The 72089-nt window shown below is 34.2% G+C and overlaps 2 protein-coding genes and 2 pseudogenes across 5 annotated transcripts in view; 1 reads left to right on the forward strand and 3 right to left on the reverse strand.

Annotated features, from left to right (window-relative positions):
- LOC146911693 (Transcription factor jumonji (jmjC) domain-containing protein) overlaps positions 1 to 2325 on the reverse strand; it is a 13766-nt gene extending 11441 nt beyond the window's left edge. Inside the window, exons 1-9 of one of the 2 annotated variants that reach the window (XM_085726522.1) lie at positions 2188 to 2325; positions 1839 to 2066; positions 1662 to 1748; positions 1246 to 1311; positions 862 to 992; positions 638 to 737; positions 415 to 541; positions 263 to 326; positions 1 to 27 (exon numbers count right to left, since the gene is read on the reverse strand). The exon at positions 1 to 27 is cut by the window's left edge and continues 748 nt beyond it. In XM_085726522.1, coding sequence (XP_085582648.1) covers positions 1 to 27; positions 263 to 326; positions 415 to 541; positions 638 to 737; positions 862 to 992; positions 1246 to 1311; positions 1662 to 1748; positions 1839 to 2039 — 803 coding nt within the window. In that variant the 5' untranslated portion in view covers positions 2040 to 2066; positions 2188 to 2325. Of the gene's footprint in view, positions 28 to 262; positions 327 to 414; positions 542 to 637; positions 738 to 861; positions 993 to 1245; positions 1312 to 1661; positions 1749 to 1838 lie in introns of both variants that reach the window. The other variant, XM_085726521.1, reaches the window with a different exon arrangement.
- A 10176-nt stretch (positions 2326 to 12501) lies between these two features.
- Positions 12502 to 15994, forward strand: LOC146911694 (uncharacterized; annotated as a pseudogene). The gene is made up of 4 exons (XR_015019014.1): positions 12502 to 12961; positions 13151 to 13256; positions 14434 to 14524; positions 14875 to 15994. The product of XR_015019014.1 is annotated as an uncharacterized LOC146911694 (transcript).
- A 2824-nt stretch (positions 15995 to 18818) lies between these two features.
- Positions 18819 to 24424, reverse strand: LOC146911695 (protein DEFECTIVE IN MERISTEM SILENCING 3-like). The gene is made up of 6 exons (XM_085726523.1): positions 24329 to 24424; positions 23800 to 23986; positions 22865 to 23093; positions 20453 to 20644; positions 19860 to 20180; positions 18819 to 19271 (listed from the first exon to the last, which is right to left on the reverse strand). The coding sequence occupies exons 1-6, from the start codon at positions 24347 to 24349 to the stop codon at positions 19070 to 19072; spliced, it is 1152 nt and encodes a 383-aa protein (XP_085582649.1). The 5' UTR covers positions 24350 to 24424; the 3' UTR covers positions 18819 to 19069.
- A 5482-nt stretch (positions 24425 to 29906) lies between these two features.
- LOC146911696 (transcription factor MTB1 pseudogene) lies at positions 29907 to 32895 on the reverse strand (annotated as a pseudogene). The gene has a single exon (XR_015018973.1). The product of XR_015018973.1 is annotated as a transcription factor MTB1 pseudogene (transcript).
- Positions 32896 to 72089: the final 39194 nt, after the last annotated feature.

Here is a 72089-nt window from a genome sequence, read left to right on the forward strand (position 1 = left end):
CCATATATGGATGTATTGCAATTGTCACTGCCATTTATAATGTAGGCATTCAGTTTAGGATCAAATAGGATATTATGAAAAGGTAAAACAATCAAGGCCTCCAAGTGACAAAGCCTTGTTGTGAAATATTTATGAGAAGGACCGTATTCTTTTCCACAAAGTCCCGGACAAACCAAAGGCATAGAAGATGAAACCAAAATAGCAACAGAAATAATAATGACTACATTCTAATTTCTTATGATAGTATGCAAAGTAACTGTACCAGTACAAGCGTTCACTTTCATCTAGCTTTGTTCTTGTTATGTCAATTTCTTGTAGTTCCTTACCTAACATCATATAATCAGGTAAAATTAAAGAAATAAAACAAAATTAAACTAAACTAAATTTCTATGCACATGTTTCTCATCACGTTACCCCTTATTTTGGTTTCAATCTCTAGTTCCAAGCTCTGTTCCCGGTGGATATGCCTCAGAACTGGCAGGGCTTTAGATAGCAAGTACAGCAGCCGCTGTAATTTGACACTGGCGTCTATTTCTCGGTCCTATGAAAACAAGGAAAAGAGTTTAAATCAAACTAACGATGAGCGTATAAATTATATAGTTTTGAAATTTTTGAAAATCGAAAGCATGACATCTACCATCAGCACAGGAAACTCCCGTAAGCAAGCTTTGCAGTTACAATTACCCAGACAAAACGGACACACGTTCTCAAATTCCTCTCGGGTTTTTCCTGGGTACCTGATTAATGTCAATCACAGTGAGTTGCCAGCCAGTATTGTGGATCAATAAGGGAAACCAACTGGTTTCTTCAAGACAACATCATAAAATCATTTTCACCATTCTTAAAGAAAAGAAAGTTTACCAGTTCTCAATGCATTCGTAACAATAGCGCTTTCTGTTGCAACTTGAGCAAAAGACAACACCACTCTTATCATTCCGCTGGCACTGATGACACATCAAACTTTCACCCTTCTTGGCTTTTTTGGATATACCCTGAGAAAACAACATTATGGTAATAATCAAAGGCAAGAGAACCTTCGTAATTAAACAATATTAAAATTAACGAATTCCAACATACATGTGAATAATACCGAATACATCGATACACAATACAGTGAAACAAAGAACATTCTCCCAAAAGATTTATAAATGTCCATTTTCTAAAATATTGAAATCATAATTCCAATCATCAACAACTTTATATGACAAGAGATGACACTGAATTATGGTGTGATTCTCTTCTCACCCGTAGTTTGGTATCTTCGACTCCATTTTTAGCTTTGTTAACCTTGTTACAGCTACCTTCCTTTTCCTGCAAATCCAATTGAATTATTGTGTGTTCGGAACATAAAATGTATAACTAAATCATAAAAATATATATATATATATATATATATATATATATATATATATATATATATATAAAAACTGCTAATTTTATCAATAAAAATTTAATTATTTTTCTTTAGTGCAAGAGAAGTTTCATCCTCAAATAAAACTACAATTAATGAAGTCCAACACACGTTTATTCTGAAACAAGGAACGTTCTCCAAAAGATTTATGAATGTTTATCTTCTTAATTATGAATCAATATCACATCAATTATCAACAAGTTTAGATAGTGCATTGTGACACTGAATTATGCTGAAATTTTCTTCTCACCAGTTGTTTGGTATCTTCAATTCCATTTTTGGCTTTGTTGACCTTATACACATCCATTAGTCCCTTGCCAAAATCACCTTCCTTCTCCTACAAATTGAATTGAATTGAATTATTACTCTGTAATCAGAACAAAATACGTATAGTTAAATCATCAAAATTAAACAATCATGTACTAACTTGATGAATCGGTTTCTTCTTCTTCTTTCTCGTGGAGTTTCCATTCAGCTCCGACTCCGATCTGTTACAGAGATCGGTGACAGCGACGATCTTCCTCTTCCTATTGTTAGACTCTGCATCTTCAATTTTGCTGTGGTTCTCTCCGGCGACGTTGGCACGCTTCGCCACCGCTTTAGGACGGTCGACGGAAGAAGAGTCCATCTGATCGGAATATGTGCAATGAGGAATCTGATGATGGAGAATAGGAATTATCGAAACATTACCAGTGAATTGAATTATTTATTTTTATAATATGATTGGTTGAATTATCATTATTCGATTCTACTATGATGAATTATATTTATAGTACGTGGAGTTGCAATGTAATTGAAAAGTGTGTTATCTTTCCGGGGAGAGATGAATGTATGGATATGATGATGCAGCGTGCGTGGGATTTGTGCTTTGATCATGTCTCGGCATTCACTCATTCAGATGACGAATCTAGGTTAACTATTTTAGCCAATACTTCTTATTATTTCTCTACCACTTTTTCTCTTTTGTGGAAACGTGGAAAACGCTATCTACCTACCCTCCCTGCTGGCTACACCTTTTATTCTCAACATTAACTTTTCGGATCTGGATTCGGCGTTGTTACAGCAGAATGTTGTAACAAATTTTGGTCGCACGGTCTCTAATTGACGGATGAGATTGTTTTATAATGTAAAATTGATTTTATAATCTAAACTGTTGGAACACAGGTTAATGGTCGAGATTCGTTAGAGCGTAAAACTGTGTGATGTTTTTACAACAGGGAATCTGAGTCCTAACTTTTTCTGCCTCCTCTTTCCTTTTCTTTTTAGTACTACAACTAGTATGGATACCCGTGCCAGGCACGGGCTAGAATTTCTTCACATTTGAGGGAGATAATGTTGTGATGTATCAAATGTAAGTTATAGTCTAACATTGAGTAGAAGATTGAAGGTTGAACAACATATAAGTGAAAAAATTCATACATTTAGTGCCTTAAAATATTGGGTGAAAATGTGGTATCGTTCTTATTTGTGTGGTTCCTCTCTATTCGATTCAACTTTGTGTGGAAAGCGAGAGTGATTCAAGGTGGTAGATCACAGATGCAAAGAGTCTCATACTTGAGGAAGAGATGTTAATGTGTCAAGTGTGAGTTAAATTTTTGCATGAACGCATGAGTAAATTTTAAAGAACATTTAAATGATATACCCATATACCTAGCTAATTCCTTAAAGTTCTATATTGGATGTAATAGTAGATTTCAAAGAAGGTATCAGTAAAAAGACTCATATACTTGATGCTATAAGATTTTTTTGTAAGGATGTGGTATCAATCTCACTCGTGTGGTTTCTAGTCTATTGTGGGAATCATACCCAGTGTGGATTCCCCGGTAGTTCCAAAATTATGATGAATTTTTTTTTTAGTTTTTGGATCCCCGGTAGTCCCCCAACAACTCAATATATTCCGTATACTCTCGCAGACAAAGCACAAACTCCTTATTTTTTCGCTTTATCATTTCTCTTATGTTAAAATCATTTTCATGCTACATTTTTATTCAACCTCTATTATTTTAAATTCCTTGAATATTGGTATTTGGTGGGATGTAACAAAGGAAAAATGCAGATGTGCTATGTTGAGTTTACAAAATTCATGCTTATTGAACATTTTAAAATGATATTGAGTTTTTTTAATTAAGTCTAATTTGTTGGTAAAATAATTACTCAAGATTCCTCAATTCCTTCAACAAATCTATAAAATTAACGACAACTTGTATTATTCACCATTCTCTTATGGACAACTCGTATTATTCACAACTCGTATTATTCACTGCATATTTTTTCGCTTATCACTTCTCTCATATCGAATGTCCTTTTTTGTATTCATTTTGTTTCTTCTAATTTTCTTTATCTCTTCTTGTGAAAGAAAGAAACATAAAGATACATCCACGAAATCATCATCAACCCAAATTTTTGAACATGTTGTGTCTCTATTTTACTTTTCATGACTATGTCACATAATTAAGAACACATGTAATCACACAGTTGGTTAAAATATGGTAACATTTTCAAGTGTGAGTTAAAATTCTACATATTGGATGAAAGAGTATATTTTGATCAAGATAAAAATGAGATGACACATTTACCTAGTGCCTTAAGGTTTTTTGTGAAGACGTAGTGTCAATCTAACTTGTTTGGTTGCTATTGGAATAACATGATTATCCAACCTAATGCAGGCTCTATTGGAAGGCCTAACATTATGATAAACTAATTTGTTAGTTTTTGAATGTCATTTGTTTGATTTTTTTTATCTTAAATTTTAGTTATTAGATGCCATTCGCTTTAATGCTATATTTTTTATTCAACCTTAATTTTTTTTTCAAATTCATTTACTTTTGGCATTTGATGGGATTTTACATTAGACAAATGCAAATGTATTATGCTAAGTTGATAAAATACATGCTTATTGAAAAATTTAAAATGATGTGACGCTTTTTTGGTTTAGTCTAATTCTTCTTCTGGAAAATATTAAGGGTTAATTAAGTATATGGTCCCCATAAATATTCAGAATTTTGTTTTTAGTCCTACAAAATAAAATCACACTTTTTAGTCCCTGTAATATTTTCCTTTAGCATTTTAGGGACCGAAAATGGTGACGTAAAATTTTTACAGGGACTAAAAATGTTGATGGAAAATTTTACAGGGACTAAAATTGCTGAAGAAATTTTTTACAGAGACTAAAAAGTGCGATTTTATTTTATAGGGACTAAAAATGAAATTCTGAATATTTATAGGGACCATTTACTTAATTAACCCAAATATTAAATTTAAGTTTTTCCATGTTGTTCTCTTTCATACCATTTATTTCATTCAGCTTGTATTATTTCAAATTCTTTTATTTTTTTGTCTTTGGTAGGATTTAACCTTGGAAAAGCAATTTTATGTTATGCTAAGTTGACAACATACATGTTTATTATACGTTTTCAAATGATGTGGTGTGTTTTTAATTGAGTCTAATGTTTTGGTAAATTAATTATCGAGAAATTCTCAACCCTTTCAAGAAACTCATAAAATTACCAACAACTTTTGAAAAAATGTGTTTGATCGTGTAATTCCAAAAATCAATAACAATTAAACCAACAAATTGTTTTCAGTAAAAAACCAAGATGAGAGATGGTTCGTGTATAATGAATATGCTATTTATAACGATTAATTTGAATTAAAAATGCATTTTCTAGTTCATTGTGATTTTCCGACTTTAAGGGTTTGATCTAGTGGTAAAAAGACAAACTTTGGATTTAGAGGTTCCAACTCATGACAAAAAACACATTACATATCTTTTTCTCTTATCATTTCTCTCATATTCAATGTCCTTTTTCGTATTCATTTTGCTTCTAATTTCATTTATCCCTTCTCATGAAAGAAAGGAACATAGACCTACATCCATGAAATCACCACTAACCCACACTTTTGAACATGTTTGTGTCTCTATTTTACTTTTTATGGCTACCTCACATAATTATGAATGCATAAAATCACACACTTGATTAAAATACGTTAATGTATGAAGTGTGAGTTAACGTTCTACATATTGGAAGAAAGAGTAGAATTCGATCAACATATAAATGAGATGACCCATATGTCTAGGGCTTTAAGGTTCTGGGTGAATATGTAGTGTCAAATTAACTTGCATTATTGCTATTGGCCTAACATGATTACTGTAACATCCCAGACTGCTTTTTAGGATTGCCGACTAACCCCACAAACCAACACGAGTCTTTTCAGCGTGTTTTGTCCTCACTCGCACGCTTACCGGGAAACTTCCCGGTAGGTCACCCATCCTAGTACTACTCCAAGCCAAGCACGCTTAACTGTGGAGTTCTTATGGAATGAGCTACCGAAAAGAAGATGCATCTTGTTGATATGGGTAGTACCTAACAATTCTTATAAGTCTTCCTTCAACCATGTAGTCCCATACCTACACGGCCTCCGGATCCCTCTCATTCCGATGTGATTCGGTTCCTCTTATTAACGTGGGGTCATCCTTACGGATAGTGCCCGTTCCAACTGGTGGGAACCTTTCGTATCCAACTGGCGGGATATCGAAAGCCACGTTGTGGGTGTTACATGTCCACCAGCTTCCGCCTGGTTCGTCCCCGAACCACACCGTACTGGGAGAGGTCTGCTCTGATACCATTTGTAACATCCCAGACTGCTTTTTAGGATTGCCGACTAACCCCACAAACCAACACGAGTCTTTTCAGCGTGTTTTGTCCTCACTCGCACGCTTACCGGGAAACTTCCCGGTAGGTCACCCATTCTAGTACTACTCCAAGCCAAGCACGCTTAACTGTGGAGTTCTTATGGAATGAGCTACCGAAAAGAAGATGCATCTTGTTGATATGGGTAGTACCTAACAATTCTTATAAGTCTTCCTTCAACCATGTAGTCCCATACCTACACGGCCTCCGGATCCCTCTCATTCCGATGTGATTCGGTTCCTCTTATTAACGTGGGGTCATCCTTACGGATAGTGCCCGTTCCAACTGGTGGGAACCTTTCGTATCCAACTGGCGGGATATCGAAAGCCACGTTGTGGGTGTTACAATTACCCAACCCGATGTAGGCTCCATTGGAAATCCCGGCATTATGATAAACTCTCACAATTTAGTCTAGTTAATTGTGATTTTCAAACTCTCAGGGTTTAGTCTAGTAGTAAAAAGACAAACTTTAGATTTAGAGGTTCTGAATTTTGAACACTGCTAGTATCATTGAAGATAGACGAAATCATATTTCATACCTTTCACAAAATCAGCATTCGTCGACATATTTTTTTATTAAAAATAAATTCATTGTGATTTTTTATTTTATTAACTTCGTTAAATATTATACCTCAAAAATCATTAGTGCAATGATAATTAAAGAGTTATCCCATGTACATTTTTATTTATAAAATTAGACATAAATGCATTAAAAAAATTGTTATTAAAAGACATTTACATGCATTATGCTATTAAAAGGACACGACGTACTTTAAAAAAGTTTGCAATACAGACTTTGTAGAAAATTAGTAAAAATTGGAATTTATAAAAATCATCGGTTAGCTCAATTAATTTTGGGTAACATTCGATTCTTCTTCAAAACTTTGTTATTATTATTTCTATAACTATATGATTTTTCCATTTTATTGAATATTCTTTCCTAAAAAATGTTTTCAATTTTTTTTTTAAGTAAAAAGAAAATATATTAAATAAAAAGAAAAAGATACAAAGACTGGGGGACATAGGACCTGACCATTTTGAATTAATCTTTGTTTAATTAATCTTTTTTCTTTTAGAATATGTTAAAATTTAGGCTTTCATTTTGAATCAAAAAGTTGAGATTTTTCATTTTTTATTTTTTTTTTAAATTTTACAATTTAAAAAAAATGATAAAATGTTTAGATGAGTTAGGCTTCGGAAGCTCATTAGGGTCAGAACAAATCTCATGGCTCAAAGAGCATTTAGAGAGGTACTTGTAAATCATTCACTAAAGAAGTCATCGCGCATGCACCATAAGTTAAATCAATTACCTTGCAGTTAAGTCAATTCTTTACCAATTGAGTCTACCTTCCTTTGTAATGTTACTATTAGTAATTTAGTATTAACTTATAATAAAAAAAAAATCAAAGACTTGTTACCATATTTAAATAAAAAAAAACATGATAGCAAATATTAAAGCTAATAATATCATTCAATTCTCCTTTTAAATGTTGTTGTTATTACTATTTCTATAATTATATGATTTTTCCATATTGTTAATTTTTTTTCTTTGGCTTAAATGTCACTTTGGCCCTGTAACTAATTTTAAAGTTCAATTTAGTCCCTTTAAAATTGGTCAATTTAGCCCATAAACTTATTTTAAAATCTCAGTTTGGTCCCTTAATTTTAATATAAGTCAAATTGATCTGTTAACTTGTGTAAGTTAGTGCCGCTTGATCCTTTATTGTATAACAAAATCGAACTTTGTTAGTAGCATGAACAAAAAAAAATAGAAGCAAATTTGTATGTAGTACAAACCTATGCAATATCATTTTTAAAAAAAGGAATAGATGTAAAAATATGATGACTAATTCAATTTCATTATTTTTAGAAAAGTAATAAAGACCGTTTAGTGGAAATTATATTGTTGTATATTGTATGATTATTTTTAGGAAAAATGATAATGAACATTTATTCCCTAAAATAACAATAATGGGTATTTATGTGTCTTTATATTTTTATTTTTGTTAATCCTACGTTTCCTAAGAGAAGAGTTCAACTGCGAAGTAACTAAAATTCAGGTTTTCCCAAAAAAAATTATTTGATGGAGTTCATAAACAACTTGAGCCAAAATACCTGGTTTTCATATTTATTTTTTTAAGTTACTATGATTACAATTTCAAAATTAATCAATTTTAATTTTTCAAGTTTGTAGAAGTGTTTTGAAAGAATTGTTTTTCCGTAGAAGTCAAGGATGAACGAATATTGTGAAAATAATTAAATATGGAGTCGATTTTAAACCATTTGTGGTTATAAGTTTTAATAATAGAATGAATGCTCCTTAAAAAAAAGAACGAATACAAAGATATGGCGTTGAACAAAACATTAATATTTTTTTCTAAAAAAATGTAATAATTTAATAATCTTTAATTAGAATATTATTTTTAATAATAGTATGAATTCATTTAAATATTTCATAAAGATGAAGGAAATAAAACTAAAAAAATCAAAAACACTATACACTAACGCAAGGTCTTGTTTTTGTTTTTTATTTATACGCTCATCAATTAATTAACTTTTTCCACTCAAATATCTATTTTTTTTAATTATAAAATATTAGTTTTGTTGTTGTCTATTTTAAATAAATCAAAGGAGAATATAGTTTATAAAATATCAATTTTTTTTAATTATAAAATATTAGTTTTGTTTTTGTTGTTTTTTAATTATAAAAACATATTTTTTTTTGTATATACAAAATAAAATAGAAACATGAATAGAGATTCAGTCAAAAACAAAGAATATAGAAGCAAAAGCAAACACGAAAAGAAAATTTTAAAAGAGAATATGAATAGAAAATAGCAACATAAGAAATCACAATAAAAAGTAACATACAAATAATAAATGTTAAACAAACAATAAAAAATAAGAAATAAACAAATAAAAGAAAAAAGAATGGGTTTAAAAACAATGATTTTTATGGGAGGAAGATGGGAGGAAGATGTAGATGAAAATAATGAAAAACAAATTGTCTATATATATAGGAAAAAAAAGTCATGTCATAATCAATTTTGATTGGCTCATGAAAAATAAATGAGTCATTGATCCATTTTGATTGGCTAATAAAAAATAAATGATTCAATATCCATTTTGATTGGTTGATAGAAAAGCATTAAATGAGATGAAGAACATGAAGATGCCACGTGTACTTATGCTCATAGAAGTATCCTTTTGTATTATATAAAGATTACTTTATTTTATTTATTTTGATTTGATGTTTTTAGTGATCTTTAGCTACAAAACATTTATCTTTTTTTTTTTATGTAATTTTGGGATATGGATTTGATTATGTAGCAACTACATGTAGTTACATAGTTTTTAATCTCAACCGTTCATTTAAGATCGAACCGTTAAAATTGAAAACTGTGAAAAATGATCATGATTGTACAATTTTGATCGGACAACTCAGATGCTTTATGGCACCCTGTTGAAATCTGCATCCATAATTTTGTGTTGTTTTAGGGTAAAAAGATGATAATAAGAAGATTAATCGAGTTAGTTGGGATAAAGTATTTGTTTTTTAAGAGAAATAAATTTATATCATTTCAATAACTAACAACTCACGAAATATATGGCAAACATCATTAAGAATATGGAGACTAGTTAAGAATGTGGCATTTTTAGCTAAAGTATGAACGACCGCAGTTGTTTGCCTTCGTCTAAATTTAACATGAGATTTTTCACTGTACATGTTACGACGATGCTTACATCATCTATCACAACATCAAGTTTTTTTTTTGTGGTGTCCGGAGTTCGAACCCCGGACCTTGTATATATTATGTATTGTCCATAACTGAGAAGATCACGAGGACATCACAACATCAAGTTCGGTAACATTGTTGTTGTTTCCGTTGGCCTAGATCAAAATTCACATTTGCAAGTTGTGAATCGTGAATCATGTCAATGACATGGAGTAATCCTAACGCCTTTCCAATTTTTGTGGAGTATAAAGAGGTAAGCCACAACGACTGTGATAACACATACCTACCCTCATCATCCTAAATACACATTCTTATACTGACTTTGTTCGAAGAAGAAAGGAAGGAAGCATCCACGTTATAATTAATTCTTCCTACTGATGGTGGTTGCCACATACACAATTGTTGATGCGTCTGAGACGTGTTGCTAACTGCAGCATCAGTTGAACGCCTCTCGTAATGACTGGTAACCAAAAAAATTGTCTTGTTGTTTGCAAACATTCATTCGCCTAGTCATGATTGGCACACTCTAAAATATGAGCGTTGGTGTATATAACATGTTGCCAAATCTTTGAATTATTGTGCTTCCAAATGCTTTATAGGATTGTGCCAAAACATGCATGCAACCTTGGTTTGAGGCAACCATTGCAATAAAAGAAAAATCAATGTTGCAGCGTTATATTCTTGTAGTAGAGTTACAGTTGCATCTTACAAAACACCACCATTTCGCCACACTTGAACAGCCATTAGACATTCAAATAAAATGTGAATTTTGTCCTCGTAGTTGTGGTTGCAACCGACACAAGTAGTCAGACAATTTATACCTCTACTCGTGAGCCTCGACCTCGTTAGCAAACAATCACGACAAACTCTCCATATGAAGTTCTTCACTTTGGGAGGGACTTTATGCTTCCAAACATTGTTCCATACACCGACTTATGAAGATTGGTGTTGTCTACAATAATATTCACACAAAGTTTATATGCATTCCGCACTGAATATTTCCCATATTTTTTCGCCTTCCAAATTAATTTATCCTTATGCACCAATTGAATTAAAGGGGTATTAAGTATGAGGTTTATTACCTCTAGATCAAACATATTATCGCACAAAACAGGTTGTTTTGCTCCCAATAATGCAACACCATCACATAACCAAGGAGCATCGAAAATAGGAATGGAAGTAATGTTCCAATTCTCCCTCTAGAACTTATTTGCACCACCATTTTTCAAGTTAATATACTCTTCCATAGAAAACTTGGTTTGTGTCCCATATTTGTTATTAGGAACGTGCTATGGGAAAACTAATGAGCTTTAAAGAGCCTTGAAACCAAAGCATTTGGTTATGTTTGGAATTTCCATCCTTGTTTACCAAGCATCGCTAAATTGAAAGTCATAAGATCTTTGAAACCCATATCGTCGTGGTTCTTGCGAACCATAAGCTTATCCCAGAAAAGCCACTACATTCCATTATTTATAGCACCTCTATGTCCCCACCATAACACATTCATCGTTTTGTTAGTTACGTCAATAAGAGTTGTGGGTAGAAAGAGAATACTCATGACATAAGACATAATAACCTGAAGTACATACTTAATAATAACCTCTCTTCCTGCCTTGAATAAACATTTGTTGCTCCATGAATTTATTTTATGCCAAATTTTTTCTTTGATGAAGCTAAATGTTGTCTCTTTACTTCGTCCCACCATGGACGATACACTAAGGTATTTACTTGTGCCTAACACTCCTTGAACTCCCAAAATGTTGGTGATAGAATTCTGAATATTGTGGCACGTTCCGATTATAGGAAATTTCTTATTGCGGAAGTTTAATTGCTTGTCCTATTGCCGCTTCATATGTCATCAAGATATTCTTCATAACTTGTGCTTTATGATCGTCAACCTTAAAGAAGAAAAAACAATCATCCGTAAGAAGCGAGTAACAATAGGTGCATTCTGGCAAATTTTAGTTTCATGCAATTCCCCCTCCCCTCACCTATGTACGTTTAATGAGAGAAAAATGGCCATATGCACATTTAATAATAATAAAAAAAAAACAAGGCGATAATGGACCGCCTTGCCTCAAACCTCTCTCCAGAATAATCGGTCGAACCATCTTGACACCGACAATAATAGAGTAGTCTACAGTTTTCACGCACATGATTAATTAATTCACCCATTTTTGACAAAAACTCATCTTGATCATGACTTTCTTAAGATATAACCGATCAATATGTTCATACACCTTATTATTGTCCAACTTGAAGGCAACATTAGCTTTATTCCCCATTTGTTTAAGGAGTTAAAATAATAACTTTCACATAAAAAAAAGTGTATTTATGATATGACAAATATTTGACTTGTATTTCTAAGACATGATTTTCTTTGTCTTCCTTGAACAATATATAGCAAAAATAATAGTTATTTTTTTTTTTTTTAAATAGCAAAGAAAAGTCATTAAACTAGCGGTTAGGAAATGCACTTTAACTTAAGTTTTGAAACATAAGTTGAAGTGAAAATAGTAAAAATTTCAAGTTACAGTAGAAGATGGTTCCTCCATGGTCTAGCGGTTAGGACATTGGACTCTGAATCCAGCAACCCGAGTTCAAATCTCTCTCGGTGGAACCTTCGTTTTTTATTTTTCAAATTTTTTCTGTTTCTCATTCACACTACATAAAGTAGAACATTACGAACGAAACCTTTGAATTTTTTATTTTTATTTTGTGGAATAAACACACTCAGACTCACACACACAAGTTTCACATTTCCCCCGAAACAAATCATTCACTGATTTCGCATGAATCAATCAATCAGAATGGAAGCCGAAACACGAAGAAAAGTTGAAGAAATGGTTTTAGATATACTCAAAAAATCTAACATTGATGAAACCACCGAGTTCACCATTCGTGTTGCCGCCTCTGAACGACTCGGTATCGACCTTTCCGGTCCAGAGACCAAACAGTTCGTTAGAACCATCATCGAGTCTTATCTTCTCTCCATCGCCACCGACGCCGACAAACCACCGCAAGAGACACCCAAGGAAGTTGAACCACCACAACCACAAGACTTCAATAAGGTGGTGGGTGTCAAACGCAAAAACGACGATTCAGAAGACGTTATTTGCCAGGTTAATCAATCACTCTTATTTTCAAGCCTTAAACTTATTACTAGTATTTCATGGAAAAAAGAAAGAAAAAAAAAAAAATAGTACTTTGATTTGAATTTATTGTTTGAAAAATATTTAGGGTTTAGTTAAATTTTTGAATGTTAGATGCTAGTCATTGATCTTAATAGATGTTGCTTGTTTGATATGTAGCTATCAGCCAGGAGGAATGTGGCTGTCCGAGATTTCAAAGGGATGACATTGGTTTCAATTAGGGAGTTCTACACTAAAGATGGAAAACAGCTTCCCACTGCTAAAGGTCATTGCTTCTTCATACACAATGTGTTACTCTTATACATTAGTTCTTGCTTGAATTATTTTCTGCTTTGTTGGCATGCTTTGTTACACCGTAAATTTGGATTTTGATCACAAGTATTTTTAGGACATTATTATGAAATGACACTGTCTTATTTTCGTATACAAGTATATAAATTTCCTTAACATTCATTAATACGAGTATATTTTTAGGGATTGTATGTAATATGGAACATTCTTAATATTGTTTTTGGCTGTCTATAATGCATATTCCTGTAGTTAGTATTGTACATATCATATTCCGACACTCAACAAAATGGAAGCCCTCCGATATGAATCGCAGGTTGAATTGATTTCTTATATGAATTGCGATTGTATCTGCCGAGTCACAAATACGGAATACACTCCATGATTCAGAAATGGAAAAAAGGAACAGAGGCGCGAAAATCTGTGATTGCAGGTGAAGCGATAAATGGGACGGGTAAAGCGATCTGGATCAAAATCGAAGTTTTTTGTTGCAATATTTTCGTTGAATGGGATAGAAATAGCTGAAAGTAAACCCTCAAAAAAATCCTAGTCAGAAACACAAACTCAACCCTAGCATATTGCGTTTTTGGTCGCGACTACCTCCTTTGGTATTTTTTTAATTATTGTACACAGTGCTCTGTGCCGCCCGCCCTCCCTCTTCTGGGTTTCCCTCGTCTTCATAGAAGTCAATGCTCTCTCTGTGGTCCCCAATTGCTCTCTCTCCATCTCTTCATTCGTTGCATTTCTATGTTTCTAGTGGGACAGTGGGTTAGACGGAAAGGTAAAAGGAGATTAAAATCATGATTTTTCAAAGTTTTTATGATACATCAGCTTATCTTTTTCTTTTGGCGTCGTACTTTTACTTATTTGTATCTTGTGATTCATAATAAGATTTTATCCACAATTAAGAAAACAGTTCTTCCAATTCACAATTAGATGACATGGCAATTTGATGCACTGTAGTTTATGGAAAGATAGCCTCATCATAGTGTGAAAATCTCTGTTGTTTATTGCTAGTTGCTCTTTGTTGAAGTTGGAGTTTATCTCTCTTTAATGATGAAATGGATTTTTATTTTCTTTTTCTGTTTATTGACAACTTGATTACTCCGAATTCCAGAACTAAACATGTTCCTTTTCTGTACTGTTGATTTCAGGGATAAGTTTATCTGCTGAACAATGGTCAGCTTTCAAGAATTATGTTCCCGCTATAGAGGAAGCTATCACTAAGTTGGAAGGAAGGATAAGGTGAGTATTCAATTTTGACTGCTGAGCTACGAGATTACATGAATTGCGCAAATTTATGTAATCAGAATGATATTGATCAATTAAGCGTTGTAGTTGAGGGACCCATAGATTTGAAGATTCTTGTTTCCCTTCTTATTATATGCATGTCGATGGTATTTTAGTTGTAGAAATTTCTGCACTCTTCTGAATATTTACTACTCACTTTTTTCTGTAAAAGAATACATATTGCTAGGCATTTAATTGTGCACAATTCCATGGTAAAAAGTTGCTTTTGAACAGCAGTGAAGACTGTAAACGTACTATATTCATAGATCGGGTCTAACCTGGTGCTTGTAACTGAAACAATGCAGATCAGAGCATAATGGCAGGAAAATTAGAGAAGTTTCAAGTTCAGTTGTTGATGTTCCCGTTGAGCCTGTCCCTGTTCAGTCTGTCCGTGTTGAGCCTGTCCCTGTTCAGTCTGTCCGTGTTGAGCCTGTCCCTGTTCAGTCTGTCCGTGTTGAGCCTGTCCCTGTTCTGTCTGTCCGTGTTGAGCCTGTCCCTATTGAGTCTGTCCCTATTGAGATCATCCGTTTTGATGGGAAGAATTACCAAGTTTGGGCTGAACAGATGGAGTTACTCTTGAAACAGTTAAAGATTAATCATGTGCTCACTGAACCATGTCCAAATGCTGCATTAGGGGGAAAAGATGCAAGTGCTGGAGAGATTGCTGAAACGAAAGCTGCTGAAAAGAGATGGGTAAATGATGATTCATTATGTCGTCGGAACATCTTGAACCATTTATCCGATAGTCTATTCAACAAGTATGCGAATAGAAAAATGAGTGCTAATGAGTTATGGGAAGAGTTAAAATCTGTTTATCTGTATGAGGAATTCGGAACAAAGAGATCTCAGGTGAAAAAGTATATTGAATTTCAAATAGTTGATGAAAAATCAGTTGTTGACCAAATTCAAGAACTTAATAGCATTGCAGACTCTGTTGCTGCTGCTGGAATGCATATTGAAGAGAACTTTCACATCAGTGTCATCATTTCAAAGCTTCCGCTATCCTGGAAAGACTTATGCATTAAGTTAATGTGCGAAGAGCATCTACCTTTCTGGAAGTTAATGGAACGCATAACAAAAGAGGAAGAATCTCGCAATGGAGTCAAACAAATGGGTGAACCTCCTTCTGATAATGTAAGATTTCACCATGCCAATAAAGGGGGACTCAGAGAGGCTGATATTAAGCCGCCGCCAGGTTTTCAAAGGAAATTTGAATCTAATGGCAAGAACATTGCCTGTTATATTTGTGGCCAGAAGGGGCATATTTCTAAAAACTGTTGGAGATGGATGTAATTAAGTGCTTTTAAATTGTGGTAGTTAGTCATTTTTGGGCGATTAAAAATGTTCATATCCTTGTGAAATTAATGTGAATTTTGTTAAGTTATTGGCTGATTGAATTATAAACTTGCAACCGTTGTTGTCAAATGATTCTTGAAGGGAACATATAAAATTTACGATCATGATAGAACTGGTTGAAATTTAAACTAATCAGACCAGAAAGATTTCTTCATTATTAATATAACATCAACAATCCTTGCAACAAAGGAATCACTTTGGATCCTCTCATTCTTCCTTCGAAATATGTGCCTATTTCTCTCTTGATCTTTTTTCCTTATCTTTTCTTTCTCTTGATCTTCTTTCTAAAATTTAGAGAGATAGACACAAATTGTGAAAGGAGGGAGAAGGAGAATGAATGGAAGGTGAGAATCCGGATCCAAAAAGAATGACACGTTGAACGGTAGATTACAAAATAAATTATGAAAAGCAAAAATCTTTTAGGAATTCGAGAGCTTGAGATCCCCCAACCAACTACTCTAGGAATATGTCCTCCCTTTTCCTCTACATTTTTATATTTATTTATTTATTATTCTAACCGTTATGAAACATGATATCCATGGAAGGAATGAGAGAAAACTCAGAGAATCTTTCTATTGATGATAAATGTGAATATTACAAATGGTAAAAGATACCTTCTAGTGAGGTGGTTATAACTATATATACTACTATATGACTGATGCTAACTTGTAACTTAACATATATCTCTAATATACTAACTTCATATAACAGTTGTCACATAGTATTAACTACACATAACAATTACTAATAATAATTAAACAAACAACATATAATATCTATACGTATATACAGAGGGAATACTTAATTATGGTGTAAATGTTTTCGCAGAGTATCCAGATAAAGAATGGCATTGGCATAGAATATGATAGTGAGTTAGTCACAGAAGACATCTTGGGCTAACATGCCCCAACTTTTGAAAATGAACAGGGTCACAGCGTTGATAGATTTTATTTTTTGTTTTTCTGAATCATAATCCAATTTACAGTCAGTTTGCGGATTACATTTACATGGAGGCATTATCAGGGAAGTCATGCTATTACCATTACCTCTAGCAGCTTCCAGTGCTTTGATCAACTTTTTTTATCAAGTCTCAATATTCTTGTCTGATTCGTCGTCAGCACTCAGCCATCGTTTATGTAAGCATACATTAAACACAGTTTTTGTTACACATCAGTTACCATTTTGATTTTATCAAATAGAGGTAAAACCATAGCTATAATTTTATAAACTAACACAAGGACTTTAGTTCTTGAAAAACAACATCTTTAAAGAAAAACGTTTTAAGATATTCATACACTTGCGCAAGTTCAGATCAATTAAAGATATTTTAGTATAACTTCATTTTCCTCTTTCAGTAACCAAAAGTGCTTTAAGATCACGATAAAAAAATATATTTCCATTTTGTAAGTGAAGTAAATATGAAGTGCCTCTACTCAAGGCATTTAAAGGCAGAAACTAGTTTAAATGCATTACTTACTTGTGAGTGGTAGTTTCTCGACTATTATTTGTTGGAAGGAAGCAAATTTATGGAGTAAAACTGAACATCACTTACCTGCGAGTGGTAATTCCTCTACCATTATTTTTAACATTCTTGCAGGTTTTGATGAGGTTAACTGAGCTCGGTTTTCATCTATTCGATGGAGCATATGCCATTCTCATAATGATTGTCTATGGGAGCAAAGAACTCTCAATGCAGTGACCACTTGCAGCCTTGGACTAATACAGTTTGTGACTATATATGCTGCAGTCGTACTCTTGAAGAGTCGCACACGCACTCCCAACAAATCAATATGGGTGAAACCGAATGATAACCAGTTAAAATGCAACATGGATAGTGCTCTTTTCTCATCTGAAGGGAGGTTTCAACATCTGTGTTTGTTTCTGCGACAACTTGGGCCACTTTATCCAAGCTCATACGATGATTTGTTTTCATCTATTAGCTCGGTGGCTGAATGTGAAGCTATTGCTCTGCAACTCGCCCTCCAAATTGCTATGATTTGTAGTTTCGAGCAGGTCATCTTTGAAAGCGACTATCAAGCACTTGTGAAAGTGGTGTTTAATGGTCGTTTTTATAAGAATGATAGGAACTTTATTGTCTAGTTGTAGGTCTCTTTTGTCCTCTAATGCCAGTTACAATCTAGCTCACAATCTTGCTAATGTCTGTATTACAATCTAGGCCCATTATTTTCTAGGGTTAATTATGTTTCTAGTCCCTATAAAATAGCGACCTTGTAAGTTTAGTCCCTACTTAATTTTAATAGCATTTTTAGTCCCTATAAAAAAAAATTACTTATAATTTTAGTCCCTGCTAAAACAAAGTTTGATTAATTATCCTTAAACTCTTAAATTTTTGAACGATTTTTTTGAGACAAGATTAGAACACTATGAAAGGTTCGTTTACTAAAATTTAGAATTTTCTGACATGAAATGAATTAAATATGAATTTTTTAAAACGACAAAAGTTAAAGATAAAAAGTAATAAAATCTGGATGTAGAAATCAAATTTTGCAATATTTTTTTGCGGACGAACTTTTAGTAATGTTCTAAACATGTCTGCAAAAAATTGTTCAAAAATTTAAGAGTTTAAGCATAAATTAAACAAATTTGAATTGAGTAGGGACTAATACTCAGTGCAGAAAAACAAAATTAGGGACTAAAAATGCTATTAAAATTAAGTAGGGACTAAACTTACAAGGTCGCTATTTTATAGGGACTAGAAACATAATTAACCCTATTTTCTATTATCCTCTAAATTGTATTTCCTCTATTATCTTGAATGAAATGAGTTATCCTTGCCTCAAGAAAAAAACAATGGAAAACATTTGAAAAAAACTCACTGAACATATTCGATAACTTTTTACCAGTTTTTCAAGAAAATAATGTTACCACATAATTATGTCCTGAAATCTACCAAAATTTGCTATTGAATAGCCCATAAAATAGTGTTAATCTGAAACAATACACAGCAAGTTTCTAAAGGGATAGGCTAAACAAAATATCCAAGTTTCTTGTGTTCTCAATAGACCTAGCATTGAGCAAATGCATTACTTCATTTTTTTACTCAGCTTCGGCTCATTTCATGAAACTATTGCACATCTTTACAAAATGAACTGCTAATACACATAATTCAATGTGGTTAAGTTTCTAACATGTTGTCTCGCCGGAACAGGCTTGGCTTGTGGACTTGGCCTTTCTAAAATCGAGCAACTGCTGCTCTCTTTGTATATCAGCAGCAAGTTTAGAAGTTTCCCATTGAAGCTTCCTCACCACATCTTCAGCTTCAGTATAATCTGGAGGTACATCAGATTCTCCGGCAATTAGAGGAAACTTCACTTCTGCATCTTTTCTGCAGCCAGAGAAAATTCATTGATTAGAAGACCCAAAAAAGAAACACAAGTCAATCCTCAGATTAGAGAAATATATCTAAATTAGAGTATGAGAAGGAAAGATGACGTGTTAACACGGATAAAGGAAAGCATAAATAAAGTCGGTAATAATGACTATTTATTGTGCAAACTATTACTGCTTACGATTTTCGCTACGAAACCTAGATATTCTAGAAGTTTATTTTTGAACAACAACAATTGTCCAAACGTCAGAAATTGTCCAGAGGGCCTAGGTTTAATGATTTCATTTGTGTATCCACACTGACAAGCTTATCATAGTAATGCACGAAAGTTTTCATATTTCAATGTTCGACGACATATAAATACGTGTGTGATGCACACAGGTGGGTTTATCATAATGCCTAATTGGAAAATACAAATCAACTGAATCAACGAAACATGTTTTTTACGATATTATTTAAATTCGCAAATTTGAACTGCAGAATATATCCCTCAGATGATTACTGACAAAATGGAGGTCTACCACCAAGAGAATAATCTAAATCAAGATTGCATTAAAAAAAAAAAAAGATTATTTTAATACTGACCTACTACCAAGAGCTAAGATACCACATTTCCTGATCATTCCACCATCTAATGACAATGCTCCATCAGTAATGCATGGGAGAGCAAGCATCATTTCGTTCCGGGTTTTATATATTTGTAGACGAGAAAAAAGGCTATAGAAGAGCGTCTCTCTAAGACCATGCCCACTGGCAGTAAGAAAAGACAATCTATTTGAATCCAGATGGATCATGTTCACTGCATAATCAAGAAACCCGGGCGGGCACTCCCCATTAGGCAATCTCGGCTTCGGAATGGCCAGCTTCTTTTGTGGATCGTTTTCAACAAAACCTCCAACAAATGGTCTGAAATAAAACAAGCACAACAGTGCTTTAAAATTTGCAAGCAAAGAGATGTAGCAGTTCAGTATTCTCTAAATTTTATGTGCGTGTACTTATAATGCGAGTTTTTCACGTCTTATGTAGAGAGTGATATACAGCAAGACCATGCACAGGGCTGCAGGAATTGGTCCTAAATAAGGCCTCTGTGTAAATCACTTTCTACATGAATCAACTGTGAGAAAAACTCATGCGAAAATGAGCACACCCACACAAAAACTCCCATAAGTATAACTTGCCTTAAATCTTCAAGACATATGACAACAAATCGGCCATTAATTTTTCTTCCAGTTGAAGATCCAATTCCATGCAAACCACCAGTACTGTTTATTGTGCCTTCTGGGTCATACTTCTCCAGTGCTTTAACGCCTTCATTAGTACTGCACACTATTGCAAGCATTGTCGCCAAACCCACATACTCGGAAAGAATCCTGTTTTAGATGATATTGACACTTTTTAGAAAAATAAATAATGATAAAAAGTAGCTTGTTTTTCATTACTTAGCTAGTAAGAAATAAACTAGAAAAAATTGGAGTGTGCTAAATAAGTTCAAAGATTTACACTAGCATTAATGTGTTTTGAAACTTTACTAATTCTGTTACATGAATGGTCTGCATGATGTATTTAGTCTATATAGTCAATAGTGGAATGCGGGTATAAGAGATTTGGATCATAGTGCTATAGTAGTCAATAGCGGCGCTATAGCGGCCGCGCGTAGCTTAGCGGAGACGAACCGCTACACTAATCGCCGTAGCGGTACGGAATGAGATAGGGCCCCTTCAGCTGCTACAGCGGCGTAGCAGAGCGGATAGTGGCCGCTTCAGCTGCTATAGCGGCATAGCGGAGCGGATAGCGGCCGCTTCAGCCGCTATTTGATTTTAGTTGAAAATTTTCAAATTGACCCTATTTTTAAAACATTTTGTATGATTTCCAAATTTCTAAATTGATTTTAGGGTATTTTGGGGATACACAAAACCAAATTGACTCTGTCGTATGGTTTCTCTGTTCTTTTTTTCTTCCTCTGTTTTCTTTTGTTTTATGGTTTCTCTTGTTTTTATGATTTTTTTTATTTGTTCCTCTATCTTTTGTTTTTTGGTTTTTTGTTTTATGAATGTAGTTTTATTTTAGAAATATATAAGTTTATACTTTATACCATCATTCATGTAATTTGTTCAAAAAATAATCAAATGTCGGTGACCGCTATTTGTCATACCACTATACTCTATCCCGCTATCCCACTTTTAGGGTCGGCCACTACGCACCGCTATCCGAGATTGACTACTATGGATCATAGTAGCATACACATATAAAAATACAAGAATAGAAGAATACACTAAATTAAACACAATCATAACTAATAATTAAAACTTACTGCTGTTGCTAATATTCAAGTTGCTAATATTCAAACCGATCACAAATAAGATTTAGCATCCAAGGCTTATAATAACTCGTCAAAGAATTTAAAATAAATACAAGTTATTCCATCAAATGGAATCACTAACTATGAGTTCTTCCTCATCAATCATCATTATGTTCACTCTCTTTACTACTAACACCATGTTGTCAATAGCGGCCGCTACCGGCATGGAGCGGCCAAAAACAGTAGAACGCGACGCAGTGCTCCAAGTCGGAGCGTTTGGAGAAAGCGGCTGAAGCGGGCGCGATTGCGGGTATAAAGCGGGCTTGATGCAGGTCAGAGCGGGCGCTTTTCACTCCCCTATGTAAAATACGGGATTTCCCTTCACTTAAAACCGTTTTAAGGGTCATTTTTGTAATTTTCAAAACCCTAACTATTACTCTTCTCCATCAGAACCAAATACACAGCCGCAAACACAACTTCTTCATCGTACAAACAACAAAATCCATCTCCTCTTCTCATCTCATCTCATCATCTCTTGATCACGGAACCCATATCTCCTCTTCTCATCTCTTGATCGCAGAACCCATCTTTGTTCTCCTCTCTTCATGTCTTGATTGCATAATTTGTTAATTTGTTAGTTGTTAATTGTTAATTTGTTTATTGGGAGGATGAGCTTGTTAATTGATAACGTTTTGCACTTTTGTTACTTTAAGCTTTAGAGGTTAAAGTGTTGGTTTCCTTGAATTTTATTAGTATTTTTTGCAAGTATGTTTTATGTTTTGCTTAAGACTTGTGACTTTTATTTCAAATTAGGAATACTTCATGAATTTTGAGTAATGTTTAAGGTATTTTAGTATTTCTTTTTCAACAGTATAGTATTTTAATATTAAATATATTAGTGTCCGCGCTACCGAAATAGTGCCCGCCACGTCAATTTTTGGGGTGGCCGCGCCGCGCCGCATTTCCGCTTTGACGACAGAGACTAGACATCGTTTATTCTGCATCCTCCTATTCTCGTTGAGTGTATTTTCAGGATTTCAAAAGATTCATCATAGCAGCTATATCTATCCGCTGCTCGAAACCGTGATGCAATCATACAACAGCATTAAGCGCTGCGCCTCAATTGACTAAATAGATTTTAATGATAGTATTAAAACAGAATAACTAGTAGATACGCATACCAACATCTGGAAGATTAAATGAGACCACAACAGATATTTCCAGCTGCAAGAATGAAGGCAAATGAACAAAAGGGTGTAAAGATTTGAAGAAAAAAATATAAGATATTTACCTGCTCAAATCATCACTCTCAACCTTGGCAAGGGTTGCCACAACACCCACAGCATCCTTTACAAATGCCAAATTTGATGTCTGAGTATTCGCTTTTATCCAACAAAATATGCTAGCAGCAGAGTTCTCTTTCTTCAATATCTGTTCCACTGTTTCCTCTTCAGTATGAAATGCACCATTCCCATTCTCTGATTTGGTCACATTAGTTGAATGGTACTTTCCAAGGCTCACTAAAAAAAAAAATTGAATGGTACTATATCAAAGTCTTCGTAAATTTTTTATCTCCCAAAGCAATTCATAAAAATGCACTAAATTAGGGTTTATCACATAAGATATCTAATTAATCTTAAATTATAACCACACTCAAGGTAGTCAAAATCGGGATTTTACGTATAATCCTTAAGGGGAGGTAAAGTCGCAAATCGCGGAATCGTTACATTAATCCTAAGATTATACAAAATTCATAAAACTCAAATATATGCATATAAAACAGCATACCTAGGAAAAACAACACTACTTTTAATACGTTAAAGTTCATAAGCATAACTCAAATAACATAACAACATAGTTGTATAATTCTCAAACATAACTAAAACTAGTCTAAAAAACAACTAAATAAAACTCAAGTCAGCGCCTTAAACTTTCTTCAAAATAAAAAAAAAATGATGCACTTAAACTAGTCTTAAACAGCTAACCAGAAAGTCTCAAACAAAACATTAATCATGATCCTGGGTGGATTTTGCGATTATACAGGACTTCACTAATTTAGGATTCTGGTGTAGTCATGATCCTTCAAGGCAACATTAATCATAAAATTGAGGATTATATGATTAAAAATCCGATTTTGAAGACCATGATCACACTCTCATAAATCAAAATAATGAATTATTCCCTGAAACAAAACAAGTGCATAAATTGATGAATTTCTAAACATACTTTGTAGGTCGACAACCGATTCAGTTAGGCGATTGGATTGAGAATTAAGGAACTCAATATTATCTTCATGCTTTTTGATTTGATCTTTGAAGTTGTCTTCCTGCTTTATGATCTGATCTTTAAAGCTCTCACTATTCTTATCATTAAAGATGTCTTCTTGCTTTAAGATTTTTTCTGTTAGATCCTCCTGAGCAATGTAACAAGGACAAAAACAACTACTTGAAACCATGGACAATGTAAAAACATGCAATTCAACCATGAACACATTCGGTAATGGGTCTAAAAGTAAAACATGCAATGTAAAAACATGGAATTCAACCAATTCTAGGTTCTGAAAATGAACACATTCAGTAATGGGTCTAGAAGTAACCCAATTCATTCCTAGAAACCCTAAAATGAGTAGCATAAATTTGGTGAATAACCCATTTTTGCGGCAAGTAAAAAGGTGACAGCTTTATGAATCAATGTTAAGGTTTGAGCAATGAAATAAAATGAAAAATGAATGAGAGAGAAGAGAGGGATAACATACCTGGTGGCTTGATTGAGACATGTCGAAGTGAAGCACAAAGCGGCGATGGCTCAAAGAAAAGAAACTTAAACTTGTGTTTCAAAATTAAAAAGATTCGACTCGACAAATCTTGGTCTTTTTCTTATGTTTCTTGGATTTCGCCACTTCACTTCACTCAAAATCAAGGGGTGCATTTAGAATAGCAAAGTTATAAATTTTTCAATTTTAAGCCATAGATTATAATTGAGCGGCTAAGATTCAAGAAGGGACACTGATTATTCATTTTTTTTTTTTGGGTCACAGTTTCTTCATTAAGTATTTAATATTTATTTGTTTGTAATATTTTTTGCAGTCAAAGTTGCTATTTTATGAGTATGGACAACATGTTTAACAACTTTCGCATTCATAGCATAGCAACAATGCCCACAAAAAGGTATTATATCTGATTTATAATTGGTGTAATCAGGGGCGGAGCTACATATGCCCTTGTGTGGGCATGTGCCTCCACAAATATTCTAATTATAATACTAGTAATAGTGTTAAGCCTACTTCATGCCCCCATTAGTTAGTAAAAAAAAACTTATATTATCAAAGTAAAATTAGTCAAATTATTTAATATCTCAATTATTGATAAATTGATCCATTAATCATGATATATTTTCCCGTGAGTTTAGCTCAATTATTAGGGACAGTGCATAATATATGTAGGAGTCGTGTTTTGAACTCCGAACACCCAACTTCTCCATATTTAAAATGTGTGAGCTCAAATTACCAACCTATTTGACCTAAAAAAAATCATAATATATATTTTTTGTGCTATGAGTGATTCATTTGTAATAAAATTTTGTTTTAAATTAAATGATCATTTCAATTTTTATTGCAATCTTAATTACTTTTTCTAATTGTACACTAATAATTGCACTATTCTTAATTATGAGTGGAATTAGAGACATTACATAATATATGTAGGAACCAGAAATTATATTAGGGACAATTGCATAATATACGTAGGAGCCAGAAATTTTTGGTGAATATTGCCCCCACAATCTAAAATTTCTGGCTCCGCCACTGGGTGTAATCATTTTTTAATAACCGTGTAAAACTCAAATAAATATTCATGCCCGCCATCTCTGTTATTACCGTCGTGAATATTATCTGACTTTTTTTATGGATAATTAAATTTGACTTAAACGCCTTTTTTTTTGTCTCTTATCTGAATTTTGGTGTTCATGTTGTGGTTTAAGAGATGATTTTTCTGTCTCTGTTATTACCGTCATGAATATTATCTTAATTTTGGCTTGATTAAATTGTGTCAATTTAATCTTTTAATCTTTTCGACATTAACATATGTTAATCGTGTCCGATGTGGCGTAGGACGTGGGAGATGATTAGATAAAAAAAAAAACTATTTTTTATCAACCAGTCCTTCAATTTGAGGGAGAAGGTTTTTGTTGTTGGAGTGATAGCATAAACCCTGGAAATTTTTCAAGATTGAAGAAGAAATTGTTAATAGGGATGAACGAGGAACGAGAATACAAAGGAAATAAATAATGAAAATATTTATTTTATTTGATTAATTTAAGGAAAATGTTGAGTCATAACTCTCGAGTCTCCTCCTTCAAAAAAAAAAAACTCTCGAGTCTCCACGTCACCGTCACGAATCATAAATATTGTCTTTAATTAACGAAATTGATAGAAATGACTAACTTGACACAACTTAATCTAATTAATCGACCAATTTAAACCTTATTTTCATTAAGGACCAATTTAAACCTTATTTTCATTAAGGGACCAATATGATTTCCGAAATTAAGAAAAGAAATCTAAAAGTTGTTTAAGTCTCAAAAAATAAAAATTGTGTCTACATGTTAATGCCAATTGATTCATCTTTAACACGCTTAAGTTGTTCCAGAGAGAGGGAGAGAAGTTAAAGGGTTTTAAGTAAATGAAAACCGCCCTTTCAAAAAAGAAAAAAGTAAATGAAAACTGTGAAATTGTATTATGAACTTGTTCATCTTTTTTTTTTTTTTTTTTTACAAGAACTTGTTCATTTTATTAAAAAAATCATTACGAACTTGTTATATTATATATCAATTCACTTTTAACTTTAATAGCCATACCTTATATATGGATAGTGCAAATGGTTCTCTATCTATCTATATTATTTTAGGTTTCGTTTTCAGTTACACTTCTAAAATATTCGGTTAAGTTGAAATTTCATTAATATTTTATCACAATATTGAAATAACCCTTAGTCCCATAGTAACTCTAGAACCTCTATAATGTATCCACAATTTCACCTTTACCACCTAAAACAAATTTTGGACAGAAAAATTACGTTGAAAAATGTGTGCGTATACTCATATCGAATAGATACTATGGAGACACTATATCACATGTCATATTGGAGTTTAAAATTGTGGTCGTGTATGACAAAAATTATTTAAGATGAGGAAATGCATTTAGAAATTAACAACATGGAAAAATTGCCTCGATTAATGACATTCCTTGGTTGAACACGTGGAATGTGTGCATAAAAAAATGGAATAATCACGGAAGAATGCATTTACCAGTATGTGTTAAGACGAGGAGGAATGCTAGAAACATTCTCTTTTGAACACTCTTTTTAACACTCACTTTTTTATTGGGTGAAATCAATGTATGTCCTACCACTTTATGTTGGTTCCATTTCCAAAGTGTATGTCCTACATTGATTTCACCCAATAAAGGAGTGAGTGCTCAAAAGAGAGTGTTGTTAGCATTCCTCGTGTTAAGATCGTGACCGCAGAAAAGAGAATCCATTTCCAGTAACATGGAGTGCAACACAAGGAAGATTAAAATGTAGCCGTCATAGCAGTAATCTTTTTCTTATTATTTGTGTTCCGAAAATTACTACATTGCTACTCAAATAGTTTGGGTGGGAATGGTATCATGGAAACTTAATTAATTTCCAATGGAGTTATGTTCAGGTTTCATCAAATGAGATCCTAAAAAAGGTAAAGTTCTACTCAGCCAAATTTTAGTAGTTTCATCCATTTTGCAAGTAAAGGGTTTAGGGTTTCTAAATGAATTCCGACTGCAATAATTTAATCGTCGGTCAAGCCAAAATTATTCTAGGCACCATTTTTGGTTGCTACAAATCATAATTTGGGTATGTGATAAGATATATATAGAGAGAGAGCTAGAGAGAAAAGAGGCTTAAAATCATGGTCGAAATTTTTTTTTCTTCTAAAATGTTACTCCCTCTATTCTTAATTATAAGCAAATTTTCAAAAAAATAATTGTCTATAAATATATGCACTTATACAAATTATTAGGTATATTGTTGGTTTTTTCCAAGCACAACTCTAATTAATATTGCTAATCTATCTTGAAATATGGAAAGTTAAAATAAATACACATATAGACACGTTAATTACACTATCAATTTTCATAATATTTTTGTTTTTTATCAAGAAGCTTATAATAATGGACGGAGAGAGTGTATTCTATTTAAATTGAATTTAAATAAATGTATTTTTTTTTAATTGAATAACACAAATTAGACGAATGAGTGGGTTAGGTGCTCCTGATATTGATGCATCACCATATATATCTCTCGAGGCCCCAAAAAAATAGTGAAAAATGATAAACACATGCAAGTTTACTCCTCATTTAGCTCATGATAATTTGTATGTGGTGCTTGTGGACCATTTGAACTTCAATTATATGTAGGAGTTCTAAACTAGTGGTAGGCATGCGGTCACCACTGATTTGTACCAAGATAGATAAATTATACAACAAAACGAAAATGATATCCTAATATGTGGCTTGACCTTATCATGTACAATTCCTTCTTCATGTGGATTTGAGCAGTTCTTACTTGAACTTTTGTATTAATGGATCCCACAATTTGCTTTCTGGCCTTAATGTCGATATGCATGCACCATCACACTGACAAACACTTGCACACAAAAGAGAAAGAAAAAATAACATGGTTTGGTAAATTGGGATGATCATGACCACCTTCACACATGGCCGTGCTTGGTACTTGTGTTTTGTTACACAAACGAACCCCACATCCCATCCATAGAGTTAAAGGGGGGAAAAACATTGAGGATTCTTTAAACATTTGCAATTAGGATTTTCATCCTAGACAATCCAAAATGGAATAAAGGGTACGAGTTATGTTATGGGCATAGGAAGTTAATATCACACCAAAAGAACCGTGTTCTGTGTTTTGCTTTACGGCCCCTAATTTTAGTCACATTTTTTGTTACTTTAATTGTTCCACCTGATTCTTTGTCGGATGGAATTTATCCCATGATACTATTTGAAAGTCGCGGTTTTTCATAGTCTAGATGATGTTCAAGAAAGATGTTTAATTGAAAATACACTTTGATGGAAACTAAGTGCATGTTTGAATTCACAATTAGTTTATAAAAGTTACAAAATAGTATCCTAATTTCGTAAAACTCGTAATTCTAAATATACACCATGCATTTTTTCACAAAAAATGACAAAAATATACACCCTGCAAAGAAACATAGTTGACATAATTCAAATTGATATGGAAAAGAATGAATATAAGTGAAATCATAAACTAAGAATTTGAATTTAGACGGTTAATGAATTTCACATAAAAACGAATTGTTTGAAAGAATTTAAGTTTGATTTCTGTATAAAATAACTTTTTGTCAGACTTTGCTTATTTTCCGATCAAACTCCAAATTATTCAGATCAACATGTTCATATATAGGCTTGATAAATCGAATCAACAATCTCTTTATCACTTCAATCTTTTAACTCACTATCAAACCACAAAATCAACCTTAACCATATGGTTTTGTCTCCCTTTCTTTTATCAAAGTTCATCCTCACCTTCAATCACTTCTAAAAGGAAACACGCGCACCACATGTTTTCATGCCAAACTCCATTAGTTGAAAGGACCTGAGCACGTGAACGTTTTACATAATCGAAAATTCAAAACAGGACCACAACGCGTATATTGCAGGACCACTCATAATATACCAAGCACTAGTACTGTTTTTGTTTTTACTTTGCACGATGGTGCTGGTGGTTGTGTTTTCACTTATTTAGTTCATCTTTAGATTGAGATATTTAGCTCATCAGTAGAATCACTTCAATAAAATCACAATGTCGCCATAATTTTACCAAACTTATTGTTCATCCAAACAAACACAAAGTTTCCGGAAGGGAATACAATGCATATAAATTAGGATTTTGTTAACGGGTACTCCGGAACACTGGATAAGAAGAAATGGTTTTATAAAAAAAAAAACAAATATTTTGATTTTCAATGCATTGATTATACATATTTTCATAAAAAGTTATTATCATTTAAAAGTCTTAAAGAAATTTCCCTATTGTTCATAAAATAATAGGGGAAATACAGACTCTTTTTAGTCTAAGGTTCTTTCCTTCTTGCATGAAGAAGATACTCAAATAGTCATAAAAAGGAGCAGTAACAATACTTTCCTTTTCTTCCTTTTTCATGTGCATCAAAGGCAAAAAAAAAAATTTGAGAAAAAACAAATTTACTACGGTATTTATATGCCTCCCCAAAGAAGGGAAGAACAAAACTAATAATATAAAAAATTTAGCAGGGCAAGATCTCTTCATTAGCGACAAAGAAAAAGATAATTAACTAAGTCTAATACTCTCCTCTTGTGCACAATACTACAAGAAAAGAAAATTAGAACTTGAGAGATTCTTGCATAGAAAGACATACATAAATCCTTTGAACATGTCAATTACATTGGTTGAACTAAATAAAACAATGGACATTGCAGGAACAATATTTCTGATAATTAAACTCTGTATACTATAGACAAACATAAATTGGTTGCCCTACACGGTTGGTTAATAGGAGCTATGTATCATTCTACTTCTCTAATTCAAACTGCTTTGCTCTTAAGATCTTCAGCTGCACAACAAAAAATTCTTAGGAAGCTTTAGAAATTTGTTCCTTCTCTATTTATCATGCCTATATGGACAAAGTTTGGGTTTGTAAGGAGTTGGATTCTCGGGCAAATGCTGCAATCAACTTGTCCTTGGTAAGCTGTTCAGATCCTTCTGACTTAATTACAAAATTATGGTAGATAGTATCATTTGCAGCAGCAAGTTTCGACTCTACAACACTGATTTGTGCCTCTTTGAATGTTTCGATTACTTTCGAAACAGGATGAGTATCAAGAGAACAGCTGACCTTTACTATTACCTCATCTTGAGAAGCTTGAATATCCACATCCGGAAGAGAAACTCTAGTATTCTGATGACGATTTTCTGATCTCGAGTTGCCTGATCCATCCCTGGAAGTACTGCTTCCAAATGATTCTCTCTCTGACTCCATGATCTTGAGTTTCGCTTGAAGCTCGTTGATGTAAGCAATAGCATCACCAAGTAAAGATGCCTTGTCCATCTTGGAAATATTCGGTACAACAGCTCTTAAGGCGTAAAAACGCTGATTAAGCTTCTCACGCCTTTGCCTCTCTGCCTCCACATGATTTAGAGGTTCGTCCCTTCCATTAGCAGGCTTCCTTCCGCGCTTCCTAGGTCTCCTTTCATCGCTAGGTTGATCAGCCTCAACATCAGCAACAAGTTCCGATTCAGCAATAACCGGTCTCGCAGAATTGGCCCTCGAATTTGCTCCGGAAAAGTCAATTTGCATTGGCATCTGCCTTTGTGGTTGGTAGTTGCTATTATTGTTGTTGAGCCTAAAATCCTTTCTCACACCATTAGAAGCAAAAAATTCACCTTGACCTTGATTCACTCCCCAAGTAGAACCACAAATACCATTTCTAGCACTAGGAAAGTTAATGCTATTATTATTAACATTATTACTATCCATTTTCCTAATGGCAAGTTTCTCCCTAAAATGTGTACGACCATTGTTCAAATTCAACACAACTTTAGGAACTTGAACACCATTTGAAACTGTACTTTCTTCATTGACCACACTAGGATACAATGATAATGATTGTGTGGCAGGTTTTGAAATTGAAAACAATGATTTGATTTTGTTCAACAAATCAAAGATTTCAGGTAACAATCTAACAGAACCCAACTCAACAACACCAAAATCAGTAGGTACTAAAACAACAGTTTGAATTCCAGCAGATTTAGCCAAGAAAGAACGAAAGCAGTAATCAGAAACAGATTTGAACCACAAATGTTTACCAGAAGCAAAACACTTACCGGGTCCACCATACCCTTTTGGGAAAAAGAAGTACATAGAAGCTAAAAAGAACATCTCTGTGTCGGTTACACGGTCAAGGCCAAAAGCGTAATTGTCTTCATCTGAACCACCAAAAGCTTTATGCAACTTCTGCAAAACCCACTTCTTCATACTTTGTTTCATTCCTTCTTCTTCTTCTTCTTCTTTTTCCTCTTCTATGCCAAGACTCAGAGTTTCTCTAACTCCACCTTCTTCTTCGTTTGGTTCTCTGCAACACCCATCTGCCCAACAAAGAACGTAATCACCAGATTTTGACTTAGAAAGTCGCCAATAAATTGCGTAATTCCAATTGAAATTGGATGAAGAATTTTCAACAAGATCAGAGAGTTTGTTTTGAAGAGAATCAACACTTTCACCAACAGCAATCAATCCACTCTCATTTGATAAACAGTTATTTATCAAAAAATCCAAAGCTCGAGCACCAAGAACAGCTCCAACCATGGTTTTCTCTTCTTCATTCCATATCATGCGCTTTATTGATCCCATCTCAAATGCAAAACTACACAAAAATCAAAAATCAAATTTTGAACATACCCTTTTGCTCCAATCACAAAATAATGGTAGAAAATTATGAAGAAACCAGAAAAAAGAAACATGGAAAGGTTAAGGTGGTAAAAGGGGAACAAGAGAGGAGAAGAAAGGAATGGTGAGTGATGAAATAGACATTGAGAGTGAGGGGAGGTTAAGTTAACAAAAGGGGGGGTGTATTGAAGAAGGAGAAACACGAGTTAAAAAGGCAGGGGGTGCGTGAGTGAAAATTTAATTGAAAAAGCAAACAACAGAGAGGAGTGTACTATTGGGATGGATGGGATTGTGTGTTGTGTAGCGTAGGATAAGTAGAGAGGAAAATGGCTTGGCTTTGCTTTGAGGGTTACGGTGTCAAATTCTGCAAAAAAGTGCAAAGTGAAAACCTTAAACCATGGTTAGGTTAGGTCAACATAGGGGGTCCCTTTAGCTTGGACCAGTTTATGTTTTGGTCCAACTTGGACCAGTGAAATTACCTGCTATCACAGGTTCTCTTCCAGCTGTCCCATACCATACACACCCTTATATGAAAACATGTTAGCAACCCCTTTTCTCCAATAATTTACAAAGCCATTTTTTGTTTCAGATCTATTAAACACTTTACACCAACTTACAACCACTACAAACCTGAATTCAATGGTTATTAATACTTAGAGAAATTTTTTCCAGATCCATTACATTCTTGGTCCAAAATTGCGCAGAACAAAGGATGAGAGGAAGGTTTGATTTATCTATTCCCCTGTAAGCTCGGATAAGCTTTTGCAAGGAAAGAAGGAATTCTTGTGTTTTGAATCTTAATTGCAGAGAATAGATGACGCCATTGATACCATCTTCTTCCACTCTAAGATTTAGATATGTAAAAGCAATTTAGATCTTAAATATCCAAACATCATTTTTTTATATGAATCACTTTTATAAATCCTATTTCTAATGATTTTGATGCATGAATACAAGATCCAATCCATTTTCAAATCCTCACGCGTCCCTTTATTCTGAATCTTTTTTGTTTATTATTTTTTTTATGATGAATGGTTGAAATTCATACTTTTTAGTATGTGCCGTATAAAAAGAAATTTTTTATAATAAAAGAAAAAAGAAGAAGGATAGAGATGATATGAAAAAGTGAAATTGAAAGAAAAACTGCAAAATGAGTAGGCGAGAGAGAGAGAGGGGAAGAGATCGCATGTTCAACAGGGAAAAGGATGGAGGAGCTGAAAAGATCACCGATGGAGGAGCTGAAAAGATCACCTGCAGTTATAAAAATTAAACACCATGGTAAAGATTGATCCATGGGTCAGACATACACTAGGCTTGAATTTTATTCAACTTATACATCAGGTTTCATACCCTCAATGATAACCGTCCATTTTAATTATTATTAAATCTAAGGCCAATTTTTAACTGGTCCAAGTTGGAGACCAACCTTCACTGGTCCAAATTAAAATTCCCCCAACATAGGACTTCATAAGAGCTTTACTAGATTTGCTTCATTGGATTTCGAGTTTTGGTCGGCGTGTTTGTTTCTTTTCTTTGTTTTTATCTAATCTAAACACTAATATCCCCTCCGGTCCTTTTTATAAAAAAAAACCAAAAATCATCTAAACTAAGACAATTATTAATGGTTGTAATTTTTTGAATGTTTTTATAAATATACTCTCATAAAAATTTGTGAAGTATTAAATATACCCACTAATATTAAAAAGACAAACATTAAATGAGGGTTAGAAAGTCTTTTAAACAATGAATGTACTTTAAAGTTGTGACTTTTTCTTATATATAGGACAAATTTTTTTTTTGAAAATTTTCTTATAAATTGAACTGGAGGGAGTATTATTTAGTGGTACAATTGAAAGGAAAAAAAACAATTAAATTTGCATTGGAAACCAATAGTAATAAATTTGTTTATGGGTCTGTTTGGTTTGGCTTTTCAGAAGCAATTCTAGCCAAAAAACAATTATGTGTCTGTTTGGCAACACGTTTTTCTCCTCAAAACGTGGTTTCTCTTTACCAAACTCGGTTTCCAGCTTTTTTGTTTTGTTTGGGTACAGAAAAAGTGCTTCTCTGAAACGCAGCTTTGGTGCAAAACGCCGGTAGAGATGAAGCTGGAATTCCTAGCTTCTACGGTAAAGCAAAATCAAGTTTGGATTTTCATTTTTGGTGATTGATACACTTTACTAAATTACCCATTACTTTCTTCTCCATCTCACCCAGATCTTGCACTCCAACCACCTGCTTGTTGCATTTTATCTCTGAAACTCACAAGTACACAGATCTGAATTTTCCTCTACAACTCATAAACAAATAAAATCATGAAACCATTAAAGAAGGGATTTTAGTTTCCCTCTGAATTTCACTCTGGTTGAACGGAAGAATGGAATTATTAAGATGGAGGAAGAACAAAAGGTATTGAGAGATAAAGGAAGGCTGTCGAGAAAAGAAAGAGACGGCACAAGAGTGTTCCCTTGTTGAATTGTAGTTTTTTCTTTATTTCTTGGTTAATATTTTTTTGTTGAAAAAAAAAATCACACTTCTTTTTTTTTTGTGTTGAAAGTTGGGTTGGGCTGTAGTGATTTTTTATCACACGTTCAAATTTAGCCTTTTCAAAAGTGATATGAGAAATTTTATGTTTGGGGTGTTTGGTCATTTTACATTTAAAATCAATTTTGATTCAAACTATCCAAACAACATCAACTAATAAAAATCACTTTTAAATGAGTGTATGCAAACATATATCAATTCACATTCAACTCATTTTTTACCAAAATCAATTCTCTCAAACTCAATTCTATCAAAATCAATTCTCCCCACCGCCGAACCAAACACACACTATAAGCAGTTCCAAAAGCAATTCTAGCCAAAAACAACATGTTTGGTTTGGCTTTTAAGAATTGCTTATATCCCCCAAAAGCAATTATCCTTGAAGCTACAAATCCTAGCTTCTAGCTTTTCTAGAATCAATTCTCCAATAAATTTTATATTTTATTATTACAACCTATTATTTTTCTTTATTGCCCTTTATCAATTCTCCTTCTTTTTGTTTGTAATTTAATTTGATGAACCAAATTTAATCAAAAAACTTTTTTTTTTTACAAGAAAAAAAAGTTTATGGTAATCAAAAAACTTTTTTTTGAAAGTGGTAATCAAAAAAATTAACGAATATTTTTGTAACTTAAAAAAACTTTATTATTTTTGAAAGTTTATTTTTTTTAAACTTAAAAAAAAAGTTAACGAATATTTTTGTAACTTAAAAATACTTTATTATTTTTGTAACTTAAAAAAAAGTTTATTGTAATCAAAAAACTTTTTTTTTGAAAGTGGTAATAAAAAAATTAACGAATTTTTTCAAAACTTTTTTTTTGAAAGTGGTAATCAAAAAACTTTATTATTTTTGGCAACAAACTCTAGTATTGTTTAACTTAAATATATTTTATCAAAAAATATAAAATATATGAACAAATATTTTTGTAAAAAAATTTGTTTAATGATCGTATTTATTATTTTTTAAATTAATATATAGAAAATTTATTTATTTAAATTAAATAATATATCTACATTTAGTTTTGATCTACATACACATTCAACTATGTCTAAATTCTATGTCTATTTTAGTAATTATACATTCAAAAGCAATTTTGATCAAAATCATCCAAACAACATTCAGTTTGTTTAATCAATTCTACATAATTGTATCCAAACATAAATCAATTCTCTCAGAATCAATCCTGTCAGAATCAATTATATTCAAAGCTGAACCAAACACACACTATATCATTAAGTTTAGTCCCTATAATCATAGCTTTACTTACATCATCTATCATTTGATGACTATTTTTTTTTGACAAAAATAAATGATATTCATTCATTCATTCAAATTGATAAAATACATCGATGCAATGAAAATTTGCTAAAAACAAAAAGGATGAATATGTGAGCAAACTCACAGCATCCATGTTAACAGCATAAAACGGCAAAGTACTAAAGCCTACACATATGACTATATTTAAGTCTTCAGAATACCCATGTCTCCGGATCTGCAGCGTTGAGGACTCCAAAGTCATTGATTTGATCTGCACTGGATCGAAGCTGATCTGACAGTCTGAATTAAACAAATACCTGAACGAAACAAGAAAGATAAACAAGGTCGCACAAAGACGACGAACAAAACAACGTCGCACTAAGATGACGAAATCACGAAAGAAAAAACAAAGTAGATGTGAAAATCACTTATTTCAATAAAAGGGAAATATAAAACGAGTTAGAGGGGTGATTTTGGGTCAAAAATTGACCCTAAATCACCCCTCTTTGGTAGATGAAGGAGAAGAAAACCAAGTTTTTGTGCCCATGAAAAGTAGAACAAATTACAATCAAATCTGTATCATTTGATGACTATTATATGCGGTTTATAATAAATATTACATACATCATTAATTGAATAAATAGAAAATGTGTAATTTTATTTATAATAGTGATCGAATGATGTACATCTCTTGGTTAGAGGTTTATGCCCTCGACCTTTAGGTCTTTGGTTTAAGGCAGAGTAATTTGAAAAATAAAAATAAATTTTAAAGTTAACAAATGTCTCCGGAATATTTTTATGACCTTTAAATGATAATATTTTATGAAAAATTGTGTAATTAAAGTATTAAAAATTAAAATATTTATCTTTTTTATTTAATAGTTTTTTATTTTAAAATCTTTAAAAAGTGTTCAGCAGATACTAGTTAACAAATCTCTAATCTTTACATTGAATGAATGTTTTCGGGGCACTTTTTAAACATTTTAAATTAAGTAATTATTTTTTAAAAATATCAAAGTTTTCAATTTCCAATACACTTTATTTTTTTAAAAAAAAATCCAATACACTTTATTATACTAATTTTAATAAAAAGTTATCATTTAAAGTCTTTAACTAGTGCTTCAAGAACATTAGTTAACATTTCCCTTTCAATTATTATGTAAGAGTTCCTTAAATAGTGTCTTTAAAATACTTGATAGGAAAACCGTTACTATTAGTACTCCCTCCGTCTCACAATAATTGTCTTTTACCATTTTTTTTTCTTTCTTTCAAAATAATTGCCACTTTACAATATCAATGCAACATTTATTATTTTTTTCCATTATTATACCCTTATTTAATTAATTTCATTCAACTTAACCACTCCACTAACTACAGTTAATAAGGATATTTTAGTAAATGATATTACTTTTACCATTAAAATCAACACAATTAATCATTTCCTTAATAAGCGTGCACAAACCTTAAACGCCTACTCCCTTCGTTCCCTTTTAAGTGTCGTTTTAGAATCTTTCAAAAAAAAATATCGTTTTAGAATATTAACACCAAAATAGCGAAGTGTATTTTTACACATTTTCTTTCTATTATACCCTCAGTTTAATCCACGAATATATTCCTTTTTTTTTTCACACACCTTCTCTTTCCAATAAATTTAATATGTTATATTTATTTCGTAACAAACATTTGTTCATTACTATCTTTTTCTCCTATAATTTTTTTTTGCACTCCCTCTCTCTCATAACAAACAATTATCAATTTTCTAAATATTGTGCACATCTCTTTAATTAATTTAAGTCAATATAAAAATTATTCCAACTTCCCATTAATCAAAAGCTAAAAAAAAAATAGTAACTTTCATCTAACTACTTTAATCAAAATTAAGGCTTCAACTATGGTTTCATCCAATGCTTCATTCATGGAGTCTTTTATTTTATTTTTTCTTCATATTTGTTCTATTACTATGCATTTTAAATTTTTAAAAATTACTACTCATCTTATTAATACTAGTAGAATTTTAACTATTCATGAAACAATTATTATAGGTAACAAAATTTTGTTTAACTTTTAAATAACAAGAAACAAACTTTGTTAAAAAAAAAAAAAACTTTAGTTTTTCAAATGCATTAATTAGTTTTATTGAAAAAAGATAAGAGTAATTGACAAAATGGTATAATTGATAAATCATATCCTTAAAATACCAAAACGACAGTTAAATAAGAACGAAAAATTCACCCTAAAACGACACTTAAAAATGAACAAAGAAAATATAATTTTGAGACAGAGGGAGCAGTAATTATGAACTGCTAGTATTTTGTGAGAGTTCCCTGGTAGTATGTGAATGTTGTCACATGTTTTTGGCATGGAGACTTTGAACGCATCGCAACACGAGTAACGTTCCTCTTTATGTTCCCTTCTTCTCCCACGCTCTGCCCGTGCATGCGTGAGTGAGGGAAGAAATTGAATTGTTTAAACTTTAATGCAGCTTCTGCTTGAGCTTCACGTATTTTGTGCGCCTTTCATCATTATGTATTTCTCCTCTAACACAACACGTTTCCCAACTTAGCATGCTATCCACGTGCCCCTAATTACCCTTTTACTTTTCCACGTGTCTTCATCTCCCACAAACCTCCAATATAAGGAACGTGGGATCCTCCCCTTAAAAAGCTACTTCACCACCATTGGACCGAGGTCGATCAAGCACGTGAACTACGTTGAACTTAACTCACATTTTTAAATGCATTTCACTTGCTAACAAACAAAGACGAAAGAAAGGGTACCCCTAATATGGTCCCTTTTTATAAAGGTCCAACCATGGACCTCATAAAATGACCGGTTATAGCAGGTTTCCCATAGCTTCTTCCAGACTAAGAATGTTACCCCATAAAGGTGCGTGTACAGAGTGAATTTGAAAGAGATGGAACTCCCAAATTTCACTATGCCTTTAATTTAAGTTTACAATGTCATTCTCTCTTTAGGAGCTTTTGAGTCAAGTTTGCATAACAACTCCCACATTAAGTTACAACTTCTCTCATCACATAATCCGACCCATAGAAACCTCTACTCAACTTAACATATGTGAATCCAACACTCTCCCCCTCATCATCTCCTCTTAACTTGCAACCCCAACAAAGTGGGAATTGAGGACCCAAGTTCATGTTCACAGTTAGATTTTGCAGAATTTTTTGCTCTCAATTTCAGCTTAAATGTTCTGTAACTTCGTTTTTATTATGAGAACCAAGACATAAATCATAAAAATTAAAGACTTTGTCTAACCCCAAAACCTTAAGCACCTCACAGTAGAATCTTAGTCATGTGTTTTTTAAGAAGTTAAATAAAGAACTTGGAATGGTCCGTTTAAAAAAAAGGACTTGGTGTGGTGGTGGAAGAAAGATCCAGATGAGAGAGAAGAACATGAAACTGCATTTACTACCGGCTATAACAGGTCATATTAGAAGGACCACAGCTGGACCTTAAAAAAAGGGACCATATTAGGGGTACCCCGAAAGAAATGCTAGTGACATTATTTTTTATTAGATACTCCATCCGGTCACTATTACTCCCTCCATTTTAAAATGAATGTCGTTTTAGGTGTTTACACACATATTAAGAAATGCAATGATTAAAAGAAAGAGAATGGTTATTTTATCAAATTATCCTTATTAACTATTGGTTAGTTTTAAAAGCAGGGTTTGTCTAACATGTGCAAATTTGCACATGTTAAGATATCTAAAAGTAGTAATTTTTCATTGAAAAATAACACTTATTTATTAAAAAGCTACATATCTAATGTAAAATGCACAAGTTCCAAGTTAAAATTACCACTTTAAACTTCTTAACATGTGCAAATTTGCACATGATAGAAAAACCCTTAAAAGTAATACTTTGGAAGGAGTGTGCAGAGTATTAATTGGAGAGTACAATTGAAAAGAAAAAGTTATTATTGCATTGGAAACTGAAAGTGACATTCATTTTGAAACAAATTTTTTTGGCTAAAATGACACTCATTTTGAAACGGAGGGAGTATAAACAAAATACATTGAATAATTAATGTATCTAGACTAGATACATTTATTATTCAATGTATCAAAAAAGTCAAATTTTGCTTATAATAGTGACTGGAGGGAGTAAAATTCATGCATGTTTCATTATTTTATGTGAGTTCTATTTTTAAAGTGTAGACTCAAGATGATTTAAACTAATAAAAGAGTGTTTAAAAGAGAGTGTTGCTGACAATACTCAAAGTACTAAACCAACAATTTCAAGGATTTGAATTTCATGTTGTTTCAAGAGGATGCTCTGACAGACTAGGATCATCTGATCTCAAATGTGTGGCCGAGATCCAGAGCCGACCTTTAAGGAGTGCAAACAACTCTAATGAACTGGGTCTCCCAAATTTTGAGACCCAATTTCTTTTTTATATGTACAGTACAAGAAAAAAAAAACCAATATATAATAAAAATGCGCTTGGATATTAGAAAAATTAAGATGGCTAGGTGTTAGTGAAGCGGTTATGCATTACATTAACAACCAAGTTTGACATTTTTTACTTTAATTATTTTTTTCAGCAGGATTGCCTCACTTTAGGCATAATTTATCATGGATTTGAGTTCTAAATATATTCAATACTCTTTTGTTCCCTTAAATTTAAAACAAAATAGGGTTAATGGTGTTTTACCCCCCTGTAATATAGGTTATTTCCAGGTTTACCCCCTGTAAAATATTTTTTTTGATTTACCCCCCTGTAATTATTTTTTTCAGCAAGATTGGCCTCACTTTAGGCATAATTTATCATGGATTTGAGTTCTAAATATCTTCAATACTCTTTTGTTCCCTTAAATTTAAAACAAAATAGGGTTAAAGGTGCTTTACCCCCTGTAATATAGGTCATTTCTAGGTTTACCCCCTGTAAAATATTTTTTTTGATTTACCTCCCTGTAAAAGTTTTTTTTTCAGAATACCCCCCTAATAGGCCATACAAAAATGAGTTTTTATTTTTTTTACAAAAATTGTGGTTTTTGTATGGCCTATTAAGGGTAGACATGGCAACGGGGGCGGATTGGGGGCGGGTTTGAGTATCCCCGTCCCGCCCCAGTTTCCATGCACCTACCCCCGCCCCCGTCCCCAAACCATATCGGGGGTAAAATCTGAACACCCAACCCCGCCCCCAATGGGGCCGGGTCTCCCGGACCCGCCCCACCCCCCAACCCCCACCCGCGAAAACTTTATTTTTTATAAAATATTTAAAAAATGCATATTTTTTTCATTTTTTCATAGCAACAAAAACACAATAATTATATTAATAATTATCTATCTAATAAACTTATTTGAAAAGAGCAAAATAATTATTATAAATATGTTTCTAAAGAGTAATAATATATTAAAATAGGTTGGTGCTTATGGAAATAAGATTATAAAATTTAATAAAGAAAATTTTAAAAAGCGGGTGCGGGGCGGGGGTGGGTGCGGGGCGGGTGTAAGCATCCCCCGCATCCGGCCCCACCCCCGTACTAAAACTCCAAATTTCCCCCACACCCGCACCCGGACCCGGTTAAATCGGCTTTTCCCCGTTAAATTCGGGGCGGGGGCGGGGTTTGTTGCCATGTCTAATTAGGGGGGTATTCTGAAAAAATATATTTTACAGGGGTAAATAAAAAAAAAATATTTTACAGGGGGTAAACCCGGAAATGACCTATGTTACAGGGGGTAAACCACTATTAACCCAACAAAATATAACCCTTTTTCCTTATTTTTTTAGAACACTTGTAACTTTTGGTTCATAGTTATCATGTAAAGTAGCAACCCTCTAATTATAAACTTTTTTGTTCTCGTTTAAAAAAAAAGTTGTGTTTTTTTTACTAGGGGCTTATGTTTACTATCAGAGTCAGACCTTCAATTTTATAAGAACGGTCATGCCGAGATCATTTGCAATGATTTTGGTATTGTAATTGATTTAAAATTGTTCATGTACCGAACAAATGAGGGTTAGATGATTGGATAAAAACTGAATTTTTTTGTTCCCGTCTAAACCACAACACAACTTTAGTCTTAAATATAAGTTGTTTAAAATACTAAAATAAATTTTTATTTAACTAACATCGTATAAAACAAAAAGTCGTTCAATAAAATTTGTCTTGTGTTGTTATGTATTGTATCATGTTGGTATGCCTTTTCTTGTTTTGTTGAGTACCCCTTAGTTTTAAGCATAGCAAACTCATTTTTTTTCCCTTTTCATAACATATTGTAACAAAAATCACGAGTACGAAAGAAGTTGTTAGAGTAATAAAATTGTCTTGAATATGTGTGATTATTGCTCTATCCGTCTCAAATTATATGACATTTTGGACATTTTACACGTATTAAGAAATGTAATTAATTTTGTGTGGGAATGAGATACTATGAGTTGTTTTTCTAAATTGTCCTTAATAAATGGTATGTGAAAGATAAATTAAAGAATTGAAATAATATAGAGCAATACTAAATAATTAAGGATATGATAAGAAAATTAACATTAATGCTTCATTGATATTGTAAAGCGAATGATAATTTAGGACAATTTTATTTTTCCAAAGCGACATATAATTTTAGACGGAACGAGTTTTAAATTACTCTTTGTGTGTGTGTCTATATAGGGTCGGATATGAGCAAGTGCAACAAGACTCTTTGCATAATGCCTCAAATTTAGAGGGGCCGCAAAATTTGAGGAAAAAAACTTATACGTGTCGACAAAATCCGTCACTAAATGTCATTTTTCTGTAGGTAAAGGTCTAAATGAAAATAACTTTACTGTCAATTATGCATTGTTCATAAATAAATGTCTATTTGTTTGTAGGTAAGAGTCATATTTGAACCAATGGTAATCTGATTTGACTTTAACATAGTTAACTGTCACTCTAAGTGGTGTTGAATTTTTTTCCCATTTTCTTATAAATGAAAACTGTCAAGATTATAGCGGGGCCTCTGAATTGCCTGAAAAGCCATATATATATATATATATATATATATATATATATATATATTAAATTTTTAGTGTACATACATACATCAAATTTTTTTAAAAAAAATTGATCAAAATAGAAAGTGTATATAGTGTTCATATAAATCATAATATATTTCCATTCCTGTGTTAAGATTAAAACAGAAGCATCATTAGGGATCTCAAAAAGTTTTTTTTTTTTTTTTTATATAGTCGATGGATTGGGTTTTCTCTCTCTACTTTGATAAAAAAAAAAAAATACAACTTTTAAGTTTAATTCATTTACGGATAATTGTACTAATCCACATCTCAATCGAATCATACACATCTCTATGAAATTTCTACAATATTGTCTCACGCTTTATTTACCCTTTTTCTTTTCTATATTATATATACATCTTATAAGTATTTTTTTTTGGTAGTGTACATCTTATAAGTATTTTTGTGTATTATATAAGTATCCAATAGCATATTTTTTAAAATAAAAAATAATAATTATCATATTTTGTGTGTGCGCATCCATGAAGTATCGTATCCAATACGAATATGTTTCCATCTTTGGAGTATTCAGACTTCAAAAACCAACACCCCAACAATTAAAAAAAACGTAATTTTGATTACAACTTTTTTTTTATACAAAAATAAAACGATATTTATTCATTTAAATTAATAGAGAGCATCATTCAATATCGCTAAAAACATAAATGATGATTATAAACCAAATGTCTGATAGTGTATTTTGAGATAAAATACACTGTCGAAAGTTAGACTCAAATAAAATCCCGCATTTCCTCTTAAAAAAAGTAAAAATCTCGCATTTTACGAGGGATGATCAATCATCCAAAAACACACCAAAATTTGTTGTTTAGCACTCATGGTTTACACCTTGAACTGACCATTTTATCTCTAGTAACAGTTAACGATCGTTCATCGATCGTTGGTGAATGACAATTAACTATCGTTTCAGACCTACATATACATGATCACGGACGGAAAAAAAAGAAAAAAAATCTTGCTTTGTGGTGTGGCTATCTAAAATTATATATGTCCTTGTAGGAAGCATATGATAAATTTGTGATCGATTAGAGACGTGTGGCTGTTACAAGTGTGTTTTGAGTTGGTATTGTTGCCAACCGATTTCCCCTTGTAATTTTTTTTCCCATCCGAGCTTGTTAGTGCATGCCAATTCAAAAAAAAAAACTTATGGCATGTCTTTTCTGTTTTTATTTGTACTGCATTATTATCAAATCATTTGTTGCAAAATGATATCATTTCATCCGACTTTTGAGACATGTTGCATGGATATTGGCTTGTGAATTGTGAAAAAAAATATCCTGTTTATATATGCATCATGTTTAAAAGATTCATCTGTAATTGTTTATGTTCTTAGTTGGTAGATCCCAATATGATTGTTTCATAAATCATGGATACTAACAAGGGACCTGTTACAACTTACAAGCATATAATTTTAACAATATACTTAAATGACAGTTAATTATTGTTAACAAAAGTTAATTGTCATTCACCAACCACCAATGAACAGTAGTTAACTGCAACTTGGGTAAAATGACCAGTTCAAAATATTTGAAAGCAAACTATGAGTGTCTAAAGAGCAATTTTCTAACACACCTAACTTGCTCATCACCACCTGGGCCCAACGATCATTGGGCTTAATACAAAGCCCTCACTAGCTTTTAGAAGGGGAGGATTGCTTTTTAGGCCGCCTCAGTATCTCTTTAGGCCTCCTAAAAATATGAAAATAACCTTTATAAAACGTATTTTGCACCTTAGGTATTTTGCACCTTAGACATGTTATAACAAACATGTCTTCTATAATGAATGTCATTTAACCGTTCAACAGTTTGTGATCAACCTCAGTTCAGGGAATAAAAAAGTTGTATTTGTTTGATACCAGCTAGACTTTGGTGGTTATCATTTCCACCCTTTTTCAAGCTTAAAATTAGTCTAAAGGGATAGAGAGAGCGAAAGGGATATGAACAGAGTATGCATGAGATAGAGACGAGCGTGAGTCTCAGATGTGAAGAGTGTTTAACATTTTATTAGAAATGTTTCGTAATTAACGTTCGGTACTTAACTAAAGGAGGCTAAGGTTTTTAATATTAAGGACAATTTTGTAATTTTGGAGGGTCTAAAGAGATATGGAGGGGGCCTAAAAAGAAACCCTCTTAGAAGGGAGGTTGTATTTGACCAAAAATTAAATTAAGAACGTGGGTTGAAATAAGAAAATTGCTCTTCTCCCATCAAGTTTTGCTCACTCTCAACTGAACTTCTAAACATATCCCCAATGTGACTTAAGACCAGGGGCGGATCCACTGTTAGCCATGGTGTGGCAGTTGCCACACCAGATTATTTCCCTTTTTTTCCTTCATATACTTGACTTAAATAATTATATATATAGTATAAGTCACTCACATATCATAGATTTCTTTCTTGGCTTAGCGGTTTGTGCTTGATGGATGATTTGTATAACCTGTGTTCAACTCCTGCCGAGTTTCAATTTTGAATTTTTTTTAAAATTATTAATATTAATAAAAAGGTGTTGCAGGGAATTGAACCTGTAACACCATGTCCGAGTTTTTTTTTTTGAATTATTAATTTTTTAAATTATTAATATTAATAAAAAGGTGTTGCAGGGGAATTTTTGAATTATTAATTTTTTAAATTATTTTTTAAATTATTAATATTAATAAAAAGGTGTTGCAGGGAATCGAATCGAACCTGTAACACCATGTTAAAATGCTCTCACCCAAACCATTTTGCTATTCTGTTTAAAGTGTCAATGGTCTACTTTGTTAATATATATAGTTGCTTTGAAATTTTTGCCACACCAATAACAAATGTATAGATCTGCCCCTGCTTAAGTCACGCAGATGTTAAACCCAACGTGACTTAAGTCACGTTCGCTACATTGGTAATTTCGTATATCCCACGTGAGTTAACTCACGTAGGTTAAAACCCAACGTGAGTTAACTCATGATGTTTGTTATAACATCAGCGTGAGTTAACTCATGTAGGTTATAACCCCAGCGCGAGTTAACACATGTAGGTTATAGCCCAGCGTGAGTTAACTCATGCAGGTTATACTTCAGCTTACCGAACATGAGTTAACTCACGTGGGGGTATTTTGTTCAGTTCGTATGGGAATGAGCGTTTTTTGTTGGGAGCAATTTTCTTAAAATAATGTCTTGATGGATTGTTCAACTCGAAATAATTGATCGAATATTACGCTCCGATAGAAAAAAAAAACACCTATCAAATCGTTACTTTTAATATATTTTGTGCATCAAGAGTTACAATTAGATAAAATTTAAAGGACTTAGGAGAAAACTAAGGGGACCCGCAGAGCAATAACCAATACTCCCTCCGTCCTACTAAATTATAAGAATTTTTTTTTTTTTGTCCCAAAATATAAGCAAAAAAGACCCATTTTTATGTTATTTCAAAAAAATCATCTTTTCCAAAGTAAAATTAAATGTAAATTGCATTCAATTTGTTCTCATTTATATCCTCTCCATAATCATTAACCAATAAGAATTATTTTTACATCTTTCCATGAAACTTATTCCAAGAAGAACACAAAAAATTATACCTCAAACTACTTGTATGTTTTTGTTTTCTTAATAGATGTGAATTTGTGTTTTTTACTTATAAATTGGGACGGAGTGAATAATTTGAACCATAGGCAGCCCAAAACTCCCAAAATCACGGGGCTCTGACACATAATTTCAAGACACCAAATGCCTTTTTTTCTTTAAAAAAAAAGATGTTTCTTTTTATTGAAAATGTTCTCTCACAAGATCTTGAAATTTTATAGAGCAATGATATTATATCTATGTAATGACAACTTTGATGACAACCATATTTTTCTCTTTTTTTATTAGTCAAAAATAATGGAAAGAGAAAAAGGAAGAGAGATTATAAGAACAACATTTGAATATGAGAGATAAAGTTATCAAAAGGTAGTAATTAAGTTTCACAATTTTATATTTAGGTAAGTTAATCTTTCCTACACGCCACAACTTAAGGGAATAGCGCAATATTTTTTTTTTACTAAAGGTAGTAATTAGGTTCTTTATATTCTTTAAAAAAAAAGTTCTTTATAAATTTTCTTTTAAAAAAAAATTCTTTATAAATTTAAATAGCAAGTTTTTCTATAATAAAATACCAAAATAACCCTTTCGAGACAACCTTGGATATCTTATCCAAGCTCATTTCATGGTCTTTCCCCATGTTAAAATAATTGTTGCGAAAAGGAAGGATATGGAACCTTTCAACCCGTTTTTGAGCCAAGCAATCATGTCCGTGAAGGAAAAAAATCCATTTGATTGAATCTAAAATGCTGCCAAATCGATCTCGCATATGTGTATTAATCGATCTAAAATGCTGCCAAATTGATTTTTCATATTTCAAGATAAGTTGGTAGTATTAATTAAGATATGTTTAGAAAGAAAAAAGAAAGGAAAAAAAAATAAGTAAGGAAATTTTTTTCTCTCAAAAAGTGCTTATAATTAAGGGTGGATGGTATTTTAACAACTTTTCTTAAGGGTGAAAAAAATAAATATGCATAGTTTGTCGAGTTTGTTACATTTTTCTGTTGTGTGTGAGTTTTTTATATTTGAAAGTCACAAATATGTATCCATATAATTTTAATCTATATAATTTTTTATATAAAATATCATTTGTAATTTACATGTAAATTTCTATAAAATACCGTTGATAATCTACATGCGTTAACGTAATAAAAAGAGCGAAAAGTCGGACACACGCGTGTCCGTCTTTTTGCTAGTATGTATAAAAAGAATTACAGTGAGAGTGTATGTAAATTAAACTTTCCAATAATTACTACTCTTGAAAAAAAATAGCTTGGATAAATGAGGGAGAGAGAGGGACACCAGCAGCCGTGAAGGTGAGTGAGGGAGAGAGAGACAATGGTTGTGAAAAAGAGAGATGGTGCGCCGGACACCTGTGAGTTGGAGAAGAGAGAAAGATAAGTGAAGAGGAAGAGAAAAAGGGAAGAGAAATTAAAAAAAAAAATGAAAAAAGAAAATACAATATAAAAATACTGTTTGTGTGTCTAAAATAAAAAGTTGTGTGCAAATAACACAACTCATGTTTAATTGGGCATGCAGGCAGGGTGAAAAAAGAAAATACAATATAAAAATACTGTTTGTGTGTCTAAAATAAAAAGTTGTGTGCAAATAACACAACTCATGTTTAATTGGGCATGCAGGCAGGGTGAATTGATATTTTTTTTGGTAGTGGCTGGGGTTTGAACTCCGAACCTTACATATTTTATGCATTGTCCCAACCAATTGAGCCAAGCTCACGAGGACAGGGTGAATTGATATGTTAAAACATGTACATGCTGTACATTTCAAGTCATATAAAAATCCTTTTGCATGCATGCTAATGCTATGTGCTTGGCCAAACGATTCCCACCAATACTAGTTCGTCACATAAATTCCTAATTTTTTTTTGAAGAATCGCATAAATTCCTAATTAATAACATTAAGTGCTTTGTTCCTTCAAAAAAACATTAATGCTTTGAAATAGGAAAAATCAAAATTTATTACACATATATACAAATGACTTTTAGATATATTCATTGTCGGAGCCAGACAAAAAAGTTTGGGATGACCGCCATCAAAATAAACCCCTAAAATATACACCATGGTCACTATCATAAACAAAATTCAACATTTTAGATTCATTCATTCATTAAATGATGTATGTAGTATATAATAAAGACTACATATGTAACACCCCGCTTTCCCAACATAAAAATTTCATAAATAAATCAGAGTGTTTCTCAACGTAAACGAAATGTCACATCTCTTTTCATAAAATTTTAAACGGAGTAAATAAATATTAATCCTTCAAAATCCAACAACGTAATATTTAAAACTTCGCAGCGGAATAGTTCAACATCTAAAATAATCTTTGGCTCAAAGGCCTCAACATAAAATCTCATGAAATCTCAGTTCAATAATAATTCTTGAAAAACTTCTTAAAATAATACGTAAGGAACAAAAAGCAACAACAAAATTCCCATCCCGTTACGTATCAGAGCACCTAGGACACACTTGTGAGAGAGTCCACTCACGACCGCGACTAACCTTGGTTACCTGCAAGTTACCCATACGAAGGGCAACATTTTCAAGCAGAAGGGGTGAGATTTCACAAACAACACTATTAAGCACATAATTCATCATTTACATTTAACAACATAAACATCAATTTATCATATTAATAATCATGTAGAATCATAGCATCATCATAAAACAACTTCATAATCAACTTGACGACTTGACTCGGCTATGCAACTTCGACTTGACTATGCAACTTCAACTTCTTAAAATCATCTTGAAAATGAAAATGCATGTGGTACCAATCCAAGGCATCAAGCCCTCAACATATTTGAGCGTAAAAAGGCTCCAGGGCATCAAGCCCCCAACATAATTGAGCAAAAGCTCTAGGGCATCAAGCCCTCAACGTAATTGAGCAAAGGCTCCAGGGCATCAAGCCCCCAACTTGAATGAGTATGCATGGACTCAACTCCCTACAACTTGATACATCATGAACATCTTATATGACTCCAACAATTTGGATGACAACTTACAACTTTACAACTCAGACCGACATTTACAACTTTATGATATTAATAGTCAACAACAGCAGAACAACAACATAGGCAGCACAGAAAACAGAATTACAATAAAACAATATCAAACGATAGTCAACAACATCTTAAACATCGAATATAATTCACATAATGCTTATATAACAATATCACATTACTATTAACATTAATCATCTTAATTCAGGCTCTCTGGACAGCTTATAATATCATGAATAACTTTCATTCTTACCCCAAGGACCAACTCCTACACTTCGTGCAACAAGGATCTGATGACATTCTGTCATTACGTAATATTAGGGACTTATTGTGACATTTTGATAAAGTTCTCATGCAATTTTTACTGTTCTGGAGTGCAAAAAGCTTAAAATTTGAAGTCTGTTCGAAGGGAATCGCGCCACGCCAATTTCAAGCCGTGCTGCGATTTTTGAAGCAAAAATACACACTTCCTGTAAAGGGGAAATCGCGGCACGCCAATTAACAAGGCGCGGCGCGATTTTGATGGGTCAGGCCCATGACTTCTATAAATACTGCACTCAATCTGAAGAACAAGGGTTACGATTTTGGAGAACGAAAGTGCGATTTTAACACCCAGAAGGCTGCAGCGGAGAGGATTTCATCATCTCTAACCCAGTTTATGTATGTTTTAATTCTTTCATTGATTATGCTATTTGTAAACTCAATTATGAGTAGCTAAATCTCTTAGAGATTAGGTCGGAGATGAACCTATGTAACCCTAATTGATCATATGTTGCTGTGAAACTCTATTACTTATTAATGATATTCTAGTTTTCATTCAATTCAATTGCTCTTACTGCTTTTTATATCCTGATCAAATATAAACATGATTTTGTGAGATCGAATGACTACTGACCATAGCTTTCGACTTAGACCTAATTGAATTGTTCTAATAAACATGGTTAGTCTAGGAATGGATAATCGTTTGTTAGTGATATTAGGTTAACGTGCTTAAACCTTTGATGATTATTAGACCACCTAAGGAATTAGGGGTTGTAGTTTAAAAAGAGGGTCCTAACTCAAGGGATTGATTAGGGCTAATTTGTTAACTATCGTGAAACTAGAGAATCATTAGTAATAATAGGTGCAGTAACCAATTAGGGGAAACATAGAGGATTCGACAGACCTGATCTCATCTCTCTCTCCATATTTTCTTAATCAACTTTATTTCTGTTTCTTGATTTAATTAAAATCAAACCAAATCTACTGCCTAGTGGCAAAACAAAATAAATTTTATACATCCTAATTATATAACGAAATTGAATTATTGAAGTTAAAAACAGTCCTCGTGGGATCGATATTTTTACTACTTCGATAGTATTTGGTGCACTTGCCAAACGTCTATCAAGTTTTTGGCGCCGTTGCCGGGGACTGTTGATTTATTTCAACAAGGCAATTACGTTATAATTTAGGATTTCTGTCATTTATATTTTTGTATATATATTTATAAAAAAGAAAAAAATATTATGCTCTTTGTTTTCTTCTCATTGTACTGTGCTACTGAAAAGTTTATCCAAGTTTTGCAGCTATGATAGACAGGTTACTCCTCTATGACACAGAAGAGATTGCTAAGTTGCAGTATGAAAAATATATGCTATCTTTTAAGATCAAAATTTTGGACAACAAAATCTCGAGTTGTGGTCATTATGAGGCGAATCAACCAGGTAGTGATGGTGAAGGGAAGAAAGAGGTGATCAACATCGATTACAATACTCAACTTCAGAATATTTTAGATGACTTCTTGGTGTCAAATCAAGTTTCATTTGAGAAGTTTGATGTTCAGTGTGGTGATCTTGTTGAGAAAGCACATGAGTCTCAGAGGAAGCTGGTTCAGATGAAGAGTGAGTGTCACAAGGTTGAGGTGGAAGAAAAACCCAAAGTGAGGAGTGTTGATATTTTCCCGAAGTCTGAACCAACGGAGGTTGAGGAAATCACTCGTGTGCAGATGGATGCACGTCCTTCTCTACGGTGGGAGAGCTTAAACTCTAAAGGTTTAACGGTGAGATCATGGGAGCATCTACTTCTTTGCTACAAATTCATGGAATTCCTACCAAACAAGAGGAAGAAGAAGGATGATGTGTTCTTTCTGACATATTTGCCACCCTAACAGTGGTTGAAGCGTCAAGCTCAATGACGTAAAAGAAAGCGCTTGGTGGGAGGCAACCCACTAGATTTAATTTCAGGTAGTATTTATTTTTATTGTTTTCAATATAAAAAAAAAATATTTTCAACAACGAAACACAAAACAGGCAGGAATTTTTCTTTCAAAGTTTTAGTGTGCAAGCCCTGCCAAGAAGATTGTGATACAATACTGATGTTGTGTCACAATCTCCTCTTCAAAAACTCTTGTTTCTTAAAAAGTGGAAGTCCAGGAAAAAATTGCAAACTTTAAAATTTTTTATTATGTCTTCAAAGTCGCGTTACGATTGTCAAATCATAATACGAATTTGAAGTAAAACTGCCTGGACTTGACCGCTTAAATTGTATTACTATTGGGGGATCGTGGTACGATTTCAGAAAAAAAATTCACCCCTTCTGCCTCAGCCAAATTGCGTCACGGTGGTGACAATCGTGATACGATCCTTGTGATAATTTGAAAAAGGTAACCGTTACAAACTGTCATCGCACCACGATTTCCCAATCGTAACGCGATTTTGGAAGAGCCTATTAAAGTACCAGCAGTTTCAGCATAAACCTCTTTCCATTTTCCTAGTTACTCTGCCCAATTTTCTCCAGGAACCCTAACCCACGAAAATCAACCCTTTTTCATCAATTTTTCATCTCCTTAGCATATCCCAACACCAATTCATCCAACATTCTTCATCTTCATCCATTTAAATTAACCAAAACAACCTACCCTTTTTCACACACTCTCAAATTTTCACACAAATGGCACCCAAACCACAAAATGTTTCAAAACCAAAACTAGACAACAAACCAAGCCTAAGACAACTACCACCCAACCTTCATCTAGCCAAAACAAACGCAAAAGAAACGCTGTCCCACCATCAAATGTTAACCGGTTTATTTCTGATGACGCAAGAGAATGGTTCGATTATTGCAAGAGTTTGAGGGTGATTTGCATACTCCTACTGTTCAGCCTATCACCGACAAGACCATGGATGTCTTTATGAAGAAGTATGAGGAGTTTATGAGGAAGAGAGGTGGTGCACCTGAAGCACCCCCACAGCAGCAGCCACCTCAAATGGAGAGAGGAGAAGGTTTTCCACTGAGTTTGCTGCAGAGGCACAGATGCATAGGAGGCCGATCACTGGCTCTTTCGAGAGATTTGACAAATCCCGCCAGCCTTCTTTGATGGGTTACCTGAGACTGGTGGTGATGAGGATGTGGACATGGGACTGGACCACTGAGGGTTCAGCTTTGCTTGTTTTAGTGTTTTCGTTGTACTTTTCTTTTTAGTACTTTGTTTCTGTTTCGTACTGTCTTTATTTTCTTTTTAATGTCGAAGTCCATTGAACTTATTTCCCTATTGTAATTGCTCCTGCACTTGTTTAATTAATGAATTTGTTTTGTTTCATGTGACCTATTCCAGTTTAGTAACAGTTGTTTGATGAAACGGTATTCCAAAAGTTCTAAAGGAGGGGTGACTTGATTCAAAGGCGAAGTGTACTGCGTTGCTAGGTAGTCACATACTCCCAGAAATCTCAGCCATAAGGTTCATTGCCAAAATTGTTTTTCAATTTACTTATATTTAGAATAGTTTTCCATGCAACTACATTTCTAGAACTTGCATTGTTTCTCTATTATTGATTGGTCTTTGTCGATTACACACTGAGGCAAAAGTGCTTGGTCCTGTGAGCCTTTTTGAAGCCTACCCTGTTTTTAATTTGTTGAAATTATCCTTTCTTAACCAATTGTGAGCCGGTAGGATTAGAACTTTTTGTTCGGTGACAAACTACATTACAAGCCTAGAGACTTTTAGGACTTGTCCCTTAATGTATTTTCTGAGTTAAGGCATTGTAGAATGTTGCTAAAGATTAAGTTTGGGGTTGCTATTGGAATTTGCAACCAACTAAGTTTGGGGTGGGGGTACTAGAGAATAAGAGAACAAAAATGAAAGAAATAGGAAATTGTCATGCAAAATACACACAAAAATGGTGTATCAAAAAAAAAAAAAAGAAATTGAATGATGAAAAAGGGACAAAACATTGAAAATCTGAGTAACTTCAAACTCGATTGTCCCTAAATGTTAAAAATGTTCTCTAGTACCTTTGCATTGATTGTATTTCCACAAGGTGAATGAATGAAGGATTGAATTTTGTGCTTTAATTTCCGTAGGAATGCCTAACTCAAATTTTGTGTAGCCTACTTATCCAAATATATCCCACCTTTCACCTAAGCCCCGTTATAACCCTAAAGACCTCAAAAGTGTGTAATGATATTGACTTTGATTGATGTTTAGAAACTTTTCAAGCGTATGGTAATATGTAGACCTGCATGTCGACTGGTAGAGCCCTGTTTCAATTTGATGCGAGGAGTTGTGAATTGGTGGATGCGAACAAGTCAAACTAGCTCATCTTTAGCTAGAAGCAGAATGAACTTTTGGGTACTATCGTTTTGTCAGGTAACTATTATTTTACTGTCGTTTGTCACTGTTGCAAGCAAATTCCTTGAGGACAAGGAATGGTTTAAGTTTGGGGTTGTGATGACATTCTGTCATTACGTAATATTAGGGACTTATTGTGACATTTTGATAGAGTTCTCATGCAATTTTTACTGTTCTGGAGTGCAAAAAGCTTAAAATTTGAAGTCTGTTCGAAGGGAATCGCGCCACGCCAATTTCAAGCCGTGCTGCGATTTTTGAAGCAAAAATACACACTTCCTGTAAAGGGGAAATCGCGGCACGCCAATTAACAAGGCGCGGCGCGATTTTGATGGGTCAGGCCCATGACTTCTATAAATACTGCACTCAATCTGAAGAACAAGGGTTACGATTTTGGAGAACGAAAGTGCGATTTTAACACCCAGAAGGCTGCAGCGGAGAGGATTTCATCATCTCTAACCCAGTTTATGTATGTTTTAATTCTTTCATTGATTATGCTATTTGTAAACTCAATTATGAGTAGCTAAATCTCTTAGAGATTAGGTCGGAGATGAACCTATGTAACCCTAATTGATCATATGTTGATGTGAAACTCTATTACTTATTAATGATATTCTAGTTTTCATTCAATTCAATTGCTCTTACTGCTTTTTATATCCTGATCAAATATAAACATGATTTTGTGAGATCGAATGACTACTGACCATAGCTTTCGACTTAGACCTAATTGAATTGTTCTAATAAACATGGTTAGTCTAGGAATGGATAATCGTTTGTTAGTGATATTAGGTTAACGTGCTTAAACCTTTGATGATTATTAGACCACCTAAGGAATTAGGGGTTGTAGTTTAAAAAGAGGGTCCTAACTCAAGGGATTGATTAGGGCTAATTTGTTAACTATCGTGAAACTAGAGAATCATTAGTAATAATAGGTGCAGTAACCAATTAGGGGAAACATAGAGGATTCGACAGACCTGATCTCATCTCTCTCTCCATATTTTCTTAATCAACTTTATTTCTGTTTCTTGATTTAATTAAAATCAAACCAAATCTACTGCCTAGTGGCAAAACAAAATAAATTTTATACATCCTAATTATATAACGAAATTGAATTATTGAAGTTAAAAACAGTCCTCGTGGGATCGATATTTTTACTACTTCGATAGTATTTGGTGCACTTGCCAAACGTCTATCAGGATCGCAAAACCCTAAACAAGGTTGTCTGTCACTGAGTAGCTCGCGAGGCGAGCTCAATTACTCACGGTTGCGAGTTCATTATTGGGCTACTCGTCGTTGCGACCTAAGGTGCTCGCGAGGCGAGCTAGGTTCTGATAGCTCTCGGGTTCTTGACATTTTTCATCCAAAAATCCCATTTTTGACTTCCCTGTGCCCAAATTCAATCCAAAAACTTGTCTAATCATTTCTATAACTATTAAGGCACTCAAAACCATATAAAACCTAGATTCTCAACTGGGTTGCTCGCGGTGGCGAGCGATATTGCTCGCGAGGCAAGCGATGAAGTTGATAGCTCGCGAGGCGAGTTAAGCTACTCGCGGTTGCGAGCGATGAATGTCAGCTCGGGCAGAATTTAGTTTTTCTCAAAATTTCACCTAATCTCATGGTTCTAACCTCAAAACTACTTCCAATTATCACTCTATTGATTATCTAAGGTCTGTACATTGTTTCTACATCAATTCAACAACTTTTCACCATCTAATCATCAATTCCTCACTTTAAACCCTAATTCTCAATTCTCACACACTAATCCTACAACATGTTAATTGTAAATTCAGAATTACAGGCTTAATAATACTGAAAGTTAGTCTCACCCTTATCTTAAAGAAGTGAAATCGCAGCTCTCCTTGTCTTCTTCTCTTCTCTTGACTTTTTCTCCCTTTTTCACCAAAAACTGATCGTACGTTCTGTGTCTTTCTAACCTAACTTCTCCTATTTATAACCCCTCATCTAATTTATCTCATTTCCTCTTTCTATCACCAATCTTTCTAATATTCACAAAATAACCCCACATCTCAACATTTATTTTATTTTCAAATCTTATTTTATTAAATGATAAAATAAGTCACAACATCTCAAATAAATCATATAAATCACATAAATAACTTAATTCGCATAAATCACGCCAATCATATAAATATATTCTAAAACTCATTAAAATAATCATTTAATTAAGACGGGCGTTACAATATACAACACTATTTGAATAAATTTAAATGTAGACTTTTGCTTATAATAGTGATCGGAGGGTGTATAAATGATATTGTATACAACATTTAAGTTGTAATAAACCAAAAATTGATCATTCAAAATTTAAACTACATAATACATAAAATCGATCTTTAAATACTTAAAGTGTCACTTTATGCTCATTAAAGTCAATCATTAACTTTTCTGTTCCAAAGAAACAATTTTATCGATTTCAACCAATTTCAATTTAACAATTTGTAATGCACAAGAATGATTGAAATTTGCAAAGTGGACTTATTTATCTCAAAAAAAAAAGTGGACTTATTTCTCTCAAAAAAGAAAAGAAAAGTGGACTTATTAAGGTATCAATTATGTACCATATGTATATATTTTATTGTTTATTTCTCTATATGATCATTTATTAAGTTAATATCAATTTCTTTAAACCAAATAAATGATATGTAAAGAGAACGTGTAAAATTATCTCCCCCCCCACCAATAAAGATTTCTTTTTTGATTCATCCCTGGAGTTGACCTCATTTATGAATTTTTGTTTTTCATCCAATCCGGAAGAATCAATAGAAAAAGAAAATCCCTTATGATACACTAGATCCGGCTTAGTTATTGATAGATTGAATATATTTGCCATTTCTTGAAATCTCTCTTCTGATTCAAAGTCATGGTGTAACAAGTATCCTGCCTTATTCCGGTCATGAAATAGATCAAATAACCCAAAAAGTCGATTTTTGTTCAAGAATGAATCGGAACTGTAAAGCTCATCTTTTGCAACCCCACCACATCCTAGATCGGATGAAATAGGATGAATTGAGACAATATTTTGTAAATACATATGTATCTTGACTATATTGGCTATTTCTTTATTTTCGACATATTCACACATACTCCCTTTGGTCCTATGTATAAGAAAATTTTCAATTTTTTTTGTCCTATTTATAAGAAAATGTCACAACTTTTAAGGTATAGTTATTATTTAAAATACTTATCTACCCCTTAATTAATGTTTGTCTTTTTAATATTAGTGAGTGTATTTAATGCTTCACAATTTTCAATGAGGGTATATTTGTAAAGATAATCAAAAAATTAGACTAATTAATGATTGCTTTCATTTTGATGTTTTTTTTTGTTTTTCTTCTTACTCCCTTCGTTCCTAATTATAAGCAAATTTGACTTTTTAGATTCATTCAATTAATGATGTATGTGGTCCATAACATGGACGTCAAATTTGCTTGTAATTAGGAACGAAGGGAGTATAATAAAGACCCGAGGAAGTAAAATAAACACATTAACTATACTATAAACTTTTTCTTAATAAAAGTGAAAACGACAATAAGTGTTTATATTAAGGGACAAAGGAAGTACAGTAGAAACTCTTTAATTTAATACTCGGTAAATTAATAAACTCTCTAAAATAATAAATTTGTCCGGTCCTGACTTGGGCCAATGTAAAAAATTGAAAAACTCGATAAAATAATAAGATAATAATTTTTCGGGAGATCCCTTTATAATTTTCGGTCCCAAGAAAATCATAAATTAATAATTTATAGAAACTGAAAAAAAATATATTAAGAATACATTGAAAACATTTGTTCCTCTTGTTTACATTTACTGTACTTCAAAAGTCATTATTGATTTCCAATGCATATGAACACAGTAGTTACTAATTTACGTTGAGTCCCAAGATTCGTTGCAACGTAATTCTAAGAGGCATAAACTAATTTACCTTTTTGTTTGGTATGTACAGTATAATTACTTAAAAACTCTTTAAATTAATAATTATTAATTTATCGATAAATTAATAACTCTCTAAATTAATAAATTTCTCTTGTCCTGACATTATTAATTTATAGAGTTTTAACTGTAGTAAGTTTGCATTGAAACTTGTGCATTTTATATTAAATATGGGTCTTGTTATCTTGTGCCCTTAGGGCACAAGTCAAGGAATCCAAAATTAAAAGTTTTTCATAGAAAATAACAAAATTTTAACTTTTAAAAAGTTGAATATAGTTGAATGCACAACTTTTAAAACATTTATCTTGAATAGGTTTTTTACAATAGAGAGGACTGTTTAACTAAACACAAAATGAGAGAGATATATATAGTGTTTTATTATGTCTATATTCTCTTGGTTGTGCTTATCTCATTGTTTTGCTTAATTTTATGTTTTATAATAGGCTTAAGTAGAGGAAATCAAATGGATGAGAAAGCAAATATGTGTTCAATATAGGATTTTATCTAAATTTTACGTTGATTTCGAACTTTGTAATAATTAATAGGGTTAATAGACCTTTACCCCCTGTAATATAGGTCACTTTTGGTTTTTCCCCTGTAAATTTTTTTTGTCAGATTTCGTCCTTGTAAATTTTTTTTGTTTTAGAATACCCCCTACGCCAGCTGACTGTGCATTTTTTGCTGATGTGACATGTAACACCCCGTTTTCCCAACATAAAAATTTCATTTAAAATCAGAGTATTTTAATCACAACGGAATGTCACATACTTCATTTAAATCATAAAATGGATAATAATAATTATCCTTCAAAATCAACATCATGAAAAATCTTAAACTATTGCAGCGGAAAATAGTTCAACATTTAAAAGTCTTGGCACGCAGGCCTTATTGAAAAATCTCATAAAATTAGTTCATAAAAGAGACACGTAAGGAATAGAAGTAAAAGCAAGCCCCCATCCCGTTACGTATCAGAGCACCTAGACACCAACTGAGAGTCCACTCATGAACGCCTCTAATCTTTATTACCTGCACATTACCCACGGTCGAGGCAACATATACGCAGAAGGGGTGAGATTTCATAGTCAATACATTAAGCATATAATCCAATAAAATGCATTTAACAACTTAAACATTAATAACATGTCAACAGTTAACAATCAGTATATTTTTCATTTCATAACAAATACAATCATCAAATATCATTACTAATTTTCATCACAAATCATAATCAACTTAACACTCAGCTTGACGACACAACTCATCTTTGATCATGCAACTCTATCAACTCAACAACAACTCGACAACACAACTCATCTTAGACCATGCAACTCTATCAACTCAACAACAACTTGACAACTTAACATCATGAACTTCTTGATATGCAAATGCATGTGGTACCAATCAACAACAAATGAGCATAATAGGCTCTTCAACGTGTGAGCACAAAGGCTGCCGGGCCTAAAGCCCCCAACTTTAATGAGCACGAAGGCTGCCGGGCCTAAAGCCCCCAACTTTAATGAGCACAAAGGCTGCCGGGCCTAAAGCCCTCAACTTTAATGAGCACAAAGGCTGCCGGGCCTAAAGCCCCCAACTTTAATGAGTATGCAATGGACTCAAACTTCCAGCAACTTAGACGACATCATGAACGACTCATACGACTCATAATCATGGACAACTTCTTAATTTCTTGCAACATAGACCGACTCATGCAATCTCAAGACATTAAAGGTCAGCAGCAATGAACAGCAACAGATTTACAACATATAACAGTGTTGGAATATCTCAACATCATTTAAGGAATGGATTACATCAACATAAATATCATAAAAACATCATAACATTATTCATGCAACATTACTAATCATTTCAGTCATATAAACAGACTTCTGTAACATCTGGAAACATTCTAAATCACCCTCATTCTTACTTCTAAGGTCAGCTCAAGACTATACGTGCGAAAGGATCGCATCGGGACAATTTTGGGCAACTAACAGCCTAACTCGCAGTTGCGAGTAACTTCACTCGCAATGGCGAGCAAAGTGTGCATTCTGGGTTCCTACGTATTTACTCGCAGTGGCGAGTTATTCTGCTCGCAGTTGCGAGCTTACGGGTCACTCGCAGTTGCGAGTTGTGTTGCTCGCAGTTGCGAGTTCTGGGTTCTAGCTCGCAGATGCGAGTGTTCCTGCTCGCAGGTGCGAGCGATGAATGTCAGTACGGCCAGAAACCTAAAAATCACAACTTTTCACCTATATTCATGATTCCTTCATCCAAATAGCATCTAATTATCATCTTAAGTCATATCTAAGGTCTGTACACTAATTTTGCATCAATCTAACATCTGTTCTTGATTCATTCATCAAAATTGATCCTAAACCGAATTCTCAATTCTCACCAAAACTTAACCTAATCATGCTAAATTCATCCTATAGAATTATACCCTTAATAATATTGAAAATTAGTCTCACCCTTACCTGATAATAGCAGAATCGCAGCTCTCCTTGGTTCTTCTCTCTTTCTGACTTTTTTCTCCAAAAACGTACGTACTGCTTTTCTTAACTTATGTCTGTCTATTTATCTCTCCTAATTACTCTTATCACTACTAATTGCTCATCTCACCACACAGCCCAATTTTTAATATTTTTATTTTATTTGTCAAATCTTATTTTATTTAATAATAAAATAAGTCATAACAACCTAGCAACTTCACCACAACAAAATACTTCACATTATGCAGTTATAAATCATATAACCCACTCAACTTCATGAATCATAAAATTCACACATATCAATCATGAAAATCACGTAAATCATATATATAAATATATTTTTAAATAATCGAATAATTAAGACGGGCGTTACAACTCTCCCCAACTTATAGAATTTTCGTCCTCGAAAATTTACCTCAAGCAAACAACTCTGGATAAGACTCCATCATCTTATTCTCTAGCTCCCATGTCAGGCTTTCACCAGTCGTTCCACTCCAAACAACTCTCACTAGAGGTATCTCCTTGCCTCTCAACGTCTTCATCTTGCGATCATCAATCCTCAAGGGTAAGGTCTCCACCGTAAGGTTGTCTCTAACTTGCACATCATCACTCTGAATCACATGGGATGGGTCTGGAACATATTTCCTCAGTTGCGACACATGAAACACATCGTGCAAATTCGATAAATGCGGTGGTAAGCCAACTCTATAAGCCACCGTGCCAATTCTCTCGGATATCTGATAAGGACCAATAAACTTTGGAGTCAACTTCTTTGACTTCAATGCTCGACCGACACCGGTCGTTGGAGTAACTCTCAAGAACACATGGTCTCCCTCTTGAAACTCAAGGTCTTTCTTACGCTTATCATGGTAGCTCTTCTGTCGACTCTGCGACGCTTTCATCTTCTCTTGAATCATCTTCACCTTCTCAGTAGTCTGTTGAACAATTTCTGGTCCTAGAACCACACTTTCACCGGTCTCAAACCAACACAACGGAGTCCTACACCTCCGACCATACAAAGCCTCGAAAGGTGCCATCCCAATACTTGAATGATAGCTGTTATTATAAGTGAACTCTATCAACGGAAGATGACTATCCCAAGTTCCACCTTGCTCAAGTACACAAACTCTCAACAAGTCTTCGAGTGACTGAATTGTTCTTTCCGACTGACCATCTGTCTGAGGATGATAAGCCGAACTCAATCTCAACTTAGAGCCTAAAGCCTCTTGCAAACTCTTCCAAAATCTAGAAGTAAATCGTGGGTCTCTATCTGACACAATGCTCGAAGGAACACCATGCAGCTTCACAATGTCTCGAATATAAATCTCTGCCAACTGAGCCACAGGAAAACTAATATTAATCGGAAGGAAATGTGCCGACTTCGTCAATCTGTCAACAATCACCCAAATAGCGTCATTTCCCTTAGGAGTATTTGGTAAACTTGTCACAAAATCCATGGATATACTATCCCATTTCCATTCTGGTACATCTAACGGTGTCATCAACCCAGCAGGTTTCTGATGCTCTACCTTCGACTTCTGACAAATCAAACAAGAGTACACAAATTGTGCCACATCACGTTTCAATCCTGACCACCAAAACAGCTTCTTTAAATCATGATACATCTTTGTAGCTCCCGGATGAATGCTCAAGCTACTCCTACGACTCTCTTCCAGAATCATCCTTTTTATCTCATCATTGTCTGGAATACAAATCCTACCTCGGAACCTCAACACACCTTGATCATCGACTTTAAAGTCACCATCTTCAGTTTGATTACTAGCAACCAACAAGTCCAGAAACTTAACATCAACCTTCTGTGCATCTCTAATACTTTTCAAGAAATCGTTATCAATTTTCAGCATTCCTAACTTAACGCTCCGAGACGACATTTCACAAACTAAACTCATATCTCTAAACTGTTCAAGTAACTCAAATTCCTTCACCATCATAGCAGACATATGTAAACTCTTCCTACTTAAAGCATCCGCAACAACATTAGCTTTACCCGGATGGTAATTCAAACTAAAGTCATAATCCTTCAACAATTCGAGCCACCGTCGCTGTCGCATATTCAATTCTTTCTGATCAAACAAATACTTCAAGCTCTTGTGATCACTAAACACCTCAAATCTCGAACCATACAAGTAATGTCTCCAAATCTTAAGGACAAATACGACTGCAGCTAACTCAAGGTCATGAGTAGGATAGTTTCGTTCATGAGTTCTCAACTGTCTTGATGCATAAGCAACAACTTTACCATCTTGCATAAGTACACCGCCTAAGCCCAATTTGGACGCATCACAATACACTGCAAAAGGTTCATCAGGTTTTGGCAAAATCAAAACTGGAGCCGTCGTCAAACGCTTCTTCAATTCATTAAAACTGTTCTCACAATGAACATCCCACACAAAGGTTTTACCTTTACACATCAACTGTGTTAACGGAAGTGCCAACTTAGAAAATCCTTCTATAAATCTTCGATAGTATCCTGCCAAACCCAAAAAGCTTCTAATCTCTGTAACCGACCTAGGAGTCTCCCATTGTGATACTGCTTCAACTTTAGATGGATCAACCGCAATACCACTACTAGAAATAACATGGCCCAGAAAACTTACCTCGTTCAACCAGAATTCACACTTAGACAATTTAGCATACAACTGCTTCTCCTTCAGCACTTGCAAAACGATTTTCAAATGTTCTGCATGTTCTTCTTCTGTCTTAGAGTAAATCAAAATATCATCGATGAACACAACCACAAAGCGATCCAAAAATGCATGGAAAATGCGATTCATATACTCCATAAACACGCCAGGCGCATTACTCACACCAAAAGGCATCACCTTATATTCATAATGACCATATCGCGTCCTAAAGGCCGTCTTCTGCATATCTTCATCTTTTACTTTAATCTGATGATAACCCGACCTTAAGTCAATCTTGCTGAACACACGTGCACCCACCAGCTGGTCCATCAAATCATCAATTCTAGGAAGTGGATATCTATTCTTTATAGTTACTTTATTCAGTTGTCGATAATCAATGCACAACCTCATACTTCCATCTTTCTTCTTAACCAACAATATCGGCGCTCCCCAAGGTGAAACACTCGGTCTAATGAATTTCTTATCTAGCAAATCCTCCAACTGTTTCTTCAACTCAGCCAACTCAGAAGCTGACATACGGTAAGGTGTCATAGACACAGGCTTCGTTCCCGGAACAAGGTCAATAGAAAATTCAACTTCTCTTTCCGGTGGTACATCAGGGATTTCATCAGGGAAAACTTCAGGAAAATCACACACCACCTGCAACTTATCAATCACTGCTTGATTCTCCAAAGATAAGGATGCCATTAAGGAAAACATCAAGATCCCATCGCGTTCTAATTGCTTCAGCTGCTTAGTAGACAAAAATTCTGCTCCACTTTCCTCTTCGGCAGAAGAGAAACGCACCGTTTTACTAAAACAGTTAATGAGAACATGGTTGTACTCTAACCAGTTCATACCAAGAATTACATCCATTCCACTCAGAGGCAGACAAACTAAATCAATCTCAAAATCACGATCAAACATAGACAAAGGACATCGTAAGCAAACAAGAGAAGTAGTCACCGAACCCTTAGCTGGAGTTTCGACGACCATTTCTCCACTCATATCAGACACAGCAAGACCCAACTTAGAAGCACAATCAAAAGCAACAAAACAATGTGTAGCACCAGTATCAATAATAGCAACTAAAGGAGTATTGTTAATATAACAAGTACCTCTGATCAAACGATCCTCATTTTCAGTCTGAGTACCAGTCAAAGCAAACACTTTCCCTCTAGTCTGAGTCTTCTTCGGATTCGTACACTGAGACCCAATATGACCCTCTTCCTTGCAGTTAAAACACACAATGTCCGCATGCTTACACTCTGCAAGTGTATGTCCTTTACTGCCACAACGAAAGCACCGTTTAATATCCTTAGTACAAGCAGTACTCTTATGGCCTTTCTCGCCACAAGTGTAACAAACAATCTCAGCACCAGCATCCTTCTTATTAGACCTCCTCTCATCATTAGCTCTTCCTTTTCCTTTGTCAGCAGGAGCACTGTAAGGCTTTGGGCGACTTTGTTGGCCCTTACCCCTCTTCTCACTCATAATCTTATAATGAGCTTTGCTGTCATCTTCATAGATTCTGCATCTGCTCACCAAAGCAGAGAAGTCACGGATCTGTTGGTAACCAATGGCTCGCTTAATATCAGCACGCAAACCATTCTCAAACTTGATACACTTGGAGAACTCAGCATTCTCCCCCGTGTAGTGTGGATAGAACTGGGCCAGCTCCACAAACTTTGCTGCATACTCTGTCACCGACATGTTTCCTTGCTTTAGCTCAAGGAACTCGATCTCTTTTCTCCCGCGAACATCCTCAGGAAAGTATCTGTTTAGGAATTCTCTCTTGAACACAACCCAAGTAATAACTGCATCATCCTGCTCTAGGGTAGGTTGGAGGCTCACCCACCAGTCATCAGCTTCCTCAGCCAGCATATGCGTTCCAAAACGCACCTTCTGATCATCGGTACATTGCATAACTCTGAAAATTCTCTCAACCTCCTTGAGCCACGTCTGTGCTCCATCAGGGTCGTACCTTCCTTTGAAGGTAGGAGGATGATTTCTCGGAAAGGTCTCCAACATCCTCACATCCGCATTCGCACCAGCACCAGCATTTGGATGTTGTCCCACAGCTTGGGCTACAGCTTCCAAAGCAGCAGCAATCGCAGCATCATTTCTTCCAGCCATTCTAGTCCTCTTGTAGCAAATAAGATTCGCAGCCTCCAGGTCTCTTCTCTGCACAACACACAACATTTAGAATAACATAATAATGGTATTCCAATTGCTAAATGACACAACTTGACTCACTACTTGGCCGGACGGACCGACCTGCTCTGATACCAATTGTAACACCCCGTTTTCCCAACATAAAAATTTCATTTAAAATCAGAGTATTTTAATCACAACGGAATGTCACATACTTCATTTAAATCATAAAATGGATAATAATAATTATCCTTCAAAATCAACATCATGAAAAATCTTAAACTATTGCAGCGGAAAATAGTTCAACATTTAAAAGTCTTGGCACGCAGGCCTTATTGAAAAATCTCATAAAATTAGTTCATAAAAGAGACACGTAAGGAATAGAAGTAAAAGCAAGCCCCCATCCCGTTACGTATCAGAGCACCTAGACACCAACTGAGAGTCCACTCATGAACGCCTCTAATCTTTATTACCTGCACATTACCCACGGTCGAGGCAACATATACGCAGAAGGGGTGAGATTTCATAGTCAATACATTAAGCATATAATCCAATAAAATGCATTTAACAACTTAAACATTAATAACATGTCAACAGTTAACAATCAGTATATTTTTCATTTCATAACAAATACAATCATCAAATATCATTACTAATTTTCATCACAAATCATAATCAACTTAACACTCAGCTTGACGACACAACTCATCTTTGATCATGCAACTCTATCAACTCAACAACAACTCGACAACACAACTCATCTTAGACCATGCAACTCTATCAACTCAACAACAACTTGACAACTTAACATCATGAACTTCTTGATATGCAAATGCATGTGGTACCAATCAACAACAAATGAGCATAATAGGCTCTTCAACGTGTGAGCACAAAGGCTGCCGGGCCTAAAGCCCCCAACTTTAATGAGCACGAAGGCTGCCGGGCCTAAAGCCCCCAACTTTAATGAGCACAAAGGCTGCCGGGCCTAAAGCCCCCAACTTTAATGAGCACAAAGGCTGCCGGGCCTAAAGCCCCCAACTTTAATGAGTATGCAATGGACTCAAACTTCCAGCAACTTAGACGACATCATGAACGACTCATACGACTCATAATCATGGACAACTTCTTAATTTCTTGCAACATAGACCGACTCATGCAATCTCAAGACATTAAAGGTCAGCAGCAATGAACAGCAACAGATTTACAACATATAACAGTGTTGGAATATCTCAACATCATTTAAGGAATGGATTACATCAACATAAATATCATAAAAACATCATAACATTATTCATGCAACATTACTAATCATTTCAGTCATATAAACAGACTTCTGTAACATCTGGAAACATTCTAAATCACCCTCATTCTTACTTCTAAGGTCAGCTCAAGACTATACGTGCGAAAGGATCGCATCGGGACAATTTTGGGCAACTAACAGCCTAACTCGCAGTTGCGAGTAACTTCACTCGCAATGGCGAGCAAAGTGTGCATTCTGGGTTCCTACGTATTTACTCGCAGTGGCGAGTTATTCTGCTCGCAGTTGCGAGCTTACGGGTCACTCGCAGTTGCGAGTTGTGTTGCTCGCAGTTGCGAGTTCTGGGTTCTAGCTCGCAGATGCGAGTGTTCCTGCTCGCAGGTGCGAGCGATGAATGTCAGTACGGCCAGAAACCTAAAAATCACAACTTTTCACCTATATTCATGATTCCTTCATCCAAATAGCATCTAATTATCATCTTAAGTCATATCTAAGGTCTGTACACTAATTTTGCATCAATCTAACATCTGTTCTTGATTCATTCATCAAAATTGATCCTAAACCTAATTCTCAATTCTCACCAAAACTTAACCTAATCATGCTAAATTCATCCTATAGAATTATACCCTTAATAATATTGAAAATTAGTCTCACCCTTACCTGATAATAGCAGAATCGCAGCTCTCCTTGGTTCTTCTCTCTTTCTGACTTTTTTCTCCAAAAACGTACGTACTGCTTTTCTTAACTTATGTCTGTCTATTTATCTCTCCTAATTACTCTTATCACTACTAATTGCTCATCTCACCACACAGCCCAATTTTTAATATTTTTATTTTATTTGTCAAATCTTATTTTATTTAATAATAAAATAAGTCATAACAACCTAGCAACTTCACCACAACAAAATACTTCACATTATGCAGTTATAAATCATATAACCCACTCAACTTCATGAATCATAAAATTCACACATATCAATCATGAAAATCACGTAAATCATATATATAAATATATTTTTAAATAATCGAATAATTAAGACGGGCGTTACAACTCTCCCCAACTTATAGAATTTTCGTCCTCGAAAATTTACCTCAAGCAAACAACTCTGGATAAGACTCCATCATCTTATTCTCTAGCTCCCATGTCAGGCTTTCACCAGTCGTTCCACTCCAAACAACTCTCACTAGAGGTATCTCCTTGCCTCTCAACGTCTTCATCTTGCGATCATCAATCCTCAAGGGTAAGGTCTCCACCGTAAGGTTGTCTCTAACTTGCACATCATCACTCTGAATCACATGGGATGGGTCTGGAACATATTTCCTCAGTTGCGACACATGAAACACATCGTGCAAATTCGATAAATGCGGTGGTAAGCCAACTCTATAAGCCACCGTGCCAATTCTCTCGGATATCTGATAAGGACCAATAAACTTTGTAGTCAACTTCTTTGACTTCAATGCTCGACCGACACCGGTCGTTGGAGTAACTCTCAAGAACACATGGTCTCCCTCTTGAAACTCAAGGTCTTTCTTACGCTTATCATGGTAGCTCTTCTGTCGACTCTGCGACGCTTTCATCTTCTCTTGAATCATCTTCACCTTCTCAGTAGTCTGTTGAACAATTTCTGGTCCTAGAACCACACTTTCACCGGTCTCAAACCAACACAACAGAGTCCTACACCTCCGACCATACAAAGCCTCGAAAGGTGCCATCCCAATACTTGAATGATAGCTGTTATTATAAGTGAACTCTATCAACGGAAGATGACTATCCCAAGTTCCACCTTGCTCAAGTACACAAACTCTCAACAAGTCTTCGAGTGACTGAATTGTTCTTTCCGACTGACCATCTGTCTGAGGATGATAAGCCGAACTCAATCTCAACTTAGAGCCTAAAGCCTCTTGCAAACTCTTCCAAAATCTAGAAGTAAATCGTGGGTCTCTATCTGACACAATGCTCGAAGGAACACCATGCAGCTTCACAATGTCTCGAATATAAATCTCTGCCAACTGAGCCACAGGAAAACTAATATTAATCGGAAGGAAATGTGCCGACTTCGTCAATCTGTCAACAATCACCCAAATAGCGTCATTTCCCTTAGGAGTATTCGGTAAACTTGTCACAAAATCCATGGATATACTATCCCATTTCCATTCTGGTACATCTAACGGTGTCATCAACCCAGCAGGTTTCTGATGCTCTACCTTCGACTTCTGACAAATCAAACAAGAGTACACAAATTGTGCCACATCACGTTTCAATCCTGACCACCAAAACAGCTTCTTTAAATCATGATACATCTTTGTAGCTCCCGGATGAATGCTCAAGCTACTCCTATGACTCTCTTCCAGAATCATCCTTTTTATCTCATCATTGTCTGGAATACAAATCCTACCTCGGAACCTCAACACACCTTGATCATCGACTTTAAAGTCACCATCTTCAGTTTGATTACTAGCAACCAACAAGTCCAGAAACTTAACATCAACCTTCTGTGCATCTCTAATACTTTTCAAGAAATCGTTATCAATTTTCAGCATTCCTAACTTAACGCTCCGAGACGACATTTCACAAACTAAGCTCATATCTCTAAACTGTTCAAGTAACTCAAATTCCTTCACCATCATAGCAGACATATGTAAACTCTTCCTACTTAAAGCATCCGCAACAACATTAGCTTTACCCGGATGGTAATTCAAACTAAAGTCATAATCCTTCAACAATTCGAGCCACCGTCGCTGTCGCATATTCAATTCTTTCTGATCAAACAAATACTTCAAGCTCTTGTGATCACTAAACACCTCAAATCTCGAACCATACAAGTAATGTCTCCAAATCTTAAGGACAAATACGACTGCAGCTAACTCAAGGTCATGAGTAGGATAGTTTCGTTCATGAGTTCTCAACTGTCTTGATGCATAAGCAACAACTTTACCATCTTGCATAAGTACACCGCCTAAGCCCAATTTGGACGCATCACAATACACTGCAAAAGGTTCATCAGGTTTTGGCAAAATCAAAACTGGAGCCGTCGTCAAACGCTTCTTCAATTCATTAAAACTGTTCTCACAATGAACATCCCACACAAAGGTTTTACCTTTACACATCAACTGTGTTAACGGAAGTGCCAACTTAGAAAATCCTTCTATAAATCTTCGATAGTATCCTGCCAAACCCAAAAAGCTTCTAATCTCTGTAACCGACCTAGGAGTCTCCCATTGTGATACTGCTTCAACTTTAGATGGATCAACCGCAATACCACTACTAGAAATAACATGGCCCAGAAAACTTACCTCGTTCAACCAGAATTCACACTTAGACAATTTAGCATACAACTGCTTCTCCTTCAGCACTTGCAAAACGATTTTCAAATGTTCTGCATGTTCTTCTTCTGTCTTAGAGTAAATCAAAATATCATCGATGAACACAACCACAAAGCGATCCAAAAATGCATGGAAAATGCGATTCATATACTCCATAAACACGCCAGGCGCATTACTCACACCAAAAGGCATCACCTTATATTCATAATGACCATATCGCGTCCTAAAGGCCGTCTTCTGCATATCTTCATCTTTTACTTTAATCTGATGATAACCCGACCTTAAGTCAATCTTGCTGAACACACGTGCACCCACCAGCTGGTCCATCAAATCATCAATTCTAGGAAGTGGATATCTATTCTTTATAGTTACTTTATTCAGTTGTCGATAATCAATGCACAACCTCATACTTCCATCTTTCTTCTTAACCAACAATATCGGCGCTCCCCAAGGTGAAACACTCGGTCTAATGAATTTCTTATCTAGCAAATCCTCCAACTGTTTCTTCAACTCAGCCAACTCAGAAGCTGACATACGGTAAGGTGTCATAGACACAGGCTTCGTTCCCGGAACAAGGTCAATAGAAAATTCAACTTCTCTTTCCGGTGGTACATCAGGGATTTCATCAGGGAAAACTTCAGGAAAATCACACACCACCTGCAACTTATCAATCACTGCTTGATTCTCCAAAGATAAGGATGCCATTAAGGAAAACATCAAGATCCCATCGCGTTCTAATTGCTTCAGCTGCTTAGTAGACAAAAATTCTGCTCCACTTTCCTCTTCGGCAGAAGAGAAACGCACCGTTTTACTAAAACAGTTAATGAGAACATGGTTGTACTCTAACCAGTTCATACCAAGAATTACATCCATTCCACTCAGAGGCAGACAAACTAAATCAATCTCAAAATCACGATCAAACATAGACAAAGGACATCGTAAGCAAACAAGAGAAGTAGTCACCGAACCCTTAGCTGGAGTTTCGACGACCATTTCTCCACTCATATCAGACACAGCAAGACCCAACTTAGAAGCACAATCAAAAGCAACAAAACAATGTGTAGCACCAGTATCAATAATAGCAACTAAAGGAGTATTGTTAATATAACAAGTACCTCTGATCAAACGATCCTCATTTTCAGTCTGAGTACCAGTCAAAGCAAACACTTTCCCTCTAGTCTGAGTCTTCTTCGGATTCGTACACTGAGACCCAATATGACCCTCTTCCTTGCAGTTAAAACACACAATGTCCGCATGCTTACACTCTGCAAGTGTATGTCCTTTACTGCCACAACGAAAGCACCGTTTAATATCCTTAGTACAAGCAGTACTCTTATGGCCTTTCTCGCCACAAGTGTAACAAACAATCTCAGCACCAGCATCCTTCTTATTAGACCTCCTCTCATCATTAGCTCTTCCTTTTCCTTTGTCAGCAGGAGCACTGTAAGGCTTTGGGCGACTTTGTTGGCCCTTACCCCTCTTCTCACTCATAATCTTATAATGAGCTTTGCTGTCATCTTCATAGATTCTGCATCTGCTCACCAAAGCAGAGAAGTCACGGATCTGTTGGTAACCAATGGCTCGCTTAATATCAGCACGCAAACCATTCTCAAACTTGATACACTTGGAGAACTCAGCATGAAGGTGAGAAAAAACACAAGAAGGGGGGTTGAATTGTGTTTTTGGAAAATTCTTCGTTTCTCCTAAAAACTGAACACACTGATCAGAAGCTAAGTGAGACAGCTTCTGAAGTGATAATCAGAATCTAAATGCAGCGGAATAAATCAGAGAGAGAGAAGAAGAACGACACAAAGCAATTATACTGGTTCCTTCCACAATCCGGAAGTAGTCCAGTCCCCCTTGCACTTCCAAGGAGATTTCACTATGAGTAATATCTGATTACAAATGCTCAAGCACACAAGCAAGAGACTTCCAATGCTCAAGCACACAAGCAAGAGACTTCCTTTGCTCAAGAACACAATCAAGAGACTTCCTGCTCAAGCACAACTGCAAGAGACTTCCTAACTAAACAAAATTACACAGAAAATTGTTTAAGGTTGAACACTTGATATACAATCAGAGGTGCTCACAATACAAATCAGATACAGACTCAATGGACTTAAGAATTTCTAAGATATGACTTTGAGACACAGAAATTCTAAGTGAATGCAGAACAATTTCAGCAGAGGT

The sequence above is a fragment of the Medicago sativa genome, chromosome 7 (genome assembly GCF_051527215.1).
Source record: "Medicago sativa cultivar Bolivia chromosome 7, Bolivia_mono, whole genome shotgun sequence".
Classification (NCBI taxonomy): Eukaryota; Viridiplantae; Streptophyta; class Magnoliopsida; order Fabales; family Fabaceae; genus Medicago; species Medicago sativa.

Excerpts from the sequence above, each read along its gene's own strand:
- LOC146911695 (XM_085726523.1), bottom strand. The coding sequence starts at position 24,349 with ATGTCTCAATCAAGCCACCAG. Across the intron at positions 23,987-24,328 it reads TGTCTCAATCAAGCCACCAG|GAGGATCTAACAGAAAAAAT; the intron begins GTATGTTATCCC and ends TACATTGCTCAG. Across the intron at positions 20,645-22,864 it reads GAGAGTGATGATTTGAGCAG|GATTCTTTCCGAGTATGTGG; the intron begins GTAAATATCTTA and ends CATCTAAAACAG.